We start from the raw sequence: 72,089 nt of genomic DNA, 5'->3' as shown, positions 1-72,089 counted from the left end.
AACAGCATCCTTTCCAGTATCTGAGGAGGTTATTTTACTATAGATGTCTTCTGTTTTTTGAACGAAATAATCAAAGATTTTATCGCAAAGCAGTTGGGTGGGTTTTTCCTCTGTGTCAAGACTTTTGGGATTTACAAAAGAATTTAAAATCTGGAAAAGCGTTTTAGGCGAATTGTCTGACTGTTCTAGCTACATTATAATTTGATGTTTGCGTGCTAAATTTATGTTTTTGTGATAGGTGAGCAGTGCTGTTTTATAGCGCTCTTTACATGACATGTCTTTAGTACGTCTCCAATTACGCTCCAGTTTCTTACACTTGCTCTTCTCTTAATTCCATTGTGTACCATACATGCTGTATGCGGTTAGTCATTGGATTTGACCCTTTCTCTGGAATAAGATCGTCTAGGATGGTTTTTATGTTAGTGTTAAAGGATTCCAGGTGATCATCCACTGTGGCTGGAGTTGATCTTTGCTTAATCCTACTAAGCCTTGCCTTCAGGGCATCTAGGGACGGTTTATGCCATTGTCTGAAGGTCTTTTCAGTTGGGCATATTTTTACTGTCTCTTTCTTTGTATTAAGAAGATCAAAAGTGACCATGGCGTGATCAGACCATATTAGTGGGTCCGTTGAAATGTAGACCAGGTCTGACTCTTTATTATCCCGCTAACCAGACAGCACTAACTATCCATCCACACATTGTCTTCAGGCCTTCCAGCTATGACATTACCATATGGTTAAAGTATGCAATGTATTCTCTTAAAGAGTTACTTCTGAGTAAAGAGTATAAAGTAGTGAAGTACTTCACAAACTCCTCAAGAATATAATCGACTCATAGAGTCTGTCCGTTATCACTCTGTAATAGAGCAAGTGCCTGAGGTGCTCAATGTCAGTGCAGTGGTGCCGCCAGCATCATGCTTGGCCTTTCTCCCGCCTCACAAGCTCTTGCACAAGAATGCTTATGTAAGTGTTTCTGTTACTGGTTTGCAAGCGTAGTGAATTTGTCTAGCTTGGTGTACAGTCTAGTCAAACCTTGTATGTCGGTCTCGGTGATAAATGGTCCTCATGGGCCTTAAGTTCAGATTCTAGCTTGTCAAACTAGGGGTGCGCAAGGCTTTGCTGTTCCCAAGTTGTCTGGCAATACATAACCTACATGAATAGGCCTTAAAGGCCACTCATGTGGTGCCCACAGAGTCCATAGAGCCGTCATTTATTTGAAAGAAGTTTGATCTTTCGGTCTGCACTCCCTCTCTAATCACATTGTTCGAGGAAGGACATTGGAGATAAACGCCAAGTGAAAGTATAATGTGTTATGGCTGGCAGGTCTAATACAAGTTGGTCCGGGCCCTGGTCTGATAGCGCATGAGAAAGATCCAAGTTTATTGATAGCTCAAAATAAAATGTCATCCGCAGCAGTATAAAAACAATTACAAGTCAGTCAAGAAAAGGCTTTATTATCGGTTACCAACCATAAAAGCACATATGCACATATTTAGGTAAGAACAATTTAGACAAGTAATATAAAACACACATAAAACAGCCCAATTCATATGGAATAAAAAAGAGCACAGTGTTAAAAAACATAACGAAAACTGTACAAGTCAAAAGTTAAAATGAGGGAAATCATGCACATTCCCTAAACTATATTTTGTTTGTAAAACACAGGTGCCCAATACAGTGTTAAGTGGACGCACAGGAACAATAATTCAACAATTTTACATTTTAAGTTTAGCGCCTCTTAAGCACCACAAAGACAAGAGGAATCTAGCTGTTGCAAGCACAATCAGCGGGGTGGTGTCATATTTTAGAATTCTAAATGCCTCCCTATAATCCCTAAGACCCCTAGACTTGCAGACTTGAATGATCCATTTGGCTCTAGCCCTAGAGTAGGAGGGGCAGAAGAGCAGAACGTGCAGATCCGTCTCTTCGCTGGCCTCACACCCTGGGCAAGAACTCAGAGACTGGGGAGCATTGGACCACTTATGTGTTACAGCCCTTAGGGGCAGAGTTCCATGTCTAAACTGGACGTATAATTTATTAGCCAGTAGAGGCTGGATATCGTCCAAGAACTTCTCGAAATAGGGAATATCCTTAATATCTAAGAAGGTATTGGTCAACCTACCCAAAGCGGGGTTTGCTAGCATGGTTTCCGTTTGATATTGCTTAAGTAACAAACTCATTGACCTCTTGGAGATCAGGGCGCAAGCTTCCTCAGGTAAAGACCACAAGTCACCTTTGCCAAGTGCATGGCAAAGGTGTTTGATGTATTTCAGCCAGGGGATTCTTCCACGCCCACCCTGGACAGAAGGTCCCTTAGGTCCTCGCTGTAGCTCAAGAGCTCAGGGGTTGACCAGTGTTGCTTCCAGTACAGCAGTGGGCGATTAGATATAGTCTCCTGGATAGAGAGCAGACCTAGATCCAACCGTAGGGGGGTCAGGGGGGAGCTCTTGGGTAGTTTCAAAAGGCGCCTAATGAAGCTATTCTCAGTAAGGGTTATGAGAGTTGCGCAGTGGTGACCCCACAGCTCTGCGCCATATAATGCTCCTCCTCTCGCTTGGGCTTTATAAATGTCCACGGGCGGTCCCAGCGGCTTGAAAGAACTCTCGTTATGAACCTTTAGGATACCGCCAGAGGATTGGGCCAGCTTCAGGTTCGCCTTCGCCATTTGAGACCCCCAATCCATTCTATCGTTTAGAGTTACCCCCAGGTAATCAAAGGTTGACATCCATTCCAACCCCCGACCATCCAAATGGATATGGGGACAGTTGGGGACAGTTGGATGATCTGGCGTTATAGACCATAAATTTAGTTTTGGAGAGGTTAATCTCCAGATTCCTCGTTCTACAAAAGGAGCAAAACGCCTCCAGTGTTCGCTGAATACCCGTGGAAGATTTTGATAATAAAAGGGTATCATCAGCGAACATCAGGGCTGGTATCTTACGGCCTGCTAGGGTAGGTGAGTCAAGGTCCCTCACACCCAATAGATGTACGATCATCCCATTGAGGAAGTGGGAGAAGAGCCTGGGGGCTAGCACGCATCCCTTCCTTACTCCCTTTTCCACTGGAAACGGAGCCAAGAGGTCCCCGTTCATCCCAAACCTCACCCTAGCGTAGGTGCCTTGGTGCAAGCATTTGAATAGGTGGCACAAATAGACCAGCACTCCCATCTCTTGTAATATTACCCAGAGCTTATCCCGCTGGACCAGGTCAAAAGCGGAACGGAGGTCCACAAAAATCAAACACAAACTACCCACCCCCAGAAGAACCGTCTTCCAGTATACCAACTGTAATCTGAACAGCTGGTCGATGGTCGAAACCTTCGCTCTAAAGCCCGCTTGCAGGGAGGTTAGGATGTGGAGCTCATCCATCCAACTCTGCAATCTTGTTAGTAAAAGGCGGGCAAATAGTTTCTGGAGGACATCAATAAGACTAATGGGGCGGTAGTTGGCCGGTTGAGGGGGGAAGCCTTTTTGTAGATGGGTATAATTTCTGCCCTTAACCATGTTTGGGGGATTAATTTACAAAGGGCAAGAGGGGATTTTGCGCATAATAGTGTTTATAGTATCAAAAAATTTGTAAAATACTCTAGTATTTTCTCTAAGGGTGAGATACAGCCCTTGCCTAAAGCTATAACTATAGACAGACTAATTTTGTCTATTTAAACAATTACAACAAGATTCTCTTCCTGAGCAATACTAGGAAATTATATCAGAATCAATCCACAAAACAATACTCTTAGACAGAATAACAGTAGAAGATAGTGCAAATATTTTCCAAACAATTCTTCTTTATTTCTTCTTTTTCTTTCAGTCACTCAGTACTATTCTTCCATATTTTCATAAATTTTGTTCATTGTCTTTGCTTTGCCAACACGTGTTTCGTCCTACTTTTACAGCATAAGGACTTCGTCAGGGCGATTGTATATCAATTCTCTGTAAATTGGCGAAACTAAGAGGTGATCAAAACACTTAAACTCCTAGGTTATCCACAATTCTGTCTGCATGGTATTCCCTTGTCGGTATTCGTGTCCTCCGCTATGTATATATTCCTCTAGTACCGGGTCCCTCCAGTCCAGAATTCTTAAAATTAGGTAGCGACCTATCCATATATCAGTTAAAAAGTATTTTGTCACGGCATAAGGGAGTCTTTACGAGAACGGCGTCTCCATACCCTGTAGAATGGCATTAAAATATAACAAAAGATTGGGGGCCCAGACCTTCTGTTCATTTAGATATAGGTCTCCAGGAATCCTATCTAGCCCCGGAGCTTACCAAGTAGTTAAGCTTTTTAAGGTCACCTGGATTTCAAGCAAGGGTGCAGGGTGGACAATCCAGGCCCAATGCGACCAACTGAGGTGAGTCAGGGATGTTCTTTGGTGGGGGTAGATCTTCTACCGCTATACTGTCAGAGCGAGAGTAGAGGGGCCTAAAGTGGGTAAGCCAAACCTCTTCACTAAGGTTAGGAATTATCGCTGTCGACCCCTCTGCAGAACCTGATCTAACTAGGTTTCAAAAGTCCCTGTAGTCTCTTCCATCCAAGGCTAGTTTTAGGCTTTCCCACCTTGAGGCCTCTCACTCTGACCTAGCGTCCATGGTCAATATTTTATAGTTTTGCCTAGCTGATCTAATGCTCGACAGAGACCCAGATTTAACTTTCTTTATAAAGGAATTTTTAGCTGCCCTGCAGTTTTTATTAAACCGGAGTGCCTGGTCTTTTACCCATGGCCTCAAGTTGTCAGTTTTATAGAAATAGCCCGCTAAACTGGAGAGGAGCTTAATATGAATATATTGTAGATCCTGGAAGTAGGGCGAGTCGTAGTTGGCACCCACGAGGTCACCTACCTCTATTAAGGTACAAGCCACAAGATGATATATCTCCGCTAGTTTGTCTGGGGCTAGCGCAACCTTTGCCCACCTAATGCGTCTGCCACCCGCCGCTGTGACTAAATTCAGGTCATCAATAGGCTCCGGTACCCCCAGATCATTTCGGTGTCCCAAAGTATAGTTCGATTCAAGTGATAAGAGGTTATGGTCACTATCTACCCTAGGGATAACAGTAAAGGTTCACAAGTGGGTCCAAAAATCCACATTGACCAAAATATAGTCAATGGATGTACTTTTTCCTGGTCTATTATATGTACTTGTACCTGGTACATCGGGAGGTAACCTGCCATTACAGGCCCTGAGGGAGTGAGCAACTGTCTGCTTATTAATCTCCAGGGCCAAAGGAGATATACGCTTAGCCGGATACATAGTGCACTCCGGAATATGCCAGTTGGAGTCCTCCTCCGCCGTTACAGGGGGGATTCCGCAAACGGTTCGAAGTGGGAATTGAAGTCACGCCCGATAGTTTTATGGGACGATGCAGGAAACCTAAGAAAAAGTTCCTGCAGCGCCTCCAATTGGGATAAACCCAGCTGGAGTGGAGTGGGACGTAGATATATATGGATTACTACCAGCGTCAAACCATCCAAAAATTTTGGTATGATACAAAGGATGTCTGGGGAGTGAGAATCTATTAACTTGACCGAACACCCCAGATGGGTGGCAACCCAGGTACACAGCCCCCCGAAGTTCTTCCCCTAGGACCCTGCACTGCCGGTGTATAAAATGCTGCGAACAAGCATAAGGCATGCCTATCCACCAACTCTCCCCATTCTGGATCATCCAGCTTAGACCCAATTCCTGCTACATTCCACGACCCAGAATAGCAGATGTCAATTGGGGGACAAAGGGAGGAGGCGATACTATGTGGGTGTACATATCCAACTCCCTACCGGCTCCAATGGGGCTGGTAACCAAGGATGGGTGACAACTTAACATAAAAACAAAAAAGTACCAGAGGGTCTGAAAGAGAAGTGAGTTTACGGTGGGCAGAGAACAGACCAAAACAAAAGACCCGTCAACTGACTAGAAAAAGCGCGGTATACAATGACAAGTATATAGATGGTCAGAGATACCCATCAGTCACCACTCGGAACCGCCCTTCATCATTGGGGATTTGTCAAGACCATCTATACAGGTATGTATACTACAGACGTAAGGAGACCAGATGGTAGGTAGATCTCCTCCGCTGTGCAGACAATAGTATGGTCTGCCACTCTTAAAGACTGATGAGTGGTAGAGCGTGGTGTGACTGGGGAAGTGCAGTGCAAAAACAAAACTTAAAAGTGAAAAAGTACAAGTAAAGTGTAAATAAAATTGGATAAGGGAGCATAGAACAAACTTTATTCGGATGATGCTCGCTTCGCCAATATTAAAAATTGTTATAGACAGTTTGAAAAATGCGCTGTCTTAGAGGGACCATCTGTGGCCGTCAGGGGCCAAAGGAGGCCGGGCTGGGCCACACCTCTAACCCCTTCTACATCTGCTCGCCCGGGACTTCCTTCCCTTGATATGGTATATTAGCCAATCCACCCAGTCAGGGCTATTTGCCATACAGCGTTTTCGGCCACATGCATCAACCTATTTAGGAAGTGCAAACGATGCGAATCGCAAAATTCGGCCGTTTGCGATTCCTAAATAGGTTTTTGGGATGCATCAAGCATTTTTGGTAAAATCGCTATTTTTAGCGAATTCCAAAAATGCGATTGCTTTTAAGGAATCGCAAATTTGCGATTCCTTAAAAGCAATGCATGATTAATTTTAAAATTGCGAATTTGCAATTAGGGGGTGCAAATTACCACAAGGTTGAACCTCGTGGTAATTTGCGAAAATGTGTTAAAATGCTCTAATTTGCATTTCAAAACACTGTCATGTTACAGACACACATGTCCTTAGGACATGTGTGTTTGAAACATGCACTTCAAAATAAATTTCAGGGCTGCAGGGGGGGAGTCCTTTGGACCCCCCCTGCACCCATGGAATGCATCAACATTTTGCGAATTCTAATTTGCGAATTCGCAATTCCCATGGATTCCTATAGAGCGGTGCTTCGCTCTACTCCTGAGCCACTGCCAGGTGGGGTGAGGTCTTCACGTCTTACAGACTATGGTAAGATGTTATTTTCATACATATTTGGCATATAAATTATATATCCAGATAGTGGACATCTAATTACACTACTGTTTTGAGAGTGTCTAGTCAACATTATCTATTTGACTTAGTCTATGGTCTATATAGACTAGACCTAGCCCTTATGTGAGTTTCTGTGTGTGTAGTTTGTAAGCCTAACTTTTGACCTGTTTGTCTCTGACCTTGCAGTGAACAACGCTAGCTGTAAGCTTAGGACAAGACTCTTCACCTGGAAACTGCAGGTGAATTCTGTACTTGTCTGTCTTATATTGTCCCTTAGTTGTCACTTATTATTATTTATTTTACTAATTGCAGTAGCATTCATTGTTATGAGGTCCTAAAGAAAGCAAGGACTACTACGTCCATACATTGCTGAAACATGTCGACCCGGTTCCACCTCTAAGACAGCGCATTTTTCAAACTGTCTATAACAATTTTTAATATTGGTGAAGCGAGCATCATCCGAATAAAGTTTGTTCTATGCTCCCTTATCCGATTTTATTTACACTTTACTTGTACTTTTTCACTTTTAAGTTTTGTTTTTGCACTGCACTTCCCCAGTCACACCACGCTCTACCACTCATCAGTCTTTAAGAGTGGCAGACCATACTATTGTCTGCACAGCGGAGGAGATCTACCTACCATCTGATCTCCTTACGTCTGTAGTATACATACCTGTATAGATGGTCTTGACAAATCCCCAATGATGAAGGGAGGTTTCGAGTGGTGACTGATGGGTATCTCTGACGATCTATATACTTGTCATTGTATACCACGCTTTTTCTAGTCAGTTGACGGGTCTTTTGTTTTGGTCTGTTCTCTGCCCACCGTAAACTCACTTCTCTTTCAGACCCTCTGGTACTTTTTTGTTTTTCTGTATCTGTGGGAACTGTTCCCAGAGTTTGGTCTTTAAATATTCCCCCGGGTCCTACCTCACCGTTGTGTTTCTGTTGACAACTTAACATACCATCCACTTTAATCCCAGTACCCATCACAGATGACCCTGCCTCGACACTCACACCCTCCTCCGCCTTACTCCCATCTTGGTGAGTACCCAAAACATTAGGGCCCGAGATAAGAGGTAGTCAGTCCACGTTGTTCAAGAGACTGTAACGATTGACCACGGGAATTTTATATTCTAGGTCCTGTCCTCCCTGGAAAAAATAAGATAGAACAGGGCCACCCTGAGCTTGAGCTCGTGAGTAGAAATACCCCAGATGTAGAGTGTTAATTGGGTCCAGATTAGATAGGCCACCATGATCCAGGATATGGTTAACCACTCCTGGATCCCTAAAGTTGACAATAACACAGTCCCCCATGATATCCTTAGGTCTGGTCCCTAACCAACTAACTCTTAGAGCAAATAGAATTTACCCCTGGCCTGCCCCTATAAGGGGTCTATATTTGTTAAGTCAGAAGATAATTTTATTCTTCAGCTCAAGGAACGTTTCACCTCGCTCACCTACCAGCGGGGGCACTCCGGTTAAAACCACTACGTACGGAGATGCATCAGGAGGTAGCTGGGGCAAGGGGGGTTTTTATAGGGTCCCTTCTCAACATTTTTCTTGGTGGGAATGGCTTGAGCTCTACCCGATTCTGGCCGCTCTTTTTCGGGGGGCTTTCGAGTGAGAAAAGAGTCACGTGGGGTCAGGCTGGTTGTATTTGGGCACCCCTTAGATGTTGTTGCTGGGCCAGACACTAACATTGCAGGGTTACTTCTCTGCCTATTTAGGGAAACCAGATCCTGTACAGGGTTGTCCAGGCAAACATCTTCGTTTGGATTATGGCTTTTATTAGCCGTCTTAGTTGTGCCCGGTGCCGCTTTCGTGGACTTGTTCCCAGTTGTAATCACTGGCTGAACACCAATTGGATATTTGTTATTTATCAAGGTAACTAGTCTATCAATCCTACAAGATAAAGATTTAAAATGCAAATTGATAAGCTGTTCCATTTGGGCATAAAAATCAGTTCGTAGGTGGGTAGCCCAGACGGGAGGTGTCAAAATGGAAAGGGAGGGACCTGGGGCCTGCAGAGGAGGATCAGGTATAAATTCAATTCTCCTAGTGATGTTTCTAGCAGGTTTCACCTTCTTAGTTCTGGGGTGCGGTTTAGGGGCCTTTTTCCCTGGCTGGGGGACTGGAGAGATAGCAAGGTCAATAGAGACATTATCGTCCGGGGCGGGCTGTGCGCATGGTAAGTAACTCAGCAAAAGAGAGCATCAGTGTTGACGTGAATTCCGGGGAATTAACTGTAGCTAGGGAAAAGTCCTCAGTAGACAAAGGGGGGGCATGGCAGGAGTAATGGAAAGTCATCTTTCGGTATTTTCAATAGCCGATGCCACCACCCCTATTGTTTTTGTCAGCATTTTATCAATAGCTGTTAAGCTCAGCAGTGGGTGACTCATTGCTGCCTTGTGCCTAGTTAATGGGCGAGAAGTTGAGGGGTTTGGTTTGCCCATGCTAATCACCAAGAATTCTTAGTAAATGGTGTTTTCCAGGGACTCAAACTAACAATCAAAAATAGAGTTATAAAATATATAAAACATATATAAAAGATAATATTTCTCTGTTCTGGAAACTCAATAAAAGATTTAAACCATAAAAGATAATAAAGCCCAGCAACAGATTTCTAGGGAACAATACTAGAAACAAACGGTGACATGCATCAACAAAATGTTTTGCGATTCCTTATTAGCGATTTTTAAGGAATTGCAAATAAGGAATCGCAAAACAGGATGCATGATTGAAAGTGCATAAAATTTGCGATTCGGTAAAAATCGCAATTTTTACCGAATCGCAAATATTATGCGAATTCCAATTAGCGATTTCGCAATTCCCATTGATTCCTATGGGCCAAAAGGCCCATAGGAATCAATGGGAATTGCGAATTCGCAAATTAGAATTCGTAAAATGTTGATGCATTCCATGGGTGCAGGGGGGGTCCAAAGGACCCCCCCCCTGCACCCCTGAAATGTATATTGAAGTGCATGTTTCAAACACACATGTCCTAAGGACGTGTGTCTGTAACATGACAGTGTTTTGAAATGCAAATTAGAGCATTTTAACACATTTTCGCAAATAACCACGAGGTTCAACCTTGTGGTAATTTGCACCCCCTAATTGCAAATTCGCAATTTTAAAATTAATCATGCATTGCTTTTAAGGAATCGCAAATTTGCGATTCCTTAAAAGCAATCGCATTTTTGGAATTCGCTAAAAATAGCGATTTTACCAAAAATGCTTGATGCATCCCAAAAACCTATTTAGGAATCGCAAACGGCCGAATTTTGCTATTCGCACCGTTTGCACTTCCTAAATAGGTTGATGCATGTGGCCGAAAACGCTGTATGGCAAATAGCCCTGACTGGGTGGATTGGCTAAAATACCATATCAAGGGAAGGAAGTCCCGGGCGAGCAGATGTAGAAGGGGTTAGAGGAGTGGCCCAGCCCGGCCTCCTTTGGCCCCTGACGGCCACAGATGGTCCCGCCCTTGTCCCGGGCGTCGCCCCGGGTGAGCCCGCGCACGTCCCGCGCCGCGGAAGCCAAAGCCCAGTTTAGTAGTCCCGGGGGCGGGGGGAGTCCCGCACACCTCTCGCAAGACCGCAGTGCCCTCTGGGAAACCGAGACCAGGGCACCATGCGGTCCGCGGGTTGAGCGATGCGGTGCCTTCTGATGGCAACAATCCCCCCCACAAAGATCAGCAAGGCAACAGAGAGAGCAAAGGGCTGCCAGAGGTCCAGACGTCCAGGGAAATGCTGCAATTCCAGGTAAAAAAACGTTAAAACAGTAACAAGTAAGTATGCTTGATTTCCACATAGACTACTGGCAGACTAGGTTGAAATCATCGCCTTCTAAGTACAAGCTGTGGGGAGAGGATAGTGCACTTGAGCCAGACCTGTTTGATGAATTCATCATCGGTGTTTGGGCTATATGTGTTGAGATGCGTTTTGTGCCGTCCATTTATAAAAGCCTGATTCAAATTATATCTCTCCTGTGAGCCATTAGCCTCATAGAGTAGTCGAAAGGGAATGCCCCGCCTAATCAGGAGAGCCGTGCCTCTGGCATTGGAGGAATTTGTTTCATACGCTCTGTAGCCACACCATTTGGCAGAAAAGCTGGAGATACCTGTGTCCACCAGGTGTATTTCCTGGAGGAGAACTACATCTTTGCTTATCTTATGCGGTTTTATTATGCGCCGAGCTAACCGAAGGTTTACCAGTGCTGTGTGAGTCGTAGTGTTCACCCATAAACCTCTCAGGCTATGCATGGCTGGACAAATTTGGGTAGAGCCACATTTTTATTAAGCCTGGGCGTAGTTCGCGTAGCCGCACTCCGCGGAGCTACGCGAAGATGCACTTGCACTCCGCGAACTACGCATAGCTCCGCGAGCATGCGTAGTAGCTTGCTTGACCCGTTCGCGAGCCATTTTTCGTCTTCGGGAGCGCCGTGGAACTCTGGAACCTGCTAGACACCACATCTCCAGATGTCGCCTTCCTCACGGAAACATGGATGAACGCCTCCTCAGCGCCCGACATCGCCGTCGCCATCCCGGACGGATACAAGATCACCCGGAGAGACCGCGTCAACGAGACAGGAGGAGGCATCGCCATCATCCACAAGAACACCATCCGCATCACGACCAACTCAGACGACACCCTCACAGCCGCTTAACATCTTCACTTCCAGATACACACCGACCCCAAGACCACACTCAGAGGCACCCTCATCTACAGACCCCCAGGACCTCGCACACAATTCAGCGAAGACATCGCAGACTTATCAGCCCGCACGCCCTCGCCTCCGCTGACTACATCCTCCTAGGGGACCTCAACTTCCACCTGGAGAACAACAACGACAACACCACCACCACCCTGCTGGACAACCTCGCCAACCTCGGACTCATGCAACTGGTGAACACCCCCACCCACTACGCCGGACACACGCTTGACCCAGTCTTCTCCTCCAGCAAGTACATCTCCTTCAGCCACTCCACCGGACAGACCACAGCTGCGTCCACTTCAGCTTCAGAAAGACCACGCCTCACCATCACCCGCAACAGGTTCCCCGCAGGAACTGGAACAAGATCACCACCGACCAGCTCACCACTTCACTGAGCCAGAACCCTCCCGCCAGCTCAACGGACCCCAACCAAGCAGCCAACAACCTCACATAGTGGATCACCAATTGCGCTCGCCCAACCAGCCTCGACCACTCGCAGTCCGGCTTCCGCGCCAACCACAGCACCGAGACCGCCCTCATCGCAGCCACTGACGACATCCGAGCCCTGCTCGACAACTGGGAAACAGCGGCCCTCATCCTCCTGGACCTCTCCGCAGCATTCGATACGGTCTGCCACCGCACCCTAGTGCAGCGCCTCAGCAACATCGGAATCCAAGAGAAGGCACTGGAGTGGATCATCTCGTTCCTCACCGGAAGAACCCAGAGAGTCCGCCTCCCCCGTACAGATCCAAGGCCACGAAGTCATATGTGGCGTACCACAAGGATCATCATTCAGCCCCACCCTCTTCAACGTCTACATGAGCCCCCTCGCAGCCATCGTACGCCAACACCACCTCAACATCATCTCCTACGCCGACGACACCCAGCTGATCCTCTCCCTCACCAACGACCCAGGAACCGCCAGAACCAACCTACACGAAGTGATGAAAGACGTAGCCGAGTGGATGAGGAACAGCCGCCTGAAACTGAACTCAGACAAGACGGAAGTCCTCATCCTTGGATCATCACCCTCCGCCTGGGACGACTCCTGGTGGCCCCCTGCCCTGGGCAGCGCACCCAAACCAACGGACCACGCACGCAACCTGGGCTTCATCCTGTACTCCTCCCTCTCGATGACCAGACAAGTCAACGCCGTCTCATCATCATGCTTCAACATCCTACGCATGCTCCGAAAGATCTTCCGATGGCTCGCCACCGAAACCAGGAAGACGGTCACACAGGCACTCGTCACCAGCCGACTGGACTACGGAAACACCCTCTATACCGGAACCACAGCCAAACTCCAGAAAAGACTCTAACACATCCAGAACGCCTCCGCACGACTCATCTTGGACATCCCCCGACACAGCCACATCTCCGGACCCCTGTGTGACCTTCACTGGCTCCCCGTCAGCAAGAGAATCACGTTCCAACTCCTCACCCACGCACACAAGGCCCTCCACGCCCTAGGCCCCAGGTACCTCAACAACCGCCTGACCTTCTACACTCCCACCCGCCAGCTAAGATCGACCAGCCACGCCCTCGCCGCCGTGCCACGCATCCGAAGATCCACCATGGGAGGAAGATCCTTCTCCTACCTGGCAGCCAAGACTTGGAACTCCCTCCCCATCTACCTCCGCCTGACCCAAGACCACCTCTGCTTCAGGAAGCAACTCAAGACATGGCTATTCGAGCAGTAGCGGACCCCCCTCCCCCAAGCGCCTTGAGACCCTCTGGGTGAGTAGCGCGCTATACAAATATCCTGATTGATTGATTGATTGATTGCCTGCATGCTCGGGATGTGTAGCGCGCGAAGTTACCCATGAGGTTTGTCCCGCCCGCTCGCGTCCCCTTATTTCCGGTCACTACTAACGTGTTTGCGAGTTATTCTGTGCCAGATTGCAGTTTCTGCGTGTTCGGCAACTCGATCTTACCGACAAGCATCCTCGCGCACGCGAAAATGCTATTGAGCGCGCGAGAACTACGCTACGCAGCAGTTTGCGGAGTATTCGACAACTTCGCGTTCTCCGCGGAGCGCGGAGTTGCCGAAACTCCGCAAACTCCGCGAACGGAGCGTAGTTCTTCGCCCAGGGTTAATTTTTATCAGCTTTCTGAATTTAGTCTCATTAGGTTCAGTTTTCAAATCAAATTGCACTGAATTACATAATTTGGGGGATAGAAAGATCTTTTACCCCATCTGGTCCTTCGAATATGCGGGACCCTCAAAAGACTTGTGCTGGAGGATCTTAGAGTCCAGTTGGTAGTGCAGGGTGCCAAAGAGCTCTGATCATGGGGTCCCACGTGGCGATTGCCCTGTGGGCCAGGCACAGTGCCTTAAATGTTATCCTTTCCTTCACTGAAATCCAATGCAGGGAAGTCAAGGCGCTTTTAGCTGAAGTGTATTTGGGTAGCTTAAAAATGGTCCTTGCTTTCACGTTTTGAACTACCTGAAGTCTCTTAATAACCCATTTGGTTCAGCCCAGGTACAAGGAATTCCTGTCATCCAGACGGAAAAGAATAAGTGCCTGGACTACAATTCTCCTAGAATGTGTAGGTATTAGATCTAGGATTTTACGGACAGTTCTCAACATGGCAAAGCAGGATGTAGTCACTTTCTTTGCATGGGTTTATTGATAGGGAGCTATCCAGCCCCATGCCCACACTTTTTAAGGGAGACAAGGGGAAGGTGAAGTTTCCAGGCAGTCAGGCCAACCTAACATTACCTGTGGGGTTGAATTATTCCTCACAAACATCAGTTTGGTTTTTTCTCTGTTTAGTTTCTATACGGTGTCTGCCTAGGTATGAGAGCACCTGTCTAATCATTTGGGACTTGTTAAGCCCCCAAACATTCCAGGTCAGGAGATGCAACTGCAACACATTCTCCTACTCATGGATGTGGCATGCTAGTAACAATTAGAATGCGCTGTGCCACTGTGTGACAGCATGCACCTTGTCTGCTTTGGAATCTTCATATTCGCGCTGCCTGTTGTGTCTGATATATGGGAGTCCCTGCATGTAGCTGCAGTAGAACTTAACAACCCTGCCTCACCCCTCCCACACTAGCCAGCCCAACCTGCCAGTCAAAACCTTCCCACCCCACCCTCCCACACCAACATGGTGCAAACTTAGTTGTACACATTAGAAACAGTGATCCTAACTTGGAAGGGCTTACCCCCAGGGGTAACGGAAGTGCTGACTATCCAACTCCTCCAATATGGGGTATTTGCCGGATGAATACGGTGTGGAGAGCAATCGATAATACAGCTAATTTCCCATATTGAGGTCTAGTGTTGACCCCCTCACTGACCCCCGCGAGGGACCAACTAAAAAGAAGCCCAGGAATGGCAGCAGGGGGGCCTGTGCATCCAGTGACAAGCGATGCATTCTAGTGACGTGTCTTCCAAGTCCTGCTCAATAGGAGTGAGTTGTACTATATTGGTTCTGCACCCAGGGACAAGCGATGCATTCTAGTGACAGGTCTTCCAAGTCCCGCCCCACATGAGTGAGTTTGTACTATGTTGGTTGTGCATGCAGTGACAAGCAATGCATTCTAGTGACGGGTCTTCCAAGTCCCGCCCAACAGGAGTGAGTTTGTACTATGTTGGTTGTGCATCCAGTGACAATCAATGAATTCTAGTGCTGGGTCTTCCAAGTCCCGCCCAACAGGAATTGGTTTGTACTATGTTGGTTGTGCATCCTAGTGACAATCAATGCATTCTAGGGATGGGTCTTCCAAGTCCCGCCCAACAAGTGTGAGTTTGTACAATGTTGGTTGTGCATCCAGTGACAATCGATGCATTCCAGTGACGGATCTTCCAAGTCACGCTCAACAGGAATGAGTTTGTACTATGTTGGTTGTGCATCCAGGGACAATCGATGCATTTTAGTGACAGGTCTTCCAAGTCCCGCCCCACATGAGTGAGTTTGTACTATGTTGGTTGTGCATCCTGGTGACAATCAATGCATTCTAGTGATGGGTCTTCCAAGTCCCGCCCAACAGGAGTGAGTTTGTACAATGTTGGTTGGGCATCCAGTGACAATCGATGCATTCTAGTGACGGATCTTCCAAGTCCCGCTCAACAGGAGCGAGTTTGTACTATGTTGGTTGTGCATCCAGTGACAAGCGATGCATTCTAGTGACCGGTCTTCCAAGTCCTTCCCAACAGGAGTGAGTTTGTACTATGTTGGTTGTGCATCCAGTGACAAGCGATGCATTCTAGTGACGGGTTTTCCAAGTCCCGCCCAACAGGAGTGAGTTTGTACTATGTTGGTTGTGCATCCAGTGACAAGCGATGCATTCTAGTGACGGGTCTTCCAAGTCCCGCTCAACAGTAGTGAGTCTGTACTATGTTGATCTGGCGACACCACTCGACAGAGCAATCACAGTAGGCCATAAGGAAACACTCTTTGTTGACAGTATCTCCACTTCACTCAGGCTTTCATCCAGTACAGGTGAACAGGCAGAGGATGCAGTGCCAGTCTCTGAGTTAATGTGCTTTACAAATGGGGCTGCAATATTCGAGTCTTGGAAAATATGTGACTTATTACGATGAGTGATCTTTAATTGTGCAAGGCAGAGCAGTGTTGTATGGCGTTTTAGATTCCGAATGAATTTTCCCGATTCATGCCCTTATATAGGTATAATTCACGTTGCCCTTATATAGGCATAGAAATCAAGCCCTTATTTAGGCATAGCCCATGCTACTCAAATACAGACATCCATTCACCAAACGTCGCAACGATTTCTATGAAAACCAGACTTCCAGCAGAAGGGACTTACCCTAGCCTGGATATTGATTTCCCCAATAACTCATTTATTATGCATGAACATCTACTCCTTAGGGGTTCATTCATGACGTTCATATGCCAGACTTTACGTCAAAGATGGCATTCCTGAACACCTTCAAGGTATGAATATACCTTCACTTGCTATGGCAAAGCACGTGTGGTTCGATGACCTACTTGCCCGACTCTCCAACTAACACACTGATCAGGAAGCTGCCCTCCTCTGCCAAGTTTCCAGCTCCAGTGTTTCTGACTCCCCTTGAGGGGTATTGGGAAATCGAATCCTGAGACAGAGATACCAGACCTCCTTCATTCTAAGGTATGGAGCCGATTAGAACCTAGAGAAACCTTTGGCAAATTCTTGGCAAAACTAAACCTATGCTAAAGACCATACTTACTTCTTCCCTTGTACTAGACTTAGGTTAGGTACATTGGGGTAGGCGTATTTTAGAAGCACCAGTTGAGTATTTTAGCCTGTGTTATTTATGTATGTATTTTTATATAGCTTATCAACCATACAATGCTATTGCAGTATTATTTCATATTACTGTTTACGCTGTATGCATTATACTTTGCATTCTGTCTAACGATTGAAGCAGTTCACCTCTCTTGTATGATAAAGAAGACTGTTCAATAAACCCTTTTTTATTGAAACGCCCGTCTCTCTATTTTCTCTTCAAAACTCTGTAGAAATGAAGCATGCACGATTGACTGAGTAAAATAGCAATCTATTGTTTCCACGACTCTGAAGATAGCTATTCCAGTCCTAGGGAAAGAAAGCAGTCATGTTTATGCGGTTGTCAGAAACTAATCCCTTCTTGTGTATTCAAGAAAGTTTCTAGTGACCTCTGAGCTAGCTGGCACTCACAATCTTGGCCAGCACAACTCTGGGATAGTGGCAGTAAATACTGTGCTGGATTCCCTCCTCATGCAGATCACTACGTTGGCTACAGCAGCTCACAGTGCCTCCTTGACATAGCCACATTTCATCACTCTGCTCCAGCAGCCCTGTCTTGCTAGGATGGAGACAGATTTGTGCTCTGGCCTAATAAGTCTCACGTAGGTGCAGACATCTTGGGGCCAGGCCATCTAGCGTCCCCCCGGGTGCCAGATCTAGTTAGCTCCATTAGCTGTAACTGATGACTTTCAGAGTTTTTTTGTTTTTACATGTTAGTTTTGTGTTATTTCAACACCTGACTACAGTGTCACTTTAATCTTAGTTTTATTCTAGGCTTTTTTTTAACCTAGGTTAAGATCTTATTACAATGTAATGTAATGCAAATAAGATTTGTAAAGCACAACTAATGCCCGAAGACGTCTTGGCTCTGTTAGAGTGGAGGCAAGTATGACAGAGGAGACACTAAAAGATGGACTCGAAGCAGAGGAATAATTTAAAGTTTTTTTAATTCTACATTTTGTGTAAATAGGCAGGTTTTTAAGCTTTTTCTGAAACTCAGCAGGGAGGGGCCATTTTTAAGGAAATAAGTAATTCATTCCAAAGTCGTGCTGTTGATCTAAAGAAAGTCTTCCCTCCCCAAGATGCCTTCTTAAAGGGGGTGACCACTAGGTTCTTGGCCAAGCCTGACCATAGTGTTCTTGTTGGAACGTACCACTTCAGTTTATTCCTGAATTGTACTGGCCCCATCCCCTGTAGAGATTTAAAGGCCAGGCAGAGTGCCTTCAACTTACATCTCTGTCTTACCGGCAACCAATGCAGATTTTTTATAGCTTCTCTTGCTGAAGTATTTTTAGGAATTTTAAAAATGAGGAGAGCAGCCGCATTCTGCAAGGTCTGGAGCCTTTTAACCACCCTGAGGTGATGGAGAGGTAAAGACTATTACAATAGTCAATTCGCTTTAGGACCAATGTCATGGTTACTGTTTTCAAAAGATCAACAGGTATATATTTTTTTATTTTGTTGATTAGTTTTATAGAGCAAAAAGAATCTGAGGTTATTTTGCTGATTTGTTCTTTGAATTTAAGTTCCCTGTGTAGGATGATACCAAGATCCTTTACTTTGGCGGAAGGTGTGGGTAATATATCCAGTTCTGGCGGCCACCAATCGGGTGTCCAGAGGGGTGTTTTTTTCCAAAGATAATAACCTCGGTTTTAGATGCATTCAATTTCAAGCAGTTTCTGCCCATCCAGTCACTCACCTTCTTCACACAGGCACCACCGGTGTTCATCTCTCGATTAGTTAAGGACACCATGATTTGGGTGTCATCCGCATATGACGCTGGGGAGAAGCCAGATTCTTTTATAATAGATGCTAGGGGTGCTACGTATAAGTTGGGGCTCAGGGCTAAGCCCTGAGGGACTCCACATGGTAGAGAGAACTGTTTAGACACGGCTGTCCCCATTGCGACATTTTGTTGTTGGTCAGTTAAAAATGATTTAAAAAACTCAAGTCCTGTGCTTTTTATCCCTGCAGCGAGAAGGTGGTCAGACAGAATCTCATGGCTGACCGTATCAAAGGCCGCCAAGAGGTTGAGCAGCACCAGAGCTGCTGAGCCTTCTCCATCGAGAATTTCACAGATATCTTTCGTTGCAATAATCAGGGCAGATTCCGTGCTGACATTTTTCCTAAAACCATGTTGTGTTTCATCCAATAATGACTTTGTTCCAATATGTCCAGTGATTTGTTTATTAATTATTTTCTCTATACATTTGGTGACAAAAGGAAGTCTTGCGATGGGACGATAGTTGCCGGGAATGGTACTGTCCAAATGATCTTTTTTCAAGAGTTGAAGGATTTAGGTACGTTTCCACTGGACAGGAAAAGTTCCACTGCTAAAAACTTTATTAATAATTTGCCCCAGGATTGACGCTAATTAGTTGGGTATCAAATGCATTATGTTAGGTGGGCATGGGTGGTACGGAGAACCTGATTTAATTGACAAAATTAGGTATTTTAATTGATCCTCCGTGGAGGTCAGAAAGGTGGAGAAGAAGATATTTGGAGTACAATACCTAACCATACCATCACTTTGACCTTTGTTTTTTCAGTGAATCTCTGGGACTTTTTAAATGTAAGATAAAATCCTATTACCGTACCTAATTTTAAAGTCACTTTAACTTTTGTTTTTCTTCATTGAAATTCTGTTTGGTTTTTAAATTCTATTTTGCCCCAACCCCCTGCTGAGAATGGCCTTTGTCCGTACACAGTAATGGATTGGAAGCAGGGCTTGTAATAACCCGGCTGTGGGTGGTCAATCCCCCGCTGTGCAAAACCTTAGGCCAGGCCCTGGGTCCAACGAGAGGCCAAACTTCCACTGTGCATGGCCTTTAGCAGTGCACAGTGAGCAATTGTCTGCAGGTCTTAAGCCTCAACTCAACCCTGTAGCTAACCCGCCACAAATCCTCAACCCGCGGATCTCCAACCCACATTTAATTTGGTTTTTACTGGTTGAGCGGCGGCTCCCATGAGAGTACTACAATACCTCTCAGGAGGGGGCCACACTGGGTTCCCTCCACAGTACTCCAGTACCCAGGACACAAAAAAAAACAAAATCCTTAGATTTTGGACCCTGGTTGTCCCTCAAAATCCCACCCATACATGACAGGGGGTCCCTTACCTGTACTATATACTACTTTTTAAAAATTACTACTTTTTAAAAACAATTTCAGGACTCATCTGTTTTATTGGCAGGAGAAACATTTTTCTCTGGGTTATGACCAGTCAATCAGATTGCTAGCCTTATCGACAACATAAGAGAGTTACTATCTCAAGGTGTAAAGCAAAATGTAAAGAAATCCCCTACCATAACATGGTAGAATAAGGCATGTAGGATAGCTAAGAATAATTTACTCCACGCCCTGAAAAGCAACAATAGATTAGTGCTACAGCCCACCAGGAAAGCTTATAAATATGCCTTACTACAGGCCAACATGGATTGGGAGAACTGAGTTTGGGAGGATTTGTTTGTTGCTGTCAATTCCAATAACAACAAGTTGTTCTGGGACAGTGTTGCTCATGGGACATTTAAAGCCCCCAAAGCCCCCAAAGCGCTTGGAAATTTTGTTCAGCTGCAAGATTGGGTTGAGCATTCCAGCAGTCTATACAAATTGCATAGTGGTATGATGAGAGATAAACTGCATCCTAAACTCTAGGACAAAAGTGACAATAGCCCCAGATTGACTTTTTCCATACAAGACACTTACGCTGCCATAAGCGAGATTAAGCGTGGCAAGGCACCAGGGCCAGAAAAGATCCCAGACAACCTCTATTTTTTAAAATTCCAACGTCTCTGTTCCTTACATAAAATATATTTCCAATCTTATTTTAAAAGGGGAAAGTTTACCACCTTCCTGGAATGCTGCCAAGCTCATTACAATATTTAACAAGCATTGGCATAGCCAGTAGGTCTCGCCTTTAGGACCTTATGTGTTAAGTCAGAAATATGTTGTAGAGCATTGTGGCTGCTGTGCATCATGTTGAAAAGTTATAATAAAAAGTGTTAAGCATTTTTGTTACCTTTATACAAACCAAGACAACATTATATACAACTGAACAACCTGATTAAAAAAAGATTTTCACATAAAAAAGGTCTTCTAGTTTGTTTGTACTTGCACTGCTGGCAAATTCTTCCTGCCTGTTCTCATGATTGTTTGTTATAATTTTTTTTGTTATGGGGGAGCGGGACATAAATAACAGGGGAGTGGAGGTTGGAAAACAGTAATTTAATTAGAACACGAGCAGTGGACGGACACTAGAGGAGAATCAACAGATGCCAGTTTCCGAGGGCATACTGACGTGATGCTTAGGTGGTGCGCTGATGCAAAATGGTGGTGGTGAGAAATGTTTGGTGCTCAGGTGGTACCACTATATGGTGTGGATTGGAGGTATGTTGTGTATTGTGGAGTTGTGGAGTTGAAATATGTTGTTTGATGTGTATTTATGTGGTGTGTATTGAAAATGTGTGGAGTTGAATTGTGTGGCCTGGAACTGTGATGTTGAGTGAAATTATGCTTAGTGAAATTGTGTCAAGGTGTGGAGTGCATTTATGTTGATTGGTGGTATGTGTCATAGAGTGCCTTTATGTGGAGTTTATTTATGTTGCATTGAGTAGAGTGTAATTACGTGGTGTGTTATTATGTGGTACTGAGTGGTATGTGGAGTGTATTTATGTTGCATTGAGTAGAGTGTAATTATGGGGCATGTAACTATGTTGCACTGAGTGGTATTTTGTGCAGTGTATTTATGTTGCATTGAGTAGGAAAGTAATTATGTGGTGGGAAATTATGTGGTACAGTGGTATTATGTGGAGTGTATTAATGTTGCATTGAATAGTGTAATTATGTGGCATGTAATTATGTGGCACTGAGTGGTATTATGTGGAGTGTATTTACGTTGCATTGAGTAGAGTGTAATTATGTGGTGTGTAATTATGTGGCACTGAATGGTATTACAGAGTGTATTTATGTTGCATTGAATAGAGTGTAATTGTGACGTGATTATGTGGTATCATTGGTATTATGTGGAGTGTATTTATGTTGCATTGAGTAGAGTGTAATTATGAGGCGTGTTATTACGTGGCACTGAGTGGTATTATGTGGAGTGTATTTATGTTGCATTGAGTAGAGTGTAATTATGTGGCATGTAAATATGTGGCACTGAGTGGTATTATGTGGAATGTATGTTACATCCAGTAGAGTGTAATTATGTGGTGTGTATTTATGTGGCATTGAGTGGTATTATTTGGAGTGTATGTTGCATTGAGTGCAGTGTAATTATGTAGCATATAATTATATGTCACTGAGTGGTTTTATGTGGAGTGTATTTATATTGCATTGAGTAAAGTGTAATCATGTGGCGTGTAATTATGTGGTACTGAGTAGTATTATGTGGAGTGTATTTATGTTGCATTGAGTAGAGTGTAATTATATGGCGTGTAATTATGTGGCACTGGGTGGTATGTGGAGTGTATTTATGTTGCATTGAGTGGAGTGTAATTATGTGGCATGTAACTATGTCGCACTGAGTGGTATTTTATGGAGTGTATTTATTTTTCATTGAGTAGAGTGTCATTATGTCGTGTGTAATTATGTGGAACAGTGGTATTATGTGGAGTGTATTTATGTGGAATTAGATAGAGTGCAATTATTTGACTTGTAATTATGTAGTAATGAGTGGTATTATGTTGAGTGTATTTATGTTGCATTGAGTAGAGTGTAAATATGTGGCGGTTAATTGTGTGGCACTGAGTGGTATTATATGGAGAGTATTTATGTTGCAATGAGTAGTGTAATTATGTGGCACTGAGTGGTATTATATGGAGTGTAATTATGTGGTACTGAGTGGTATTATGTGGAGTGTATTTATGTTGCATTGAGTAGAGTGTAATTATATGGCGTGTAATTATGTGGCACTGGGTGGTATATGGAGTGTATTTATGTTGCATTGAGTGGAGTGTAATTATGTGGCATGTAACTATGTCGCACTGAGTGGTATTTTATGGAGTGTATTTATGTTTCTTTGAGTAGAGTGTCATTATGTCGTGTGTAATTATGTGGCACAGTGGTATTATGTGGAGTGTATTTATGTGGCATTAGATAGAGTGCAATTATTTGACTTGTAATTATGTGGTAATCAGTGTTATTATATTGAGTGTATTTATGTTGCATTGAGTAGAGTGTAAATATGTGGCGGTTAATTGTGTGGCACTGAGTGGTATTATATGGAGAGTATTTATGTTGCATTGTGTAGTGTAATTATGTGGCACTGAGTGGTATTATAAGGAGTGTATTTATGTTGGATTGAGTAGAGTGTAATTATGTGGTACAGAGTCGTATGTGGGGTGTATTTATGTTTCATTGAGTAGAGTGTAATTATGTGGCATGTAACTATGTCACAATGAGTGGTGTCATGTGGAGTGTATTTATGTTGCATTGAGTAGAGTATTTATGTGGCATGTAATTATGTGGCACAGTGTTACTATGTAGAGTGTATTTATGTTGCATTGAATAGAATGTAATTTTGTGGCGTGTAATTATGTGGTACTGAGTGGTATTATGTGGAGTGTATTTATGTTGCATTGAGTAGAGTGTAATTATGAGGCGTGTTATTACGTGGCACTGAGTGGTATTATGTGGAGTGTATTTATGTTGCATTGAGTATAGTGTAATTATGTGGCATGTAAATATGTGGCACTGAGTGGTATTATGTGGAATGTATGTTACATTCAGTAGAGTGTAATTATGTGGTGTGTATTTATGGGGCATTGAGTGGTATTATTTGGAGTGTCTATTGCATTGAGTGCAGTGTAATTATGTAGCATATAATTATGTGGTACTGAGTGGTATTATGTGGAGTGTATTTATGTTGCATTGAGTAGAGTGTAATTATATGGCGTGTAATTATGTGGCACTGAGTGGTATGTGGAGTGTATTTATGTTGCATTGAGTGGAGTGTAATTATGTGGCATGTACCTATGTCGCATTGAGTGGTATTTTATGGAGTGTATTTATGTTTCATTGAGTAGAGTGTCATTATGTCGTGTGTAATTATGTGGCACAGTGGTATTATGTGGAGTGTATTTATGTGGCATTAGATAGAGTGCAATTATTTGACTTGTAATTATGTGGTAATGAGTGGTATTATGTTGCATTGAGTAGAGTGTAAATATGTGGCGGGTAATTGTGTGGCACTGAGTGGTATTATATGGAGAGTATTTATGTTGCATTGAGTAGTGTAATTATGTGGCACTGAGTGGTATTATATGGAGTGTATTTATGTTGGATTGAGTAGAGTGTAATTATGTGGTACAGAGTCGTATGTGGGGTGTATTTATGTTGCATTGAGTAGAGTGTAATTATGTGGCGTGTAACTATGTCACAATGAGTGGTATCATGTGGAGTGTATTTATGTTCCATTGAGTAGAGTATTTATGTGGCATGTAATTATGTGGCACAGTGTTACTATGTAGAGTATATTTATGTTGCATTGAATAGAATGTAATTTTGTGGCGTGTAATTATGTGGTACTGAGTGGTATTATGTGGAGTGTATTTATGTTGCATTGAGTAGAGTGTAATTACGTGGCACTGAGTGGTATTATGTATCGGAAGCCCCTTGCAAATCCCAAATCCCTCAGAACAATTGTTGCCTTGCAGGATCCAAGTAGGCCCTAGGGTTGGGGGACACACACCATTACGGCCAGACGAAGGGTCACCTACAACTAATATTTGCCACTCATTTTTAAGGCTGTTCTAGCCATCCAACATCTGAACAATCAGAGTCAGGGAAGATCTTCTGGCCCGCAATTCACCCAATGCAGAGTCAATAAAATAAACAAGTATGTCTAAGGGTAGTAGGTAGACATTAACAAATAGCGTTAGTGTCATGCCTCAGCAGCACTGAAGGTTACTGTGTCACAGACCAGTAAGGTGAAGTATATAAATGACATACATTTAATAAGTAAGATTTTGAGCCTTTATCTGGTGGGACCTATAACACAATGTCAAAGGGTGCAGGTGAGTTCGCCCAACACCTCTGCATCGGTCTTCCATTTGAGGTCGTTTAGAATAGATGAAATCCTATGTGAACCCCACAGACGATAGAAATGTTTGCAATGGGTCCCAAGCGTTCTAAGTTTTTGACATTCACTTGAGTAGTTCCAGGTAGGTCGGCATAGGGCTTGAAATATTTTAAATGCCCAAAGTTTGTCTTTAAGGCAGCAGCGATTACCATCTCTACTTTTCCGAATTACATGATCTAGGAAACTTCACAAGAGGGAGGTGAGCAGAAGGGCCAGGAGGCAGTCTTCTGGCTGGATGAAAACAAGAAGTCAGAGGGACTTTGAAATCTCCCAAGCATCGTTACGTTACCTTGTGGAAAAGTTCCCACGAAGGAGGAAGTGCCCTTTGCACACAGGGCAACAGCAGCCATCTGGGAGCTATGGGTTACTTTCAGGATTGCCACATTTGGGGTTTTCAAGCATTTCTAGGAAGTCAGATGTGGACTGCCAGGTATGGTTTCGGGAGAGGTTATGTTCTGTCTGTTCATCCCTCAGACTGATGATGCAAACATCTGCTTTCAAAAATATAATTCTATTTTTTGTGATATGAAGGACCGGGCTTGTTTCTGCCTTTATGTGCAATCACCCATATGAAGGTTTACACAGGAGTGGTCGATCCATGTGAGAGCACTAGGCAGCTAACTGGGTCGCATTCTATGTCTTCCAATTGACGTTGGGCCTCTGCCACATATTTTGTTTTGTCCATGATGACGATGTTGCCGCCCTTATCTGCGGGTTTGATCTCTATTCGTGGGTCCATTTCTAGTTGTTTTAGTAGGATCATCTCATTTTTGGTTAAGTTATTCTTGATCCTGGTGGGCTGTAGTTTGCATAGGTCTTCTACTACTAGTTCCTGGAAAAGGTCAAATTTATTCCCTGGTGGCAACTGTGGATTGAACTTTGATTTGTTCCTCAGGCCACTCTCACTGGCTCCTTGGATCGGTAACACCTCCTCCAGAGTTATTATTGCCTCTTCTTCTTGTGAGGGGGTAGTTGCTCCCATGGTTACTAATGTGTTTAAACCCTCAAGGTCTTCCACTAGTAATTATTCTGTTTGTATGCCCATTGTATTTTTTGTTTCTCTCTTTGATTTTTCAGCATAGATCTTTGCCAATTTAAGTTTTCTTGTATATTTGTATATATCAATCCTGACTTCTGTGGTGTTGATGTGGGAAGTAGGACAGAAGTTAAGGCTCCTGGTTAGGATGTTATTTTCCATTGGTGTGAGTTCCCTACTCGAGAGGTTAATGATGTTCAGTGCTTGTGGAGGGTCATCCATTGTCCTCACTTTCGTGGCTGTCTCAGACGGGTTTTCGACCATATATCTTCTTTCGGGGTTGCGTTGGCCCCTCCGGCCTCTTCTTGTTTGTCTCCTCTTCCCCGTCCTCGGGCTCCTCTGCCTCTTCCCCTCTTCGGTGGGTCGCTTCTCTTTTGGCGGTTTTCCACTGCCTCTCTCATCTCGATTAAAAAATTGGGTTTTTTTCCCCCGGTTTCTGTTGGTGCGATTGTTTATTCCGTTTCATTTTCTTCCAGGCTTGAAAGGGAGTCGAAGCTAGATGTGTCTTCGCCTTGTGTTGTCTGGCGTTGAGTTGATTTCTTTTCTCTGTCTGTTTTCTTCGCGAAGGTAAAAATTCGGCCTTCCTCGAAGTCTGCCTTGTCCCGTAGGAATTTATATTGTTTCCTCATCAATTGGAAGACATAGAATGATATGTAGAATTGGAGAAAGATCCAACTAAGGAACTACAGCTCAACTTACAAAAGAAATGATCAGAATGGCATGCTCAAGGCCTAATCGATGATTATGAACATAAATACCTGGACAACAAGAATCCGGTAACACCTACCTTCTACCATCTTCCGAAGGTCCATAAAGACAAACACAAACCCCTGGGAAGACCGATAGTGTCAGCCAAAAACTCTCTGATTGAGCCTATATCCAACTACATTGATAAATTTCTGGCACCCCTGGTCAAACAATTACCAGCATACCTTAAAGACACGACGGACTTGCTACAAAAACTCAAAACAATCACCTGGTCAGAGAAGTACATACTGATCACAATGGACGTGGTGTCATTGTACACCAATATTGAACACCACATAGGGTCAAAGGCATGCAAGTTCTTCCTGGCAAAAAGGAACATCCAATATAAGGACCATAATAAGATGCTGAATTAAATGATCCATCTGTGTCTGAACCAAAACATCTTTCTGTTTAACAAAAAGCTATACAAACAGACAAAAGGATGTGCCATGGGCTTTTCATTTTCGCCCAATTACGCAAACCTAACCATGGGATGGTTTGAACAGCATTTAGCGTGGGATACAAATAACTATCAATGGAGCACGAAGATCATCCTATGGCTCAGATTTATTGATGATCTGCTTATCATTTGGGATGGCAGCAAGGACGACTTTCTCAAATACTTTGACAAATTAAACAGCACCGCAACCAACTTGAAATTCACTGTGGAAATGAGCACTGAAAGGGTGGTATTCCTGGACACAGAGATCTATATAAAGAATGGCACAATACATACCACGTTGCATCGAAAAAAGACAGCCACCAACGCGATTCTCCATGGGGAGAGCTTCCACAATAAGAAACTGAAATGGAGCATCCCTTATGGAGGGTGTGTTACCGCTACAACGCATCTTTTACAACGTAATGCTGTTACAACGCAGCTATTACATCGCAAAAACCATTACAATGCATGCCATTACAACGCATGGCATTACATAGCAGATGCTATTACAACGCATACCATTACATCGTAAGTATTGGTAAGTATTTAATTTTTTATTTTTATTTTATTTAATATTTTATAATTGATTTAATTATTATTAATTATTTAAAAATATTTATTTCGTTTTAAATATTATAAATTAAATATATTAATTTAAGTATTTTTTAAAATAAGTATGAGTATAGGAGTATATGTTTTGGGGTACTGATGTATATGTTTTGGGGTGTTTGGGTATTTTTAGGTTTTAGGGCAGTGTTTGGGTTTTGGGGTACAGGGGTGTTTTTAGGTTTAGGTTGGGATTAAGAATCTCAATTGTTCCTTCTCATAAAACCCCCAAAAAAGGATATATGAAGGTCAGACTGCTCCCATCTCTTGTCAAAGGGGCAAGACGACAGGTCTATATCTGCATACCTCTTCACAGGAAAACCTAACATCAGCAGAATTAAATTAAGTCTAAATCTCAGCAGAATAAATCTATGCTGCCCATTTCCTATGTTCTGTGAGTAGGAGTAATCCCCCTCTAGTATCAGTGGTGTTAGTTGGTGCAACATCACTGTTTTCTTTAAACAATCTACTCTCTGGCACTCATAGGCCGCCTTTGAGAAGAAGATGGACTTCTGCTTTTGCTTTGAAATTCTTTTACACATGCTGGGGGTGATGCCTAATTCTTCACATACTAGAGCCAGGGAATTTTATGTGTGTTATCCATAGCTTGGCAGTTTTTAATTATAATCTGAGTTAGGTTTACTGTAGTCCTACGCCATACAGAATGCCACAAGAGCAAAGGAGTGATCTTAATAATATATGTTTTATAAGCAAGACCTGATTCAAGATGGTAGATGTAATTTGAACACAAACTAGGAATAGCAAGTACTTTCTTATAAAATCTGTCCTCCAAAATTTGTAGATGGGTTACTGAGACCATACCCAAGTTGCCTGTTCCATAAGTAGCAACTGAAAGTGACTTTGCCTGATATATCTTATTTATAGAGGTGAGGGGTTTTGAGTCCATCAGTTTGGCAAAAACCATTATAGCTTCCATACTCCTCTCCATCATCAGTGTTCTATTATATACCCTATTTTCCCGAATCTGTTTTTTGTCAAAATGAACCACTGAGTACAAATAAGAGTCTACCATCTCTAGTCTCCTCTGGCCTATCTCAAAATGTTGCCCTCTCTTTACCACAGGCGTCCCTACTATAAGGACAAAGGACTTATCTCCGTTTACCCTTAGTTCCAGTGAAGCCATGAACGAGGCATAGGCATTTATTAATCATTGTAGGGCCACCCCTGTTCATGCAACTAATACAGCATCATCTGCATATGTGAGTATCGGTACAGTTAGGGATTCAAACGCAGAATAAAAATGTAGCAAGCACACACCCTTGTCTGACACCCATTCAGATCTTAAATGGGCGAATACGTTCCTCATGTTCCCCAGATATTACACAGGCAGTGACATCAGAGTAGAGTTGCCAAATAAAACAAATTATTGCAGGCTCAACCCCCAACTCCTCCATTATATTCCAAAGTTTGGAGTGGATCATGCAGTCAAATGCTGTGTTTAGATCTGTAAAAGCCCAAAAATCCTGACCTGATTTGACTTTGGTATATTTATCAATTATCATGGATAAATTGAGGCACTTGTCTATAGTGCCTCTGCCACTCTGAAAACCATATAGTGACTGTCCTCGGAACCCATCCACTCTGACAGACCATGCACGTAACCTCGGTATCATATTAGACTCATCGCTCACTATGAATTGCCAGATCAGCTCTGTCTCCTCTGTATTCTTCAACAGCCTCCGCATACTACGTAAGACATTCAAGTGGATCTCCCCTGACTCCAGGAAAACGGTCACTCACGCACTCGTCACCAGCAGACTCAACTACAGCAACGCCCTCTACGCCAGAATCAACAAAAAACTCCTCTGCAAACTCCAGATCATCCAGAACGCCCCAGCCATAATAATCCTTGATATCCCACGGCACAGATACATCACCCAAAGCCTCCACAACTTCCACTAGCTCCCCGTTGAAAGAAGAATAACTTTCAAGATACTCACCCACGCCTATAAGGCCCTTCACAATGTCGGACCTCAATACATCAACGACTGCCACCATCCCACGCGTCTACAGGACTAGAGCGGGCTAAAGGTCCTTCTCCTAACTTGCAGCCAAGACCTAGAACAATCTCTCCCTTCACCTCCGAAGAAGCATGACACTTTACTTCAGGATAGACCTCAAAACCTGTCTCTTCGACTGGACCCAACCGAGCTGCTCACACCTATCCCTCAGTGCCTTGAGATGCTAACGGGTGGATGGTGCACTCTACAAAACCCTGATTGATTGATTGACAGAAAGGTCATCAAGTCAAAGGGATTAATATTCCTCGTGTCAATATGCATTATCTCTCACAAGGTGTTCTCTAAACCTATATTTCTTTATTGCAGTCAGCAAACCAGTATTATGATTTGGCAATGCGTGTTTCCCTACGTGCATAGGCTTTTTGGATCTTAATATTGTATAGATAATATTTGAAAACATACACACATTTATGCTGATTACATTCCTCGAGTCACACATGAATATAGGCCTGCAGTATGCATATTTACGACAGAGCAGGGTAGAATCCACATGCATCTTTCAGTTGCAAAAGTGCAGATTTCAACTCTTGAAGCAATGGGGTTGTAAGTGGGCTTAAAAGTTGAAATCATTTGTTGGCAGTCGAGGGTAGCTCTATCACCACACCAGTTTCGAGAAAGTCTGGTCTATGGCATTGCCATTTATCTTGTTATATCCTATTTGCTTATTTTTATTCAGTGACTCTTTCTATTGCAGTTCAGGACCCTCACTTCCGGTCCTTCGACATTGTGGGACGGTTGGCGGTCTAGCTGCGACGCCTTCCCCTCATCTATTTAAACACAGCTGAGGGAGCGGGCGCGCAGCAGACGTGCACAGCTGCACGCCGGCAGCGCGCCGAAGGCAAGCCCATCTGCACCAGACCGCCGCCTGCCGGGGAACATCCTTTACAACGCAACTTTTACCACGCAGTGCCTTTACGACGCAACTTTTACAACGCAAACCATTACAGCGCATTACGCTGGGGGGCGCTCTAGGATAGGGAATAGGTTTAATGTACTATCCAACCCCTTCCCTACTATCCACAGGGACTGGAGTTGGAATAGTAAATTAAACTATTCACTATCCAGCGCCCCAAAGCACTATGCGCTGTAAAGGCATGCGTTGTAAAAACCGCGTTGTAAAGGCATGCATGGTAAAAGCATGCATTGTAACGTAATACATCCCCGCCAGCCGCCAAGCCCCCTGTTCGTTTTTCATCTGGTAAGTTCTTGGAAGCTTCCTTCATTATGTCCATAATCAACTATTTAAGTACAGAGCTTAGACTTTTCAATAAGCCCCCTAATACTGGAGCAGCTCTGCCTACAACTTGTAAAAAGGTGCCTCCCTCCGCTCAGGACATGTTTCTCCTGTAATATCATTCCTCAGTTCAAAAAGAGAAAGGGCTGTAGTCGATGTTTCTGAACAATTAAAGGCTATTTACCTTAATGCCCGGTCCATCCCCAAGCAGGCCTTGGAATTATGGACACTCCTAGATCAGGAGAAGCCAGACATTTGTTTCATAACTGAAACATGGCTTAACGATTACTCTTCTCCTGTTATAGCTATTGCTTTTCCATCGCCATATAAGCTAATAAGGTTGGATAGAGCAGCCAGAAGAGGAGGGGGAATAGCAGTTGCCACAACAGATAAATTAGAAGCTACTATTGTTGATTCTTTGAATCTAGACAAAGCAGAAATCTTAATTTTTAAACCTACAACGCAGTTATCCAAAACATGGATTGGAGCCTTAGTTTATAGACCTCCAAGACACAAAGTTAACTTTCTGTTCTTTGTTTTTCCGACTCCGTCAGATTTCCTTGCCTAGCAGAGCGGTTGGTCGGAATACCTGTTCTGCGGAAGGAGCTAGGAGCGAAGAGAACGCTGCTCCACTACCACTGCTCCGTTACCTCTCCCCGCAGCAACTGCCAGCAACCAGGAGAGGGAGAGAGGTGAGCCACGGCCGCAGCGGCTGGAGGAGGAAAGCGGCGTGTCAGGCGCTGGCAAACCAGCTACGGCACCGGTCCTGTAAAGTACTTCCGTCACTTGGGTGGAAAGCGGTTGCGGTTTGCGGTTTGCGGTTTGCGGTTTGCGGTTTGCGGGAGCCGCGAGTGGAGGAGTGCTGCGACCAGGAGAGAGCAGCACAGGGGGAGGAGGTGAGCAACCTCCAGGAGTTGTGAGTGAGGAGCGGTCCCGCGAGTATTTCCATCCTCTTCTGTGATCTGCGGCGGGGGCCGCGAGTGAGCTTCCGGAGCCGCGAGCCCCACCACTCCTACTGAGATTTCGGAAGGGAGACTACTGCGCAGGTGTTGAGAACACGGAGAACACGGAGAAAGCAGAGAGGAGCCCCAGCAGCTACAGTTGAAGCGAGCCACACACAGGAGAAACGCTAAAATTTGCCAAAACGCCAGCGCCCCCCCCACCACCGTCACCGAAAGCAGGGCTGAGGCGGTGGGGGCCGAGCGTCACAGGTAGAGTGCCCATGAGAACTGACCCGGGAAAAATGACCTTGGACTGAGCCAGCGGCAACTCGGCAAGGAGAGGAGAGTCTGGGTTTGCAAGCTTGCCACTGTGCAGAGCGGAGCACTGGCGGAGCAAGGTGAAGCAGAGCAGGGGAGCCACCACCACACAGAGAGACGCCGCAGCCATCCCCGGGCGCCCGCGCCCCTCCGCCGCTCTCGTGGATTTGGCAGGAGTCGTTGCAGGTGCAGCTGGGGCGTGTGCCAGAGGTCAGAGGAGTCAGCAAGCCAGCAAGGCGAGTTGTTGCAGCCCAGAGGGAACTTTGCTGCCCAGGAGGGTCTTGCTGACTGCTTGTACGCCGCGCTACTCTTGCCTGCTGGTGGGAGCACAACCGCAATCAGCGGTGTGCCTGTAGCTCCCAGCGGGTGAGTGAGTGTTGCTAATCACCCAGGCGCATCACCGGGGGACTGCGAGGCCCAGCATCCAGCGCGGACCGCAGCTGGTGCCTCTTCCCCCGGAGGACACGCCCCCACGCCAGAGAGCATTTAACACTCACGGTTATCCCGCGGCGCTGGACGCGCGCGGGACAAAGCCCGGGGCTAAGACCAGGCAAAGAGCGGGCCGTTTGAGGCTGGGAGAGACTGGACTGGGCCATTCTCTTTGGTCCTAACCCTGTACCTTATTCGCTCTGTCCACTGACCCCCCTGTGGATTAAGTATTATGTCAACACGTGAGTATAGAAGCAGGGCAGCTAAGGGCAAGCTGAAAAATGGGACCCTAGATGATTTTATTACTAGGACTAATATAGCTATTGACATGGAAATTACTAAAATGCAGCACAGAGTATCCACCGAACTAGATGCAGCGAGGAGGCTATCCCAGGAGCTGGCTGCGGCCAAAAAATCCTCCCTAGGGCATTTTGCCTTTGCCAAAACACCCGATCGCCCAACGGGCCCTGTTCCTACTCTGATCGTGACACAAGCAGACATCCACCAGACATCTATAGGCACGCCATCCACATCCATGGGGGGGCTCTCACCTGCATCCACCAACACCTTAAGATTTTCATCGGGAGGGGTAGCTGGGCAAGACACAGAGGGTGACGGGGCCGCACTAGAAACAGCACCAATTCCTAAACCTTTGGAACCGGGTAGCGGGAATTTCCAAACCTCACAAAAAGGGCAAAATAACAAAAGAAAGCGTAATAATATATCGGCATATTCAAGGAAAAAAGCCAAAGTAGCTAAGGCCCAGCTACCCACCCAGGCACCACCCCAGGTACTCCCAGAACCCCTTCAAGCGAGTAGCACATGCCCTCCCGACCTAAGATTAGAACCCAGTTCTGTACAACTGGTGGGTAAACATGAACATGAAAATGATAATCTTGTAATAGAAAGTGAGAACGGTGCGGTTCCACTTTGTACTATAAAAGGGAAGGATGTGGAATTTCTAACAATTGTGTGGGAAACACTAAAAAAACTTTTAACCCCCTTGAAGTAAGACTTTCGCGCATAGAAACTCAGTTGCTTGAGACTGAAAAAAGCATCTTGAATCTGGCAACCATCAGTATGCATGACAATAGATCAACATGTCCACCGGGAACTACTAACACCACATCATTACCAGCTGTTAATACACTAGCTGCTGCTATTCCACCTGCTGCCCCGAAGGTTAAACCCATCCCAAAACCTCGGCACAAGGCCACCATAGACACTTCTGCTAACAGGGTAGCGGCGGCCGCAAATCAGCCGGCGGCTGACATTGTACCACCTCCGCCAGTTACCGTAGGTCATCCTGTACCACCTCTGACAGATACGGCTATTCCGAGGGTCACTGGTCATAACAACAACCATCCCACCACTCAGAGAGTAAACACCAACAAAAATCACTACAGGGGCTTCGTTGATCTCCCCCCGGACGTAAGACTCTATGTAGTTGTGCTAACAGGGGTTCCGGAACTGACATACCACCAGCAGGAAGACTTTGGCTCATTAAAGAACAAAGTAATCCACTGGCTTAATGTCAACAGGCCAATACCGAACCATCTGAGGAGTAAAATCCTCATGGTGCGCCGGGTCCCCTGGATAGGCACTTCACACAAATCTATTACTGGCGATTGTGTAATTGTCTCATTTGAAAATCCTAGCACTGCGCAATCTATTTACTCCTGGGATTACACCAGTGTAAACTCACCTATAGCATCTAGACCCCTTACTTACTTTTACCCACCTTTAGCATACCCGAACATAGGAGGGAACTGGAGTTGGATCCCGGAGAGAAAAGGTGGCCGGAGTAGGTTACCAAATTATTGGCCACACACTCAGGGTGGGTGGACCGGGGCACCGACACACAATACATTCGGGTGCCTCGAGGAAGTGGATTGACTCCCACACAGGTCCACCATCACTCCACTAGCAGCTGACTCATCCAGTCTTTTCATCTACCCCCTGGGCCGATCAGCCCTTCCCATATCACAACTCCAATGCAGGCATAAAGATAGGGCACCTGTTGAATTCCCTGCGGCCATTATAACACCTAAGTCTACTAAGGATAACATGAATAACTTAGATAAGGTCAAAATAGAGCTAAGTAATAAGGACAATCTCCCTCTTGAGGTCATGCCGGAAATAAGGTTGGCGCCAACGGTTGCACCCCCCCACCCAGCAAGGCCACTCAGGCTTACGCAAGTGTTCTCTGGCACTTACTGCCACTGATACGCCGGAGGTTCCCGGAGTAGTATCCATACTCTCCTGGAATGTCGCCGGGCTGGCCAACAAATTAGACTCTCCCGAGTGGGGGGGATCTAATTGAAGGGCATGACATATGCCTATTCCAAGAAACATGGGCCAGGGAAAAACACTCTCGTACAAGATATGCTTCATTTGAGATTCAGGCAAAATGGGGTGGAAAGGGACGACCATCAGGGGGTCTTCTGATCTGGGTGGGATCCCATCTCGGTTGCAGGGCTACAAAACTGGAAACCAATTCAGCAGATTTCCAGTGTGTATCCTTGGTGTGTTACCGCTACAACGCATCTTTTACAACGGGAGAGTTCTTACGTTTCAGACGCAACTGCTCGGAGGATGAAGAATTCAAGCGCCACAGTGCCAACGCGATTACCAGATTCGCGAAGAGAGGATACCCCAAGAAAGTGGTGGAACAGAGCCTCAAAAGAACACAGGCACAAGATCGCAATGAAATCTTAAAGAAACCGGAAAAAACCCCAGTACAAGAGGATGTGATCCGACTGATCACCACCCACAGCGCGGAAAATAACAAACTGGCGAAGATCATTCAAAAACATTGGCCAATCTTAAAAACTGATCCGACTCTAACACAAATCTTAGGCGACCACCCAAACATAACGTACAGACGCACAAGAAACTTGGGAGACCAGCTAGTAAATAGCCACTATAGAGAAGTGCCAAAAATTGATTGGTTACAACGAAAGGGCTTTTTCCCATGCAGACACTGCAAGGTGTGCAAGATCGCTAAAGCAACTAAGGAAATTGTCATCAGAAAAGGTACGAAATGGATAATACCACAACATCTGACATGCAAGAGTACCTATGTGGTATATCTAATCGAGTGCCCCTGCAACAAAAAATATATAGGGAGCACCACCTTTGAATGCAAGAAGCGAATCCTGGAACACACCAGAGCAACAACAAATAAGGATCGCAGCTACGCAGTGGCGAAGCACATGGAGCAAGCACACAGCAACAACTGGGAACTCTTAAATTCTGTGCAATAGAACAAGTTCAACAATCGGAGAGAGGAGGTGATCGACTCAAAACCTTGAGACGCAAAGAATCCAAGCGCATAATCAACTTCAGAACCTTGGAACCGACCGGCCTGAACTTGACTGAAGAACTTTACGTTCATCTCTAACGCATTGGTGGAGAACTACATATAACTGTCCCGAACAACAACAAAATACGCCCACTAGAGGGCAACACATACAGATCTGAATGCATGAACAGAACTGATTAAACTGGGTGCGAGAAGGAGTACCACGGAAATTGAAATCCAATAGGCTTATTGGAGAAAACCTAAAGGATATGATAAATACTCACCAAGGAGTTTAAAAAACAACGTCTGCAAACTAAGAAATGCACTCACCCCTTCCCTTCTTCCCTGTTGTCAAAAACTGTGAACTACAACAGATAAGTGTATACTGGTGACAATAATGCAAATGAACTACATTAACCAGCATGCACATACCAACAACAGAGGAAGTCACATGACCTGGTGTTTAAAAGGAGGACTTAGAAACTGGCTCAACATCCCGTGAGCAAGCTTTGTAAGAAGTGAAACGCGTTGGGTACTGGTTATTAAATAAACCGCTATCACTTAAACTGAGGCGAGAGAGTGCGTTTTCATTGCCCCCTGAGGTAACTTCAGATATATATATATATATATATATATATATATATATATATATATATATATATATATCCTACTGGCGGTCGCCAGTAGGTATAGTTAGGACCTAGTTTCCATAGGAAATCCGCAACATTCTATTTGGAATAACTTTAGGGCCGGTGGACGAATCTTCACGAACTTCTCCAAAAAAATGGCCGTAGAGTTCGGTTCGCAGATCACACTTTTTGTTAAATGGTGTAAATCCGTTCAGTAGTTCCTGAGAAAATCATAAGTATATCTATAGGCGCTTACCGTACGCGTACAGTAAGCTTATGGCAAAGCTCACCATTACGAGCACGAGCTGCATGCTCATTGGCTGTCAACACTCTAAACCAGGAAGTGTTGGCAGCCGTCTTGTGCCTCGGTATAACCGAGGCACAAGAAAGCAGTGAAACAAAGTTGGAAAACACGGAAAGGTGGCAGGGTGGAAACACCCTGACCCCTTTTGGCCTGCTCAGGGGGTCCCACAGGGACCCCCAAATCCCCCCAAAAATGTTTTCTTTTTTTTTTTTAAATCGCGGGGTACGCGTAGGTATGTGTATGCTGTGAATAAAAAAAAAATGTGGTCTGTTTGTTTTTTAAATATTAGCCCTCGGGGGGACCAAATCCCGGGGGCAAAATGAGAAAAAAAATGTGGGGGGGTCCCAATCCCCCCTACACTGTCCCGGGGACCGCCACCCCCGGGGCAAAGTAATTACGCAGCACTGGGGACAGCCACCCCCTGGGGCTTTGACATTAGTGATTGGGGGCCTCTAAGATCCCCGAGCCCCGGGGACCGCCACCCCGGGGCTTTCTTTCTAAGTATGGCTTCGTTTAAAAAAAAAATCCTGTGTGGGGGGGCTTAACCCCCCACACGCCCCAGGGACCGCCACCTCCCCGGGGCACTAATATGTAAAATAGGGGGGTCCGTGACGGAAACCCTGCGCCGGGGACCACCACCCCCCAGGGCTTTGTAGATGTTGGGAGGGGGGCTGCGCGCCCCCCCCTCCTAGAGCCTTGTGGTGGCCCTGGGGACCGCCACCTCCCCAGGGCCGACTCCTGCTGTGTCCCGGGGTGCCTGCCCCGGGAACTTGCTGTTTGCTATGGTAGGGGGGGGGCCTCGATGGAGATGGATTTTAGATGAATTTGATCAATGATTTAAAGGACTATGTGCCTTCCAAAGTTAGGTGCCATCCGTGTGCCTCCATCGAGGCATTTATTCACATTGGAACACTGTTTAGAGCACCAGCCTACTTTAATCTAGTAATCATTATATTCGCTGGTCTAGACGCACACGAGAAGAAAGAAAACTACATTGACCATGCTCCTTAGCGGCGTCCACGTGACCCACCAGGAAGTAAAAATACTGTCGGTATTCACTCGGCGAGGAAAGGAATTAGTGATACGGCTATGGTCAGAAGCATTCCGCCATTCGGGGAGGCAATAATAGCAGTGTTTCTACTACAAGACTATGCACGTTTCACCTCTACGGGAGGGATCATTCTATAACGAATGTCTCTAATCGATTTCTCGTAGATAAAACCAGGGACGTTAAGAGCTTGCGCAGCGGCCGTTGCAACGTTACCAGTGAAAACAAGGTAAGCGTAACGTGCATATTGAGGAAGCTAGGTTATGAGTAGTCTGCATGATGTTCGATGTGAAATGACGCCTGCTATCACTGATTTTCATTTAAAGAATCAATGCCGGCCATCGTGATTGAGACGAAGTAGACAGTTAAATCAGCTAAGAGGACATAGACCGAGTGCAGCGTCTGTTGTCATACGGTAAGCCTCTACATGATTGTGCGTAACTCCACCATTGAATGTTGGATTAAGGAATGCTAAGTGGCTTATGTATATTGTTTTAGGAGCCACGGCTGCCGTTTTTCAAATTGGACCCGTGCTTTGAACGGGTAAGTGAGTTGACTCGACATCTTTGAGCTTCATTATACAAGCCAGTGTGTGTGTTTTTAAAGTGGTATATGTCTTTCCTTTCAGCCATTCCTTTGCATGATGTGTGGAAGATGTTTGGGACGGTGTAGAGCGGGAATATCGACGGGAAAATATCGAGTTACCTTAATATCGCCGCAGAAATATCTACAAGAAGAAATATCGATGTCAAAAATATAGTTTGACCAGAATATCGACAGACAGGTAAGTAATATCGATAACAATAATATAGTTGTAATAAATATCGTTTACAAAAACATAGTTTACAAAAATATCGTTTTTTTAATAATTATAAGTAATGTAGTGTTTTTAATGAGTATTGTTTGTGAAATTAGTATATTTTGCAGCATTTTATTAGTTAATAATGTATTTTATTTTGAATTTAGTGTTAATAGTTCCGTAGGGGGTTGTGGGTTTATAGGGGAATAGGGTGGGAAGTAATTTAAATATAATAAAATAATTGATTATTTAATGTGTTAATTTAATATAAATAGTTTGATAATTATAAGTTAATTCATTTCAATTAGTTCATTGATAATTAATTATGTTAATTTTTAATTAATTTTAGGTGTGTACTGGAATTTTTAAGTGAAAATGTATTGAAGTAATTACATTATAATTGAATAATTAAATAATTAATGATTAATTAATTATAATTAAATAATTTTTATTTTAAACGAGTAAATAAATGTTAGTTTGTGTTGTGGTGTTTATAAGTGTATATGGTGTGAAAGCTGTCAATTAATTATGTAAATATTTTGAAAATACAATACTAATCAATAATTAATTAGTAAATATTAAATGTAATTGAGTAATTAATTTTAGGTGTGTAGGTGTTTGTTAATAATAATATATTGTAATGTATATATTAAATAAGTATATAATCTACATTAAATTTAATACTAAATTTGACAGATGGTTTATTCATTTTTTTGAGTTCCTGTGCTTACCCTACTGTTGTACTCACTGGAGTGGGAATAGTAAGTTTTTACCACTACGCTATCCAACGCTTTCACTACTGTTGCACCCTCTGGAGTGGGAATAGTAAATTTTACCCCTACGCTATCCAACGTTTTCCCCACTGTTGCACCCGCTGGAGTGGGAATAGTAATTTTTACCCCTACGCTATCCAACGCTTTCCCTACTGTTGCACCCTTTGGAGTGGGAATAGTAATTTTTACCCCTACGCTAACCAACGCTTTCCCTACTGTTGCACCCTCTGGAGTGGGAATAGTAATATTTACCCCTACGCATACCAGCGCTTTCCCTACTGTTGCACCCTTTGGAGTGGGAATAGTAATTTTTACCCCTACGCTATCCAACGCGTTCCCTACTGTTGCACCCTCCGGAGTGGGAATAGTAATTTTTACCCCTACGCTATCCAGCGTTTCCCTACTGTTGCACCCTTTGTAGTGGGAATAGTAATTTTTACCCCTACGGTATCCAACGCTTTCCCTACTGTTGCACCCTCTGGAGTGGGAATAGTAATTTTTACCCCTACGCTATCCAGCGCTTTCCCTACTGTTGCACCCTTTGGAGTGGGAATAGTAATTTTTACCCCTACGCTATCCAACGCTTTCCCTACTGTTGCACCCTCTGGAGTGGGAATAGTAATTTTTACCCCTACGCTATCCAACGCTTTCCCTACTGTTGCACCCTCTGGAGTGGGAATAGTATTTTTTACCCCTACGCTATCCAACATTTTCCATACTGTTGCACCCTCTGGAGTGGGAATAGTAATTTTTACCCCTACGCTATCCAACGCTTTCCCTACTGTTGCACCCTCTGGAGTGGGAATAGTAATTATTACCCCTTCGCTATCAAATGTTTTAACTAATAATATTTTTTATATATTAAATAAATGTATGTATTATTGTTGTTATATAATTTTATGTGTTAAATATATGTATATGTACACATTTATTAAGTTTATAATGAAAAAGTTTAGTTAATTTGTTATAAATAGTTAAAATATAAAATTAATGTAATGTATTTTGTTAATAGTACTTATATTTTTTAATTATTTAATGTAATTTTAATTAATTTAAAAAGTCGATATTTTTAACATCTATATTTATTACATCGATATTTATGAGTAGATATTTATGTACTTACCTGTTTAGGTATAGGGTGTCGATATTTTTGTAAACGATATTTATACAACTATATTTTTGTCAACTATATTTTTGTAATCGATATTTAAACACCCTACCATTTGGGACACACAGATTTAGACCTTTGTCTGGATGACTGAAGGTAGGGAAGCAACACTAGGGGTTTGGACTAAACTGATGGCCATAGGTTTTAGTAGTTGTAAGTCTAAAAATAGTTTTTGTTCTTTTGTAGAAAAGTTGTTGGTCCTGAGGAGAACCCTATAACAGTCGGGGTTCGAAACGCGTCGACCGACCTGGTCCCTGGTCACTCAAAATTTAGCATTGCAAATAGGAAAGTTATAGTTACAGAATTGGGTGAAACAATACAAATAATTGTATTTTGTTATTTGACTTTTCTTTGTGGGTAGTTGTGACACTGAGACCATTGTGTGTAGGATGTATGTATGAGTAAATGTGAAATGAATGCTAATTGGCCAAGTGTATGGTATAAATGTTGATAGTCAAAATCGTAATTGTCTGAAGCACTGTATATATATTGTTAGATTGTTTTATGTATGATCTTTTGTACTGTGATGCACATCTAATCATCTGATTCTTTGAAAAATAAATGAAGATTAAATTCATAAGCATAACTGAGGTACAATTTCTAAAGTAGATTCTCATGTTTCATTTCATGAAAGTTACCAACAATAAAGATACGAGTTAGGCTCAGCATTGGCACTTGTTCTGGTTTATTGTGAAAAGGCTCAGCCTTGCTGAGTGTGAGCCAAGACCCATTGTTGTTTTTTGGTTTTGGAGCGGCAGAGGTCCCGCGAGGTCGTTTGGTGGCAGTTAGTGGGCCACGTGAAGGACGTTTTTTGAAAACTAGGGAATCCTAGATTCCCCCCCCCCCCACTGTCCCTTGGAGTTATAGTGTGCATGTTGTGTGGCATTTGTGAATCTTTACTCTTACTTTGTCCTGTTAAGTGTTTGTAACGTTTGTGTTGTTCATTTTTGTGTTTATGTTATGGCCGACAAGGATACGTTCGCATACAGCGAAGAACAAATCCAAAACCTTATGAGTGCCCCTCCGGTATTTGCTTCCGCAACCCTCAGTCTATTTGCGAAAACGCAAAACAAATCAGATAAATTAATTCGATTGCGTAAAAAACAAATACGGACAGACCTCCATGGTCATTTTTTGCTACAACATTTACGCGCTGGGACAATCCCATCAGGACTTCAAATTCGTAACATCCCAGTTGTGTTTACGGACGACCCAGAATACAAGAAAGGGTATAGTTGCATTGAGACCAAGTGCAGCAGAGATCTGATGGTTCTTACCGTCGAAACTGCCCATAGGATTTCACTAAAAGAACTTGAAGAGATTGCTTCATTGGAGACGGAAATCCAAAACACTCAATTGATTACGGACGCCAAAGCATTACTGGACAAAGTCGAGAAGGAGATTTTAGAGTTTAAGGATTATACAGTAACCCAGAAAAGTAACAAATTTGACCTGGACAAAAAGAATTTTTCATTGGAAAATACTTACCCGTATCTAAACAAAGACTTTTACACACAGACTGATTCGAGAAGATTTTTGCAGGACAATCAGGGTCGATCGTGGAAAAAGTTTTTAACGTTTTCAGATACATCATCATCTTCCGAAGGAGAAGCTGACACTAACACTAGGTTCAATTCGAATCGGAAAGGAAATCAACAAAATCAACAGCAACCACAGCAGCCACAAAACCAGACCCCTTTTTTAGGCAGAGGCCAACAGAGAGGCAGAGGCCGGACGCGCTTTGCCCAAACATGGGAGATGACGACCCGTCGTCAATATTACAAGAACTAGAATCATCGCCAGTATTCAATTTGTCTGATAAGGTATTGACCCAATCGGAAATAGCAGTGCTAAGGAAAGGTCTTAGTTTTGTCCCCTCCAGGCCCACGGATTTTGTGAAAATGAAATTGGAGCCATTAAAGTTCTGTTGCAAGATTCGACTTAAAACGCTCTTTATGGACACACCAGAAGTGTTCACATCGGAAGTAACTGGTCTTAAGAAAAAATCATCCTTCTGTCCAGCGGGCTTTAAAATCCCGAAAGAAGTTGTGACGTTTGAAAAAACCATTTTATCTGGGATAAAAGCGATGGAAACAAAGAGAACATATGTAAACTATAACATTTCAAAAAAGAGAAAGATGCACTCTTTGCGTTAAAGAACGATAAATCTTTGGTCATCAAGCAGGCAGATAAGGGTGGGCAAGTGGTGATCTGAGACATCAACAGATATAAAAAGGAGGTTTTACGACAACTAGACGACACAAATTGTCACAGAAGAATTGGGAAGAACCCAACAAATGAACTGCAAAGTCATCTCTTTAGCATCATTCAAGGAGGTTTTGACCAAGGCTTTGTTGGAGTCAAAGAACTAAAATTTTTGCAGAGTAAGAACCCCAGGATACCGGTATTCTACTTGTTGCCCAAACTGCATAAGAGTGAGGTGGACCCCCCGGGCCAGCCGATAGTGTCTGGCTGCGAGTCTCTGATTGAGCCAATAGCTAAATACATTGACTTTTTCATAAAACCATTCATAGACGACATTCCAGCCCATTTGAAAGAGACAACAGCTTTTCTTAATAGAATAGCCTCTGTGCAATTTAATGTTACCAAACAACTTCTGGTGACACTAGACGTCGTCTCCCTATATACCCAGATACCCCAGGACCAGGCACTGGAAACACTAGCTTTTTTCCTAGAGACCAGGGAACAACCCACGAGAGTACCAACTGATTTCATTTTGGAGCTTGCGAAATTTGCGTTACACAAGAACTATTTTTCATTTGACTCAGAATTTTTTTACCAGACCAAAGGAGTGGCAATGGGGTGCCCATTTGCGCCAGAATTGGCGGTCCTCTTTATGGAGTTATATGAAAAGAAATTAATATATAACAACAACCCTTACATTGGATGCATTTCTAATTACATGCGGTACATCGATGATGTCTTCCTAATTTGGACTGGGACACAGGAGCTACTTAGCGAATTCGTAATGTGGATACATTTAAGGACGAATGACATCAAATTTAGTTGTTCCGCCTCCAGCGAAACAATTACCTTCTTGGACGTGAAAGTAGTGGCGTCAGAAGGAGGTTTAGCTACCACTTTGTTCCGCAAAAAAACTGATAGGAACAAAGCTCTCCATTATACGAGCAATCACCCTCGCAGCCTCAGACAGAACTTGCCTTTTGGGCAGTGTCTACGTATCCGTAGAAACTGTTCAAATAAAGAGCAATACTTTATCCATGCCAACAAACTCATGGACCGCCTACTCGAAAGAGGGTATCCTAAAAAGCTACTTAAACATTCCCTTAAGAGAGCATGGTGGACACCGCGGGAAACTCTTTTGGCTAAAAGAGTTAAACCAGAGTTAAAAAGGTCAGTTTGTGTCACTACATTTTGCCCAAATGCGCATAAATTGAGAAAATTGATTACATCTAATTGGCATTTGATCAAGAATCTGCATGAGGAGTTTGCAGAACCGCCATTATTTGCATTTAAAAAGGAGAAAAGTGTTGCTTACCACATTGTGCATGCGGCACTCCCGATGGAACAAGCTCCCACACTGAGAAGTATGTTAAGTCTAGCACCAGTAGTAGACCACCACAAATGTTGTACTTGTACCTGTTGTGACCAGACTATTGAGAATTCGGTTTTCTCATTTAATGAGATACACTGGAAACACAAGGTTTTTACTAACTGTAAAACCAGAAATGTTGTCTACGGGATTGTGTGTCCATGCCCCAGCTTGTATATTGGCAAAACAACTCAGGTGATTAGACAAAGGATCACACAGCATAAATCTCGAGTCCGCAGGTGAGTTGAAAACGCACCATTGGTCAATCACTGGATTGCGAAAGACCATAAAGAAAATGAGTTAAAATGGACAGTATAATCGAAAATTGAGAGAGACCCCTGTGGAGGCGACCTGGATACACTTTTGAGTCTGAGGGAAGCTCTACTTATTATGAAATTTAATACTGCCATTAGTGTCCTTAATAAGATGTCTGAAATTTTCAAACTTTTGGAGTAGACTTTCCCTTATGGTCCTCTTCATAAGTACAGCGTTAGTGGCATATAAAAGATGTCTAATGGTGGCATTGCCCCTCCCTCTGCCATCCGTGTGGCACCTAACTTTGGAAGGCACATGGTCCTTTAAATCTTTGATAAAATTCATCTAAAATCCATCTCCATCGAGGCATTTATTCACATTGAAACACTGTTTAGAGTACCAGCCTACTTTAATCTAGTAATCATTATATTCGCTGGTCTAGACGCACACGAGAAGAAAGAAAACTACATTGACCATGCTCCTTAGCGGCGTCCACGTGACCCACCAGGAAGTAAAAATACTGCCGGTATTCACTCGGCGAGGAAAGGAATTAGTGATACGGCTATGGTCAGAAGCATTCCGCCATTCGGCGAGGCAATAATAGCACACGTCTCACCTTTACGGAAGGGATCATTGTATAACGAATGTCTCTAATCGATTTCTCGTAGATACAACCAGGGAGGGTAAGAGCTTGCGCAGCGGCCGTTGCAACGTTACCAGTGAAAACAAGGTAAGTGTAACGTGCATGTTGAGGAAGCTAGGTTATGAGTAGTCCGCATGATGTTCGATGTGTAATGACGCCTGCTATCACTGATTTTCATTTAAAGAATCAATGCCGGCCGTCGCGATTGAGACGAAGTAGACAGTTAAATCAGCTAAGAGGACATAGACCGAGTGCAGCCTCTGTTGTCAACAACGGGGGCAGCCGTCGAGCATACGGTAAGCCCCTACATGATTGTGCGTAACTCCGCCATTGAATGTTGGATTAAGGAATGCTAAGTGGCTTATGTATATTGTTTTAGGAGCCACGGCTGCCGTTTTTTCAAATTGGACCCGTGCTTTGAACGGGTAAGTGAGTTGACTCAACATCTTTGAGCTTCATTATACAAGCCAGTGTGTGTGTTTTTAAAGTGGTATATGTCTTTCCTTTCAGCCATTCCTTTGCATGATGTGGGGAAGATGTTTGGGACACACAGATTTAGACCTTTGTCTGGATGACTGAAGGTAGGGAAGCAACACTAGGGGTTTGGACTAAACTGATGGCCATAGGTTTTAGTACTTGTAAGTCTAAAAATAGTTTTTGTTCTTTTGTAGAAAAGTTGTTGGTCCTGAGGAGAACCCTATAACAGTCGGGGTTCGAAACGCGTTGACCGACCGGGTCCCTGGTCACTCAAAATTTAGCATTGCAAATAGGAAAGTTATAGTTACAGAATAGGGTAAAACAATACAAATAATTGTATTTTGTTATTTGACTTTTCTTTGTGGGTAGTTGTGACACTGGAACCATTGTGTGTAGGATGTATGTATGGGTAAATGTGAAATGAATGCTAATTGGCCAAGTCTATGGTATAAATGTTGATAGTCAAAATCGTAATTGTCGGGGGGGGTGTGGCTAGCAGCCGAGCATGGCGGCAGCCTAAAAGAGGAGCTCCGTAGACCGGACGGCCTCTCCTAATATCCGACCACTTATCCGTGCAGATAAGAAGCTCCAACGGAGGGTTCCGAAGCCTAGGACCGGGCGGGACCCAGGGCAGCGACTTAGAAGTTTGTCCGACATTGGAAACGGAAAATACGTCGAGACGACACTGGGGCCTGGTCGGCCATTAGAAGCCGGGACATGTCCTGAACTATCGGCCGACAAGAGACGTGGGAGGCTCGGTTCATCCCCATCGGAAATGCACGACCGCAATCCGGAGAGTGGCTCATGAGCTCGGAAGCGGCAAGACTTGTTCAAACTGTCTTCGTTAGCCTCGACTTCATTTAAGGAACCTATCTCCAAGCGATCAGGAGAAAGCTCCTCCGGACGGCAGACAGGTGAAACCGAAACCTAAGGAGAACAAAGGACTGGTCCGCCATCTTTGTGCGTAATACTCAACGAGTCGACTGCCTTTGAACACCGTCGCCTCACCATCGAGATCGACTTTGGAGAGTGGGACCTCTGGCCTAATAACACCGGCACCTGACCCGCTGAAGGAATCATAAACCAAGGACTGAGCGTGCGGGGAGGAGGTGGCCCGCTATACACATAAAGAGACAGGTGTTGACCACTAACACATTAGACCTCCGCGACACCCCGAACGACTGGGCGGAGTACCCTGTGAGGCTTCTAGGGTACGAAGGGGTAAGAATGGCTGGAAAGAACGCGAGAGGGGGCGCCACGCAGACCCGAATTGATCGGTTTGCCAGTGGTGGGGCATCATCCTCCCCGTCGGCCCCAGCCGGCAAGATGACGGAAGGGGCGAAAACGCAAAAAAACGACATTGGACGATGTCATGAAGACACTAACACAAGTACAGGCCACGGTGGGCTCAATCTCTACTGAGATCACTTTGATCCGTGCCGACTTCCAGAAAATGTCTGAGAAAGTGAAATCGATGGAAGTGGTCACGAAGTCCCTAGTGGAGGACGTCTCTGAGCTCCAAACGGAGATGCAAAAACTTGCGATAGAGAACAGAACATTGCGTGAAAAGCTGGACGATCAGGAAGGTCGCTCAAGACGGAACAACATATGAATTCTTGGCGTACCAGAATCCAAAGGTGTTAGAGCAACTGATCTCTACCTGGAGGACCTAATTAAAAAAGAGCTCCAACCCAAGGGATTGTCTGCCTTTTTCTCTGTGGAAAGAGCACATCGAGTGCCGGGGGGTAAACCTAAGCAGGGAGCGACGCCGAGACCCATCTTGGCTCGTCTTTTCAACTTCCGGGACAGAGACGCCATTTTGCAGGTGGCTAGGGTGTCCCCTCCGGTGAAGATCCTTAACTCCACTCTGGCCTTTTTCCTGGACTATACAGCGGAAGTTGCGCGCCGTAGAAGGACATTTCTGGAGGTCAAGAAGAAATTGAGGGTGAGAGAGATCCCTTACTCCATGCTTTTTCCGGCGCGACTGAGGGTGGTATCAGACAATAAAACGTGGTTCTTTGACACTCCTGACCTTGCGAGAGACTGGCTTGATGGATGGAGACCGGCGACACAAGCTCGTCGATCCAACAGATCGAAAAAGGACAAAAACGTGGGACTCCCAGAGGGCTCACAGACGTCTCACAGGACGGAAGAAGACAACTCACAAGACGAAGATGCGTTGGAGGAAGGCGCAAGCAAGGGACTCTAATCTTCATAAAGGACATACCAATTTTGCTTCTATGTTTTGCATTCTGCCTGGGGGCCGGCTACAGGACACTGGGCTGAGGACTTCCAAGGAGTGTAAATGGGGCCGCCCGGCTCCGGAAACTCTTCACCCCCGCGAGCAAGTATTTGGTGTGGGGAATGGGACAGGCTGCTAAGTTGGGGGGGCGGGCAGTTCTGAGTCTGTATAGCAGGGGGGCAGGGAGGGGGGTTGTTCAGGGTGTGGGGGGGGTTCTTGGTTTTTCGTTTTGTTTGACTCAGGGAAATAATAAGCAACACGGCGAACTGAAAGATTACAGGGGTATGTACCGAGTACTATGGCACGCAGATGTTGAAATGTTCAGACTAAACTTGATAGGTGTGCATGGCACGCGATTCACAATCTACTCCTCAACATGAGAACATAAGCACAGGTCCGATACCTCCACTACAAGTGATGTCCTGGAATGTGAGAGGTCTTGGGGATAAGATGAAGAGAGGGCTGGTCTTGCAGGGTATTAAGAGACTGAATCCAGAGCTAATCCTTCTTCAGGAGACACACCTGGTGGGAACAGCGAGCAAGGCATTGGACAGAAGGGGATACAGTATGGTGGTACACTCGGACTTTACCTCCGGGTCTCGTGGAACGGGTATACTAATGAAAAAGGCATCTCGCTTCATACTGCATTCCACGAGAACCGATGAGTATGGCCGCTTTGCTGTGGCGATTGGACAATGGGAGGGCAAGCCACTTAACGTGGTCTCGGTATACATTCCACCGGTGCTGCACGCGACCACTCTACCCGAGTTAGGGAAATTACTGTTAGATCTCCCGGAAGGTGACCTAGTGGTGAGGGGAGACTTCAACGCAGTGGCACATAACACGCAGGATAGGTACCCGGCCAGAACACACGCGTCTGGTCCGTCCCGCTTTCAAGAATTCATCGATGCCCAAGGGTTGGTAGACGTTTGGCGGCACCTTTACCCTGAGGACCGGAAATACACTTATTACTCAGCAACTCACAATAGTCTGTCCCGCATAGACTACTTTCTTACATTGGGGGACGGTCAACTTACAATTAGTGATGTGCAGATTAGGCCCAGGGGTGTTTCAGATCATTCTCCCCTAACACTGAACATCTCATGCTCTGGGAGGGTACGCAGAAGACTATATCCAATTTATCCGGGGTATATCAAGGTACCACATGTACGGAAAGAACTGAAAAAGGCGACCCGGCACTATTTTGCCGAGAATACTGGTTCGGTATCCTCCCCCACTACTCTATGGGAAGCATACAAAACAGTTTTGAGAGGTCATGCCATTACAACAATAACAGGGCACAAGCGCATGCAGCAGCAGGAGTTGCGGGACCTAGAATTGGACCTAGAGGCAGCAAACATAACCCACATGGAACACCCGACGGAGGAAACACTACACACACTTTCACTAAGCCAACAAGCCCACACTGATCATATCCGCCTACAAACGATGGAGAATATAACAGCAACGGCGAATAGAATATATGATATAGGTGACAAGGCCAGTAAACTGCTGGCCTGGTTAGATAAGAGAAAAGAAGGTAGCAGGACCATACTACAATTGGCAAACCGAAGTGGGACACTACACTCGCACCCGTCGGAAATAATTGATCTCCTCGCAGATCATTTTCAAGAGGTGTACACTCCTGAAAGGGAAGTTACGGAGGCTGCTGCGACGCTGGCCCTCCAACCGGTTCGCACCCCAACCCTGCCTCAAGATGCAGTGGAGGAACTGGAGGCAGACCTGACAGTACAAGAGGTTCAGGCAGCAATTAACACACTTCACACAGGAAAAGCAGTGGGCCCCAACGGGATCCCGATTGAATGGTATCAAACGATGTCTAACACACTAAGTGAGCCACTATTGGCGATGTTCAAGGATAGCTTGGAGCAGGGGGTACTGCCCCTGGATCAGCGGTTAGCCACTATAGTTGCCATCCCGAAACCGGGTAAGCCTCCAGCGGACTGTACCTCATACCGACCAATCTCGCTACTCAATGCGGAAGCCAAGATACTGGCAAAGATATTGGCTACCAGATTAATGCCCCACCTTTCCCTCTTGATCCATCCAGACCAATCTGGCTTTATGCCGCATATGAGCACGGCACTTAACCTCCCAAGAGTCCATGGCGCACTGGCGCGGGCCCCCCTATTGACAGAACCAGCGGTCATTCTCTCGCTGGACGCCAAGATGGCGTTCGATTTAGTGGAGTGGCCATACCTTCTCGCAGTTCTAGCGCATATGGGCTTCGGCCCAAAATTCATAGCGTGGATAAAACTCTTATATACAGAACCTGTAGCACATGTGACGGCAAATGGCCACGTTTCACGTGACATGCCATTGGCTAGAGGAACGAGGCAGGGCTGCCCGCTCTCCCCTCTGCTGTTTGCGTTAGTTCTGGAACCGTTAGCGACTATCATTAGAGACACTCCTTTGTTAAAGGGGGTAAGTTGGGGGGATCACTGGGAGGACAGAGTCTCCCTTTATGCTGATGATATGTTGATATACTTGTCTGATCCGGCTGCAGGTATTCCTATATTACTTGACCTGTGTAATGCACACCATAAATTGGTCAAAATCGATTATATATGAACTGAAGGGTCCTCTGCCGCATATACCCAGCGAATGCCAATTGACCGTAGCACACTCCTCGTTTAAATATCTAGGCATTTATGTAACCCGAGACGCCTCGCACTACTTTACGCAAAATTTGTTACCTCCACTCACTCGTTTAAAGGCGGATGCAAGATACTGGGCGAATTTACCACTGACGCTTCTGGGCAGGGCGGCTTTATTTAAGATGAAGGCACTTCCGCGTTTTTATATACATATTAGAGAATACACCGACCCTTGTCCCACCCTCATATTTTAGGAAGGTGACAGCAGTCCTTTCAGGTTTGCTATGGGGAGAGCGCCCGGCTCGAGTGGCTCATATAAAACTTAACCATGGATGGTAGGACGGTGGGATAGCACTGCCAAATTTACAGTTATATTACTGGGCGTCCCAACTTAAGGTGATAAACCAGTGGATCCACGCATCACAAGACGACCCGGCATATATGGCTGACAGAACCCAATTAGGAACACACAGCCTATTGGAACCACTATATAAGAAACGTCTATTGACAAAATTGGTAGGCCCGACAAAGCACACGATAATATTGTGGCATAAGGCGCAGGCTAGATTAAAATGGGGGGATGTTATAACAAAACTCACACCCCTGTGGGATACTAAAGCATTGGAATGTCTGAGACATAGCAAAGGATTTACCCTATGGGACAATATAGGAATCTCCACAGTGGGAGACCTATGGACGAGTACTGGTGTGATCCCATTCTCACTCCTACAGCAACAGTATGACCTAGGATCCACTGAGACATATAGGTATATACAGATCAGACACGCATTGATGACGGCTATAGAGCCGGGGACCAAAGTCCCTGAATCATCTCCATTAGAAGACCGCCTGCTCACTGATTATATGCAAACAGGAGCTACATCACTCACTTATCGAAAACTGTTAAATAATCTACCGGACCCACTAATTAAATTACGGGATAAATGGGAGACGGAGTTGGGAGAAATGGATGAAACAGACTGGAATGCCGCAATGGCATCCCCGAGAGAGGCCGGAGTATCGGCCCGATTCCGCCTAGTGCAATTCAAAATACTCCATAGGGTCTATTACACTAGAACCGCTTTGTATAGAATACACAGGGCGCAGCATCCGAATTGTCTGAGAGGCTGTGGAGAGGAAGGAACACTCCTACACACACTTTGGGGATGTCCGGTCATTAGCGAATACTGGAGGCGAATTATGAGGACCATTTCACAAACACTGGAAGTCTCACTTACACCAGACCCGAGGGTTTGCTTATTGAATGTGTGGGGGAGGACGGATCTACCTAGACAAGGGCAACAGTGGGTGGTGATAGGAGCGATGGTGGCCAAGCGCGACATAGCACAAAAATGGGGGGCGGCAGACGCACCGACATTGGCACAGTGGTGCAAACATATGGACAAATTGATGTTTACCGAGCGAGCGGTCTATAAAATAAGGGCCAACCCTCGCAAATGGAACAGGATCTGGTTACCCTGGAACAAGTATAGAGGTGACCTGTGTGAACCATTGCCGGAGGAAGGAGAGGATAGCTCTGATGAGGAGGATAAACCTGGAAACTAACACATACCCATGGACGGGAGGCTGGGAGGGATATGGGTGTGATGGTAAGACACCATGGGGAACTCATGGGTAAGAATACAGCGTAGTACATCAGTAAAGCCCCACCGATATAGATGATTGTCCGTGTATTGAAGTTCTACTAAACTGTTTAATGTTCCTAATGAGTCTATAGTTCTGTTTCAAATTAAAACAAATAATTAAAAAGTAAGACTATTAATTCTGTATACAGTGATGGAAAGCTTGACGCACCATGGGCCTTATTTATGAAGGTCTTGCGCCGCTGGTGCGTCACTTTTAAAATGGGAAAAAGTGACGCACCAGTGGCGCAAGGCCTTCATAAATGAGGCCCCATGATCTTAACCGCTGCCGGACCGGAAGGTTGTCGGCTGAATAGCTGTGTATCACGAACATCGGAATGACTAAGGCGTGCCAATGTCCTCTATACACGCAAATGCTGTACTGTGTAATTGTCAACTGCAAATAAAGTCTTACAACAACAACAACAAAAAATAATAATAAATCGTAATTGTCTGAAGCACTGTATATATATTGTTAGATTGTTTTATGTATGATCTTTTGTACTGTGATGCACATCTAATTATCTGATCCTTTGAAAAATAAATGAAGATTAAATTCATAAGTATAACTGAGGTGCAATTTCTAAAGTAGATTTTCATGTTTCATTTAATTCCATTAAGCCATTTTTTGTGTATTGGAGAGCAAAGTTCCCTTTAGGTATTAACATGGGAAATACATGTTTTGGGACCCCCTCCCCCCTCCTTTTTCTTGTGTCCCTCTTGACAGTTTGGTGCAAAATGTTACAGGAAGTAGCTGAGGTGGATGAACTTTTTGAGGAGGAAAGATTCTTTGGTGGTTTGTGAAATGCCACCATTTATTGGCAAAAAAAAACGCTCTTCCTATACAACTCTGAACTAACTATTACTACATAGTGCCACTATCTGTTGGGAAGGAAAAGTCCCCTGCATGGTGATGGGCATGCACCCCTGCCCTGAGTACCCCAGTTGCATGGCTATCTGGCTTGAGGTTGGCCACCATGAAGTTAGGGCCATCACTCTTGCTGTGTAAAGTCTGCAACCCACATATGCCGCAGAGGGGGGCACCATGAAGTTACGGCCGTCGACCTTGCTCTGTAAAGTCAGCAACCCAAGTACACTAGGTGGGGGCCACCATGAAGTTAGGGTTGTTACTCTTGCTGTGTAAACTCAGCAACTCCCCATACTTTGGGCAGGCCACAGTGAATTAGGGCCCTCAACCTTGCTGAGTTAAGTTGGCTATCTCTGTACATCAGGTAGTGGCCACCATGAAGTTGGGCCGTCGCCCTAGAACTTCGTGTCAAGAGGATAATAGCTGGGGTATTAACCATGAGGGTCTGCCCTAAAAGACCACTGCCTGGGTAATACTTACAGACACCAAAGGGAGTCACGGAGAAGACCTTCAATACTAACGCAACCATCCGGAGATTGTGGTGGCCCAAGATGTATCATAGGTAATAGACTGTGAGAAGTCACAGTTCTCCAGGATCGATGGACCGGAGCTTGCGAATATGCGCCTCAGTCTACTGCACTGCCATTGGGTTAGATAAAATTGTTCTAAGCCACCAGAGCTGCTGGGAAATTACACAAACTAAGCACATAGAGCTGCTGATAAGTCAATCAGGTCATACCGTAAAGTGCATCTTATCACCAGAGAGGGTATCCAGGTGCTGTGCTGTAGGAATCAGTTGAACAGCCAGATCTTGAGTCCCTTCCTGAAGTGGGTCAGAGAGGGTGTGGTGCGGAGGTGAAGGGGGAGGGCATTCCAGGCTTTGGCGGCAAGGTGGGAGAAGGAGCGTCATCCAGAGCGGCAGATGTGTGGTATCTGTGCAAGGGCGAGGTGAACAGAGCGGAGATTCCTGGGAGGTCCGTGGAAATTCAGGTGGTGGAGCATGTAAGCGGGTCCTTGGTCGTGGAGGGCTTTGTGGTCATGGGTCAGAAGCTTCAATTAATATTTCTTCTGGATGGGGTGCCAGTGAAGGTCCTTCAGGTGCTGGGTGATGAGGGTTCTCTTGAGCAGGTTGAGGATCAGTCTGGCAGCTTCGTTCTGGATCATTTGGTGATAAGGGCCTGGGTCACGGTTTTCCTGGTGCTGACGGGTAGCCACTGGAAACATTTGCAGAACATGTGGAGCGAGTGGAAGCAGGCTGAAGAGACAGCTTTGACCTGACTTTTCATAGAGAGTTCACTGTTCAGGATGATGCTGAGGTTGCAGGCGTGGGCTTTTTGAATGGGGGTGGGTCTGACCCGCGCCAGCCACCAGAAGTCATTCCCGAGGGCCGTGTGTTGCCGAAGATCATAACTTTAGTTTTGTCCGTGATGAGCTTTAGGCAGTTGTTCGTCATTCAGGCAGAGATGTTCTTCATACAGTTGGGGAAGTTGGGTATTATCGGTGTAGGAGATGATGTTGATGTTGTGCAATCTGACAATGTATATGAGTGGTGTTATGTAGATGTTGAAGAGGGTAGGACTGAGGGAAAAAAAGCCTTGTGGTATGCTGCAGATGGTGTGCATGGGCTGTGAGGTGAAGGGAGTGTGGAAACAGATGCATTGTATCCGAGTGCTTCATCTGTGATTTCAATCTATCTTAGTGGATCGATGAGTGTGTGGGTGTCGAAGGCAGCGGAGAGGTAAAGCAGGATCAGGGCAGCTGATTCTCCTCTGTCGAGTAGGGTTCGGACATCATCTGTTGCGTGATCAGGGCTGTCTCTGTACTGTTGTTGGCTCTGAAACCTGATCGGGAAGAGTCCAGTAGCTTGTTTCTCTCCAGTTGTTTGGTGAGATGGAGGTGGAGGGCCTTCTCCAGGATGGGACGGTAGTTCTGAGGCTCGCTGGGGTCTGCCAAAGGTTTCTTGAAGGTAGGGGGTCTCACGTACGTGTGTTTCCAGCCATCAGGAAAGGTGCCTGCGGTTATGAAGGCATTGAGGATGGTGGTGAGCGGTTGCTGATCTCACCCCTTACGAGGCTGAAAAGCTAATGGGGGCATGGGTCGGTGGGTGCCCCCGAATAGATCGAGTTCATAAGCGTGGTTGTGTTCAGTGGGCTGAGTTGTTCCCATGCGATGAGCGGGTGGTCCTTGTTGGTTGATGGGATGTTGAGGAGGTAGGGTGGTTGGGGATCGAAGTTGCCATAGATGGTTGCTATCTTGTTATAGAAATGGGTAGCAAAGGCGTTGCAGAGTTCCTGTGAGGAGGGGATTGAGTGTTCAGTGGCTGATGGTCAGATGAACTCATTGACTGTTCCTTGGTTTGGTTGGCCCTGTTCTTGATCTGGTTGGTCAGGGCCTCCTTTTTTGCGGCTTTGAGCTGGCGGTGGTAGTTGTTGAGGGCTGATTTCAAAGTGGCTTTGTCAGTGTGGTTCTTGCTGGTAGGCCATCTTCTTTCTACTTGTTTGCCCCTGCACTTCGATGTGCTGACTTTCGGAGTGTACCAGCTGGCTCGTTTGGTAGGTCTGTGCGTTTTGGCAGGTTTGGCATGAGTGACTCAGTTGGTGGTGCTATTGATCCAGGTGTTAAAGTTCTCTACTGCCTGGTCCAGGTTGGTGGTGACTTTGGGCTGTGCGATTCTGAGGGCATTGGTCCATTGTTGATGAATGACCTTGGTTCAGCTCTGGTAGGGGGCGAGGTGGGGCAGTCTGAGGAAGGTGAAGTGTATGATGGAGTCATCCAGCCAGGTGAGTTCCGAGGTGTGGCTGTATCTGATTATGCCCTAGACATGAAGATCGGGTCCAGTGTGTGTGTATGATGGAGTCATCCAGCCAGGTGACTTCCGAGGTGTGGCTGTATCTGATTATGCCCTAGACATGAAGATGGGGTCCAGTGTGTGTCCTGCTTTGTGTGTGGGGTCAATTGCCACCTATTTGAGGCTAATGTTGTCCAGTCTTTCCATGAGGCCGGTGGAGTTGGTGTCCACTAACACCTGGTGGAATTTGAAGTATCCCTGGAAGACTTAATTTTTGGTTGTGTTGGCGTGCAGGATGTTGAATTCAGTGAGGGCGTCGCCAAAGCCGGTTCATGGTCCTGGCAGTCTGTATGCAAGGGTGCCTTCGATAGTGATTTTATTGTTGGTGCGGAGCTGGAGGTTCATGTGTTCCATGATCAGTGTAGTTTTGTCATCAGGGATGGTGCAGGTGATTGATTCCTTGGGTACGAAAACAATGCCAATTCCGTGTCTGTTGTTGCGGTGGCAGTGTTTCATCTTGTAGCCAATACGTGTTGCCGTGGCGATGTCTAGGGCGGATGCAGTGGTGAGGCAGGTCACTGTAATTAAGGTCACGTTGGCGGTGAGGGTAGAGATGGTGTCCCATACTTCAGTGAAGTGTTTGCTGAATGATCTGGCGTTGATCAGGAGGCAGCTGAGTTGTTCCAGAGAGGTCTCAGCAGTCAGGGCTGGCATGGAGCTAGTTGCTTTGATGGTGGCCGGTGCTGGGGTGTAGGTGAACTGGCAGCGAATGAAGGTGAAAAGGTCCTGTTGATGTTGCGTCCAGGGCCCAGATGTCTGTGGTAGAGTATGTAGGAGTACGGAGGGCAAGGGTTCCTGGTGCTTGGCATGGTCCACGCACAGACAGGCTTTCCTGTGGCCTGCCTTTGGTGCAGCAGCAGTGTGTCCTCACAGCACACTCCAATAGTAGTCCTGGGAGAGGCTGGCAGAGAGGCAGGTGATAGGAAAAACTGAGGGAGCAGAAAAAAAGGAAGGAGCGGGCAAGACCAGGAACAGGGGAAAAGTAAAACGTAGCAAAAATGCTGTGGCAAAATAAATATAATAAAAGTGAATCATGCGTTAGGACAGTTAGAGAAATTATCAAGTAAATACAAATACAAAGGGAGCTAAAATACAGAAGCAAAATAAAATAAAGTAAAAATAAGCAGTGCAGTGAGAGAAATTACCAAGTATGCCTAACGGTGAACAGGAACTGCAGGACTAAACAGACGGCCTTGAGGACTGTGCACAAGGCAACATCCACGAGGAGCTGGGCAGCGACAGCGGCTCAGAGACCAGGAGGTCAGAGGCTACTTACTGGAGCCGCGCAGCGGCCGTGATAAGTAGTCCTGCAATGGGGGAGGGGCTGGCAGGTGGGCGAGAGGCAATCGGAAAACCAGCAGGAGTGGGCAAAGCCAGGAACTAGGGAAAAGTATGAATGTAGGTGAAAAGGTCCTGTTGTGGAGTGAGACGATGCGAGGCAGCAGTTGTTGTGTACAGGGCCTGGTGGAGTATCTGTGGGAGTGCGAAGGGACAGGGTTCCTGCGTAGACCAGCTAGCCTTTGGCACACCTTTGGTGCACCAGTGGCACAGCTTCACAGCGTCCTCCAATAGTAGTCCTGAGAGGTGGGAGGGGCGGGCAGGGAGGCGAGAGAGCGACAATAGGAAAAACGGCAGGAGCGGAAAAAAAAGGGAGGAGCAGGCAAGACCAGGAATATGGGAAAAGTACAAGGGAGATAAAGTGCAGTGGCAAAATATAAAATAAAAGTAAACAGTGCAGTGGGACAGTTGGAGAAATTACCAAATATACCTAGTGGTGAGCGGGAACTGCTGGATCGAACCAGCGGCCTTAAGACCTGTGCACAAGGCAACAGTCATGAGGAGCTGGGCAGCAGGGGGAGTGGTACAGAGACCTGGAGGTCAGACACCACCTGAGCTTGACTCTTAACACCATTTATCCCCTACTCTCCCTCTATCCACCAAATCAACCATATCAAAGGCTGTGCGGAAGTTCACAAAACAATTGCGCACTCTTTGATTTATTTCTGTTGATTTTTTTAATTAAAGCCCATAGGGAAAAACAATGATCCATTGTGGAGTGCTCTGTCTGATAGCCACCTTGTTCTATAGGTAGGAGTTTATTTTCTAGGATCCAGTCTCCAACCCAAGTGAGCAAAATTGTAGAAAATAATTTTGCTGACACATGCAAAAGGCTGATTAGCCTATGGTTTGCAGTCATTCTGCCGTCTACTTTCTTTAATAATTGTTTTATCATGGAGCCCCTCCAGAACTCCATAATTCCCATTTCAGCTATCCATCCATACAAATACTTCAAGTTCTCTGCCCACCAATCAGTGTTAATACAATTGCTAGGATGTTATCCGGTCCAGAGGTCCTATTTAACTTAAACCCAGCTAACGTATTCTTGATTTGTTCTTTAGAAAATATCTCAGGAGTATCTAGATCAACAATATAGGCATATTCCTGATCATGTAGGAGGGTGAGCCCTAATTTTTATTCCCAAGTGACACCCAATCTTCTTCTGCAATTATGCAGGACACAGCATGATATCAGCTATATTATTCTCAAGCCCCCAGCATTTTTTCTGATTCCCAGCCTGTATAACCTCCAGCATTTCGCTCCATTTTTAGGTCTCGCTGAGCTAGCGCATGCGCTGTACGAGACATTTAGTATCAGGGTTTTCAAAGTGCTGCCACAGCAGGCTTTTGGTGGACTAGCGTACAGGAGAGAGGGAACCCTCTACAAACCATGACCATTAGCAGAAAAGTACCTGGAGTTTGTGGACTTGGAGCCCATTGTCATAAAGTATTATTTGCTAAGATTGGTTGGCAAGTCTAGATCTGGCATGAAAGCAATAAATGAATCTATTAAACGCTGGAGTACCAGAGCAGTCATAGACAACAGGACTGCATTGTCAGCGTGCAGAACAGTATGGGTATGAAATGTGGCCCTACATGTAGGAAGTCAACATTCATCAATAATAGAAAGTATTCCAACGTATTAATATATAACATAAAAGGATTGAGGCCAGTGTGCAACCCTGACGTACACCCCACCTAAGTTTAAAAGACTTTGTATAAGAGCTGTCACTATTGTAGCACACCACTGAAGACATATCATAGTGCAGGTCGCATAAAAAATACACAATATTACATTCCACCCCCATAGATAACATAATTTTCCAAAGTTATCCCTATTTACTTTGTCAAAGGCAGAAGTGACATCGACGAATGCGAGGTGAAGATGACCTGCCCTTGCGTTCACATATTTACTCACAATCAAGTGCAGGCTATTATTAAATATTTATAAAGCGCCTGGCTACCCTAAGGCATCCCCGCACTGTCAGTGACAAGAAGAGCAGGAAGGCAGACTGGTTATGGCAGATTTTGGAAGAGCCAAGTCTTCAACTGTTTCCGAAAGGTAAGATGTTGTGGGGTGTTGTGCAACTGGAGCGGGAGGGCGTGCCAGAGCTTGGCTGCGTTGTAGGAGAACGTGCGGCCACCAGATCGCAATCTCTTAATTTTTGGGGCCACTGCTAAAAACTGTCCGGCAGACCAAAGACACCTTGTTGGGTGGTAGAAAGCCACCAGGGATTGGTTTATCTTGGGACCTGTTCCCCACAGCGTTTTATGGGCTATGCACAAAGCTTTAAACTTGATCCCCTCTGTTATTGGCAGCCAGTGAATTATTTTTTTACACAGGCTTCAATGACTGACGGTGGGGCGTAGGTTTAGACATTGATCATTAGTACTGAGACCTGGGCTAACACCAATCCGGAGAGGATTCCATTTTCCTCCACCCAAGCCAAGAGTCTGTTGAGAATCACCCTCCCCAATATTATGACAGCTGCATCTATTAAGGCAGAGGTCTTCAAACTGGGGCACAGGCTCCCCGGGGGGGTGGGGGCCTTACATGAGCTAGGGGAGGCACTGGGCTCTGATCAAGATAAGCATCACGCATTGTTTTAATTTATTTTAAAAATGAGGGACAGTAGCCCACTGCATGGTGTAATGGGCAATCGATAACCTCTTTTGTTATGTATATCCAGAACCAGCTCTAGGGCGGTGAGACCGGTGGCCCTGCACCGGGTGCTGACTTCAGGGGGTCCTGTGTTTGAAAGTTTTTTTTGGTTTTAAAAGCACCTGCTGCCACATTCCTTGCCTCCAGTAATTTACAGGCAACAATAAAAATGTCAAGATAACTCCGGGGATAAATGTTCTTTCTGGAGAGAGATCTGAGTTTTGGCTAGTTGAAGTTTTGACTGATCATAAAATAGCACAGAGGATTAATATGCCTGCTCCAAAGAATGTGTATCATGCAGATCACAAAGTGCATATAATGTAAATAGGTCAGTGTGTTACTGCTTTTCTAAGAGACATCCTTTTGTTACTTGCAGTTAAAATCCTAATATAGAACAGTGAATATTAACTGTCATCAAAGAACTGCATGCACACTATAAACTATAGATTGGAGCATAGTTTAATGTTGCAAAAAAGGATCAATTGAGTAGAAATCGATTCTTATTATTAAAGAGAACCCCAAACTATGGTGTTCCATTTTCATGTATGAGTTTGTGTTTCTGCAGACCAAGCACTATTAAACTATACTGCCTACTAGTATGAATGACATGTCCCAGAGCAGTCACAGACAACAGGACTGCATCGTCAGCGTGCAGAACAGTGGGTATGAAATGTGACCCCACGTGTGGGAGGTCTACATTCATCAATAATAGAAAGTATTCCAACTTATTAATATATAACATAAAAGGATCGGGCCAGTGTGCAACCCTGACATAAAACCGCACCTTAGTTTAAAAGACTTTGTATAATAGCCATCACAATTGTAGCGCACCACTGAAGACATATCATAGTGCGGGTCGCATAAAAAATACACAATGTTACAATCCACCCCCATAGATAACATCATTTACCAAAGTTATCCCTATTTACTTTGTCAAAGGCAGAAGTGAGATCGACGAATGCGAGGTGTGGATGACCTGCCCTTGCGTTCACATATTTACTCACAATCAAGTGCAGGTCATTATTGAATATTATAAAGCGCCTGGATAACCTAAGGCATCCCCACACTGTCAGTGACAAGAAGAGCAGGAAGGCAGGCTCGTTACGGCAGATTTTGGATAAGCTAAGACGTCAACTGTTTCGGAAAGGTAAGATGGTGTGGGGTGGAGTGCAACTGGAGCGGGAGGGCGTTCCAGAGCTTGGCTGCGTTGTAGAAGAACATGCGGCCACCAGATCGCACTCTCTTAATTTTTAGAGCCACTGCTAAAAACTGGACGGCAGACCAAAGAAGAAAGCCACCAGGGATTGGTTTATCTTGGGACCTGTACCTCACAGCGTTTTATGGGCTATGCACAAGGCTTTGAGCTTGATCCGCTCTGTTATTGGCAGCCAGTGATTTTTTTTTCACACAGGCTTCACTGAATGACGGTGGGGCATAGATTAAGACATTGATCATTAGTACTGAGACCTGGGCTAACATCAATTGGGAGAGGATTCCATTTTCTTCCACCCAAGCCAAGAGTCTGTTGAGAATCACCCTCCCCAACATTATGACAGCTGCATCTATTAAGGCAGAGGTCTTCAAACTGGGGCACAGGCTCCCCGTGGAAGAGGGGGGCCTTACATGAGCCAAGGGAGGCACTGGGCTCTGATCAAGATAAGCATCATGTATTGTTTTAATTTATAAAAAAATGAGGGACAGTAGGCCACTGCACTGTGCAATGGGTAATCAATAACATCTTTTGTTATGTATATCCAGAGCCAGCTCTAGGGTGGAGAGACCAGTGCCAAAGCACCGGGTGCTGACTACAGGGGGTCCTGTGTTTGAAAGTTTTTTGTTTGTTTTAAAAGCACCTGCTGCCATGTTCCTTGCCTCCAGTAATTTACAGGCAACAATAAAAATGTCAAGATAACTCCGGGGATACACCTTGTAGTCCTCTGGCTTATGTAACATTTCCTATACGCTGATTTACACACGTATGATTGATTGTCTCTGTTTGATGTGTGTATGATGCTAAGTGCTCTGGTATGAGTGGTGCTATATAACTAATTAAATGCACCTGAAAGAGAGTGGTTATGGAGTCTTGAGGGGCACTGTTGAAAGGTGGCAGTTTGGGAATCCGTGGTGGACATGGTCACCACTGTTGTGAATGTATCTAGGACCCTAATTAAATATTCCCGATTCATGCCCTTATGTGGTTATAACAAAACATATTCTTATAAAGGCATAAGAATAATGTCCATATTTAGTCATAGCCAATGCAGTCCAAATACGACAAGGCTACTCCCATAGACTCCTAGAAAGTACAACGCGTTCTTTAAACAAACCAAGCCTCCAGCAGCCCGGGAATTCCCCCTGCTTTTGTTTTGATTTGCACAAGAACTCCTGGAGTCCAGAATGAACTGTTAGTTCTTAGTGACATCTTATGTCCAACCTTATGTCAAACCCGGCACCTTTCAGGTATAAATATACCAACGTTGCCTTAAGCAAACACACGGTGGTTTGGAGTAGATCGGCTATCTACTTATTCGAAGCCCAGCTGATGTGAGTGCCGAAGGAAGCCGGCCCTCCCATTGACGCACTGAGAGAGACGCTGTCTTTTCTCCTGCTGAGAAAATCCAGCTCCAGTGTTTCCAGTCACCCTTGCGGGTTGCTTGGAGATCGAGTCCTGAGAAAGAGATGCAAGACCTCCTTCATTCTATAACCAAGGTACGGAGCTGATTAGATCCTCAGAGAATTCTTGATTCAGATTCTTGGCAAAAACTAACTTAACTTAAACTGCAGCTCACTTACTCCTTCCCACGTACTAGGCTTAGGTTAGGTACACCGGGGTAGGCGTATCTTAGAAGCACGTTTAGTCAATGATTTTAAGTATGTATATATTTTATCCGTTTTAAGTATTATATGGCTCAGAAACCATATAAGTGCTTTTACAGTATTATTTCATAATACTCCTTTTACTGTACGCACTTTACTTCATGATAAGTATTGCAATTGTGGCAAATCATTTCTCTTGCATGAGAAAGAAGACTGCTCAATAAATAACACCTTTTATTGAAAACGCCCGTCTCTCTATTTCTCTGCACTTCTGGTGAAACTATACCTGCACGATTGACTGAGTGAAATAGCTGTCTATTGTTTTCACACGACTCTGGAGATATACTCCTTATTCTGGGGGGAGCAAAGTTGTCATGTTTATGCGGTTGTCAGAAACTAATCCCTTCTTGTCTAATCAGGAATGTTAACTCATTCCTGTTCATTCGAGAAAGTTTCTAGTGACCTCTGAGCTGGCTTACCTAATTAAGTCTAACATTTTCAGTAGAGACCTAGATGACCTCAGTCCTACGTCTAAACAATTGGTTATGTTATTCCAATGCGCAGAGCCTATTGGGAATATATGAACTACACTGCATGGCGCCCAACGTGGGGCAAGGCGATAATCGCAAGATACTAGAGTAACTCAGTCGTGCTTTTCCCACAGACCCTTTTTTCCCGTAAAAACTCCAATAGACGTCTGGAGTGGGTAAAAGGTTAATATCCGCCAAAACTTAGTAGGAAGAGATTCCTATGTATTAGTTTTTGGTTTAGTCAACGTTGAAGGATACAGTGTTCCAAAATATTGTGCACCTAATCTTTGTTTCCTTGAAACTTGCTCTGCAACAAAAACCTTTCAGTCTGTAAAATGCCGGAATGTGAAGAGGATATAGAAAGAGATGCTTTAGCGTCTCAACTGTTGTTAGATGACACAACTCTCCAACAGAATGACCCAAATGCTATAATCATTCCGGTCAATGTAAGAAGAACTATAACTCTTAAACTTATGGAAAATGGACTATCATCAAGAGGTGGTACAGTCATATTTGTGGTAGAGGCCCATGAATATCGGCAGACAGAGGTATTCTATTCCTGGATACATTTTCCAGCAGCAAATGCTGTGACACAAGATTTCCACTATTACAAAATAGAGGAACCTCCAGAGGAATACGCTCCTTTCAAGGACGTTGAAATTCCACTAACATACCAAGAGCACCTGCTCTGGTTTGATGGTGCCCAAAAACATCAAAATCACATTACCAAGCTCGGTCCACTAGGTAGACCAGTAGCCACAAGGCCGGTTCTAGCCAGCTACACACCACATCCCGACATTGAAAAAATGTCAGACCGGAAACTTTTATCTCAGCTAAAACAACTGAATACATAGACAATTGGTCCAATATGTCATGCGGACTTCAACAGTCCAACCAGCAATTAGAATTCCACAGCAGACCCCTCATCAGGGGAACACAAATAAAATCACACCACAGAATATACAATCAGCCATTGAATACCCGCAAAATGGGAACAAATTCCATTATGGTTAGCACAAAAAATGACTGAAATAGAGGCAGTATTTCCTGATACTACACCTCATGAGAAACACAGAATTCTGACTATCTGCCTCCCAATGGGGATCGCACCATATGTGGAGGACTGTGACACTTGGGGCACAGTCTTTGCTTCGATTTACACAAGAACACATGGTGTTCCGTCTATGGCGGTTATACCAGATGTACTAAGACAGATTCAAAATGAATACCGTCCAGAACCTGCCTTAACTCTAGGTATGAAATTACTGAAAGACTTCAAGCAGGTCTCGGCTATATTATTAGCCAACATAAAAGGAGAAGCAGCATCTGTCGCGATCCGCCAGAAATTGAAAGAAACAAATATAGCAGAACAACCTTTTGAACTTGCCAGAATCATAGAAGAAGAACTAGGAAGAGATAGTTTGGGTGGGAAACCACTAAAACCCCAACTAACTGAAAATCCTGAAAAAACCTTTATTAAAAATAATCTCAACACTCCAAAGAGTTGGGAGGGTAATAAACAAACCACTCCCAGAGAAAAACAGTTTCAGTCCAGAGGAAGGTCTCCTCAACGGAGAGATAGATCTCCAGACCGAGGAAGCAAGTCTCCCCAAAGGGAACCCTCTGAGAAAAGATACAACCTTAGAGATAGGGATAAATTGAGAAAACCTGACAGATATCAAGATATTGATACACGTCCCTCACGATCTTTTCTGACTTCCTCACAGAAATCGGAAAGAAGAGGACGGTCAGAACACAAAGAAGAGCACGTCAAGTCCAAAGACAAGGAACCTGCTCATCAAAGTAAAAAATTACAATTTCCAAAAAAGAAGGTAGCCAGTATTAAAATAAAACATGCCGAGGATACTGAGGACACAACTGAAAAACGGAGAGTGGGCCCAGACAATGCTAGACAGCGCAGCAGAAGTGACCATAGCTCGCAAGATCCTGATGAATCTTCTGGAGACAGTGGAAACGAATGAATACATTCAAGTGGAAACTGCGGACACCAGAGTTAGCAAACCCCATAAATTATATGAAATAACATTGCGTATAGAGGGGGACAAAACTAGGAAAGTAAGGGGTCTCTTTGGGACAACCTTTCGAAAGGCTATAACATCCTGTTAGCTGAAAAAGACTGGCCACCAGAGTTTTTCAGGGAGTGCCCACATGGCGAAGAAATGATTATGCCTGCCTTCTCAAATCACATTCCAATTCATAAAAAATACGCATTAGCTAGAAAATGGGCAGTGGCCCAAGCCCCTGCATTATATAAAAATCATGTAGGATGGGGTGAGGACTCTCCTCATCACAAAATTCAGTTAAAAAATCAACCAACTGCACAAAGGCAGTATCCTAAAAGAAGCTAAAAAACAAGTAAAAGAGATCTTAGATCAACTTGAATATCAGAGGGTGATTGAAACATGCACCTCACAAATGAACAATCCTTTGTTCCCTGTCTCCAAACCAGACGATTCATATCGTCTAGTTTTGGACTACAGACACCTAAACTCCTGCTGCAAAACATTTGCAGTACAAAACTCACACAGTGCAGCACTAATGAATAATATTGTGCACAAAAAATATAAAACCACATTAGATATTTCAAATGGTTTCTTCTGTCAAAACATAGCACCAGAAAGCAGATATTTGACCGCTTTCTCCTGTATGGGGGCCCAAAAACAATTTTGTCGACTCCCACAGGGATTCAAAAATAGCCCAGGATTATTCTCAGCAAGGGTAACAGAGTTACTACAAATGTATGATGATGAGGCATTATCTTATGTCAATGACATCTATCTAACAGATGACGACCTGGAGACACACTTGAAAAGAGTGAACACCATAATACTTGCGTTCGCAGCTGAAGGGTACAAATTCAACTTTAAAAAGTCACAAATTGCTCACCTAACTCCTGTTTTTAGGATATGAATTATCAAGTGAAGGCAAAAGCCTAGCAGACAACTTCTTAGAGAAGTGTGCAGTACTGCAAACTCCAAAAACGCTGAAGAACTTACAATCAATTCTAGGTTTCTTGAATTTCGGAAGAACATACATTCTAAATTATGCAGAGAGAGTTAATTGGACTCAGAAACACACTGAAATTTTAAGATCATTACAAACAGACATGTTAACTAAAACAAAATTGCAAAAAACGCGCAAACAAACGTAACCTCGTAATCCGAGTCATCCCAGGAAGATGCGGATTCACATACCTAACCTCTAATGAGGGAGAAACAGTACCAATAGCTTATAAATCACACTTGTACACTGTAACGGGGAGGACTCGGGTCCGCCAGGCTTACCTGTCTCACCAATCTTTGACCAGCATACAGGGACCTGGAGAGACACAGATGTCCTGGACAACACAGATCCGGAAGAAAGCGGCGAGCCCTGCTTCTTTAATTGGGCGGAGCTGGAACGGGACAACGTCACAAGACACACCCCCTCGTCACAGGTAAAGGCCGACCAGGAATCTTCCCAGGTGTGTTTTACACTCGGAGGAGAGCGGAGCTGGAAGGAGGAGGACGAGTGCGGAGGAGAGCGGAGCTGGAAGGAGGAGGACGAGTGCAGAGGAGAGCGGAGTCGGAGAACGAAGGCGGAGGAGAGGCGGAAGCTGAGGAGAGACATCGAAGGCGGAGCGGAGCAGAGTCAGGAGGCGGAGGATAGAGAACATCGGAGGACGGAAACGGAGACAAGATCTGAGGAGAGAGAACGGCGGGGAACCGAGGTGACGGTCGGAGACGAGGACGGAGAGAGGAGCGTTGAGGGTGGGAGGTCCAGGGGAGCAGAATCCAGCAAGCCAGGAGGCCAACAGGAAGGCGCTTCGCCCAGCCACACTTCATCGAGGGAAGTATGGCTACCAGAGGTACGATCAAGGCTTTCGGGCTGGGCGGGTTTTAAGTGGGCTAAACCCCCTTAAAAGTTCCTAACTCGTATCCTGTGCACTTCCCCTCCCTCACTACCCCAACACTGTGGGCCATATTCTGTTACTTGTGCACATGTGTTCCTTCACTCCCTCCCCTGTGCTGTTGGGTAGGACAGTACCTAAAACTCCGTTGTCTTTCTTCCCTGCACGGGCGAGACGCCACGACATCGTGGAGGAAGAGGCGCGAACCACCAGTCCCAGAAGACACCGGGACGAGAGGCGGAAAGCAACTGAGAAACGCCAACAAAGACTATCCAAAGATACGGAACCACCCCTGCCCTATTACAGGAAAACCATTCACAGAAAACTAACCTTTAAATCAATAAAACCTGCATTACCCAGAGTACCGGTGTCCGTAAGTCTATTCGAGGGGTCAATAACCCCGATCTCTCCAACGCCAATCAGTCAGGGACACCCCGAGGCGCCACATACACACAAGCTGAAATGAAATTCAGTTCTACTGGAATTTTTTTAGCTGCGGTTCAAACTGCTGTAGCAAAAGAAAGAGCCCTAACACAAGGAAGAAGCATATCTGTTTTAACAGCAGTATCAGCCCTTGTGGCAGTAACAAGACCACGCATTCCGAATGCAGTGGCATTAGATCCAAATGGAAAATTCTCTTGCTGCAGAAGACGTGAAGTACGTATTTGATCCGAAAATGAAAAAAACTAGAGAATCTGGAATACGAACATGAATATCCTCTGCCAATCGAAATTCTGCCTCTGGAACAGTACACCTGTGTAATCTACACGGACAGATTTACACAACACTACGTTGTGGAAAAACAAATTTACAATGCAGCGTGCGCGATTGTTAAAGGCCGCTGGCGCTTAGGTAAATTCAGACCAATAATTACCAAAACTGAATCACTCAGAAATTGTACAGCTCAGCGAGCTGAAATAAGATCTTTAAAGATGGCGCTTGAAAAAGCCGATCGCGAATTCCCCACACTAATAGTGTGCGATTCGCATTATTGCGTCCAGTCTTACAATAATGACATGCAGACATGCAGACATGGATCAAAAACGGTTACAAAGATGAAACAGGTGCCAAAATAAATAGTAGAAAGCTATGGGAACAAGTAGTTCTTTTACAGAAAGAACTACGAAAGACTCACGTGATACATACACTGAGTCATCGACGTGATGGCGTTTACGTTGCAGGGAATTCATTGGCTAACAGAGCCACGGCGGCAGCTAATCAATCGGCTTCCGTAGCTACAAAAAAGCGTACGAAAACACAAATAGACGGTGAAATGCTGCTAGCAGTAAAAGCCTCATTGAAAGGCAACTATGCGGCGTTACCTCTGAATTATCCACTCGGTAATACATACATAATAGATGCAAACTCCGTTCCTTTTGCTCAGGTCCCTGGAGTGGGGGATAGAGTCATTCCAAACACGAACCGGAGGGCTTACTTGATTCAAGAAGCACACATGGGAATGGGTCTGAGGCACCAAGAGATCTTGAAATCTCTAATAAAATTACAATCACAATACTGATGGCCGGGAATGAGCGTGCAAATTTATAACTTTGCAATGGATTGTCAGGACTGCAATAGAGATCGCAGTTGTGAACCGGACCAGACACCTGCCCAGACTCCTCTTTTAGATAGCATCAGGCTATCTATACGCAGACATCCATACGGAAAAATGCGATCCCATAAATATTAAGACGAGATTCATTTAGATGAGGCCCCCAGCGCTCGGCTGACGCCAGAACTGTTATAAAAGATTTGCGAGTCTTTATCGGCACATACGCAATTGGCATGCTACATTCTGACCAGGGTCCTGCGTTTAGCTCTCGGGCTTACAAGAAGGCCATGACCAGCATGGGCATTGCATTGCGGCACTCTTCTCCCTTCCATCCTGAGGGAAATGCGGTAGTGGAAAGAAAAAACCGTGACATAAAGCAATCTATAACGGCGAGGGTATTAGGTTCGGGTGATGGGTGGGTCAAACATCTAATAAGTGTCCAAAGTAGTCTTAATAACATGCCAAGAAATTCTCTAGGAGGTATCAGTCCGTACGAACTTTTGTTTGGTACTAGAATGATTATCCAGGACCTGGATTGTCAGACTTCAGTGGTGAAAGAAAAAGCCATTGATATCAAAGATCGTTTGGCTGTTGAAACAAGAAGAAGTCTAAGTAACGAAAAACTAAAGCCAACGACCGCTGAAGAAAAACCACCTGTCCCAGCAAGACCTGTCTGGATTCCAAAGATTGGGGATCTGGTCAGAGAAAAGATCGCGGTGAAGAAGGAATTTGGGCCTTCTTACAGAAAAGCAGTACCTGGCTTAGATCAGTAGTACTACCGCCCCTTGCTGGTAAAAAGGAGAACCGAGTTGTATCTATCAACCCGGTAAAACCACAATCATGTGGCCAATAATAAGTAGTAGGCCCAGTGGACTCCCAAGAAGTAGCAGAAGACCAAATCTTGCTACAATCCAAGAGGTTAAAACTGAAAGACTAATCACTTTTGATCAACCTGCAGTGAATAAAAAAGGACTATGCAACAAAGCCATGGAACTTGTGCCTCTTAAAACCCAAATTGCAACAGTTCGTCAAGAAACACCTGTCTACAACGATGTAGCCTCGGACAATACTAATGTAACAAAAGGAAATCCGGAAGCAATTCCAACAATTGACAGAACTGCATCTGGCTACTTTATCAATTTCAATGACTTTTCCGATGTTCCAAGTGAACATGGAGACAAGCCAGCAACAAAAACATTCAAAGACAAGATTACAGAACTCTTTCATCAATTCAAAGAAACATATCTGATTTCGCCATGGATTGAATTATGGATTGTGTTAGGTGTACTTTTCCTCCTTCTTTGGCTCATCTTGGTTTTAAGCTTGGGAAAATGTATTGATGGAAAATATAGTACAATGGACACAGCAAGTCAGAACATCAATTTGGTCCTAAAGCCTCACAGATCCTCTCACATCGAGAAAAGAGAACTGTCATCAGTGAACATCACAGCCAATCCAATACCCGGTGGGGTAGCATGGGACAAAACTGATTATGAAATCTATGGCCCGGTTGAGCTCTTGAAATATCCACATCAGTTCAAGGTTTCATTAAGTGACTTTGTGACACCAAGTACTTACTCTGATGATTGGGACTTTGAAAATATTGATAATATGATGTCAGATTTAGTAATATCAGCTAAATTCACAGAACATGATTATTTGCAGGGTTCATGAAATTATGAAGAAATGTACTGTTATAATCATTTTGGTAATCACTATTTGCATAAATCTGCTCAACCTAGAAATGTTTTTGCTTATAATCAATGGGAACATTGTCCAACTCCGCCAAAAGGCAGCTCAAAAACAATTTATGAGAAATTCCAATACTTCTCAGGGTTTAACAACAGTGATCCAGAAACGTTTTATTTTAAAATGTTAAATACGACAGGAATGAAACCAATGTTGACAAATACTAAATTGATTTATTCTGAAAAAATTTATGATAAAGTGTCTACATTTGGTTTTGAATTTTGGAAAAACAACATTGAAACAAAAACCATCTGGGGTACAAAAGAATGGCAGGTACAAGGTTTAGAATCATTATTTAGAGCCTGCATGATCCCAGAACAAATCATGTTCCTGAATGACACCATTCAGCAAACAACCTGTCTTGGTTTGGCCAAGATAAAAGACTTAAATAAACTGTCTATTCCAAAGCCCATACCTGATAGTAATAACACTACAGATGTTGAGATAGACGTATCCCATATTTTACACCAACACAGAACAAATCCTGATTGGAAAAAATGGTTGATCTGGCCCACAGACACAAATAGCTGTCAAGATAGATTCCTGAACAAAATGCAGGGGTTCAAACAGACTAGGCCAGACCCAAGATATTCCCAGAGACAACATCAAGGGATAGTTACAACATACAGTGTAGGGAAACTATGCCTTGAGTGGCTACAAAACTCCACACTGGCTGAAATTAAGCAACACTTGACTTTAATTAAAGAAGGTGCTGACTTGCGAGATTTCATATTGGGACCTCGCAAACAGCGTCAAATCAGTTTCATATACGCCGGTATATACGCTGCTTACAACAAAGCTTGGAAAGTAACGCAAATTGAAACTGCTGAAAAAATACGAGAAATTGATCGTATTAATTTGGAAAAATTACTTTCTGTAGTGGACAATGGGTTAACGACTCTGTCCGCCAGAATATATTCACTGGACAGCATTGTATCATCTGCTATTGATATAATAGAGCAGGACTTGCTAATGTTACAACATGGTCAGTCCCAATTACGTTCTATTGTACAGCTAGGCTGGACGTTACAAAACTTGCATTCAGGCTACGTGCCATGGCGTCTAATCAACATAACGTAAATATTTTCTATCTGTAACCTTACTGATAAACAAATCAGTTTGGCACAAAAAGGAGCAGACTATACGATTCTGAGCATTGAAAAACTTGGGAGATTACCATTGACAATGTCAGAGAGACCTGTCATTGAATGGATAATACATGGTACCATTACGATACCGATAACAACTTTTCAGTTTCAATACTGCCAATAATATATACCAGAAGGCCTGTATGAAAGGTTGGGTAAAGGATACATCAAATCAACCTGAAATTAACCTTATACACACAAATGTTATAGTAAAGGGAAGAAAGAGGTATTTCTTAGTGGTAACAATTATAAAAAATCACTAAGCGGTACACTTCTGTGTCAAGGTATTAACTTGCATGGAGCCTGCAAAGGTTCATCACATAACCTTTCATGTCACCTGCACGGC

This window comes from Lissotriton vulgaris, chromosome 5 (genome assembly GCF_964263255.1).
Source record: "Lissotriton vulgaris chromosome 5, aLisVul1.2, whole genome shotgun sequence".
Lineage (NCBI taxonomy): Eukaryota > Metazoa > Chordata > Amphibia > Caudata > Salamandridae > Lissotriton > Lissotriton vulgaris.
The sequence above is the reverse complement of the archived record's forward strand: the minus strand, read 5'-3'. Positions refer to the sequence as shown.